This window comes from Convolutriloba macropyga, chromosome 2 (genome assembly GCF_964194025.1).
Source record: "Convolutriloba macropyga chromosome 2, txConMacr16.3, whole genome shotgun sequence".
In the NCBI taxonomy this organism is placed as follows: domain Eukaryota; kingdom Metazoa; phylum Xenacoelomorpha; order Acoela; family Convolutidae; genus Convolutriloba; species Convolutriloba macropyga.
This window is the reverse complement of record NC_134469.1, coordinates 46709414-46781332: the sequence shown is the minus strand read 5'-3', so window position 1 is coordinate 46781332 and position 71919 is coordinate 46709414. Positions and strand designations below refer to the sequence as shown.

General features: G+C 35.7%; 3 protein-coding genes across 5 annotated transcripts in view; 2 read left to right on the top strand and 1 right to left on the bottom strand.

Annotated features, from left to right (window-relative positions):
• Positions 1–8242, top strand: part of LOC142358708 (uncharacterized) — a 168528-nt gene extending 160286 nt beyond the window's left edge. Inside the window, exon 22 of one of the 2 annotated variants that reach the window (XM_075410236.1) lies at positions 7694–8242. In XM_075410236.1, coding sequence (XP_075266351.1) covers positions 7694–7810 — 117 coding nt within the window. In that variant the 3' untranslated portion in view covers positions 7811–8242. The remainder of the gene's footprint in view (positions 1–7693) is intronic. The other variant, XM_075410237.1, reaches the window with a different exon arrangement.
• Positions 8243–10673: 2431 nt separating this feature from the next.
• On the bottom strand, positions 10674–11584 carry LOC142334918 (uncharacterized). The gene is made up of 2 exons (XM_075383247.1): positions 10916–11584; positions 10674–10781 (listed from the first exon to the last, which is right to left on the bottom strand). The coding sequence occupies exons 1-2, from the start codon at positions 11582–11584 to the stop codon at positions 10779–10781; spliced, it is 672 nt and encodes a 223-aa protein (XP_075239362.1). The 3' UTR covers positions 10674–10778.
• A 5723-nt stretch (positions 11585–17307) lies between these two features.
• LOC142358707 (transcriptional regulator ATRX-like) lies at positions 17308–71280 on the top strand. 2 transcript variants are annotated; one of them, XM_075410234.1, is made up of 7 exons: positions 17308–17424; positions 25822–27609; positions 31516–31684; positions 31985–32286; positions 47201–47304; positions 60201–60395; positions 69992–71280. In XM_075410234.1, the coding sequence occupies exons 1-7, from the start codon at positions 17386–17388 to the stop codon at positions 71202–71204; spliced, it is 3810 nt and encodes a 1269-aa protein (XP_075266349.1). In that variant the 5' UTR covers positions 17308–17385; the 3' UTR covers positions 71205–71280. The 2 variants fall into 2 exon arrangements, with proteins under 2 accessions (XP_075266349.1, XP_075266350.1); XM_075410235.1 differs by lacking the exon at positions 17308–17424 and having other exon boundaries at positions 25513–27609.
• Positions 71281–71919: the final 639 nt, after the last annotated feature.

Here is a 71919-nt window from a genome sequence, read left to right as displayed (position 1 = left end):
TATTATTTAGACGCTCTCCTTTTTTAATTGGCTTTACCTTTTGATCACGTTTTTTGTTTTACGTAAGTCGCAATATTCACGTTTGACCTCCTACTTACTTCACTCACTGTTTCAACTGAATGGATTTTAAATTTTTTCACGCATTCAATTACGCAATGTGGTGAGTCCTGCCAGTCAAACGATAAAAGAGACGGGATAAACCGATAAAGCCCGGTCATTAAGTAGTTGATAATTAGGTTATCAAAGTTCGTTAGAGTGTTTGCTAGCTGACATTGGTATTAAGCTTGTTGGCTTTCAGTTTAAAAGCTGAATTAAGTATAGTTTTAGAATCAAACTGAAACTGCACGCCAACTAAGAATACCTTTTGACACAGAAAAGAATTTGTTCAGTTTCTTTTTCTTTTTGTTTCAATCCTGATGTGCATCAGGCGCGTCCAGGCAGGCTATTTTCCGGCAATCGGCTGGCTATGCTTACTTTTTTATAAACACTGACTGAATTAGGTGGAAATGATTGTATAAGTGTTAATATATCTCTTTAAAAGCCTGCATCACCAAACCAAGGAAATTTTGACTCAAATGAAGAGCAGGACAGCGAATTCTGATGTTAGAAAGTTGTATTTAAATAGTTTCATAATGACGATTTGATTTTGCACCGACAGCTTTTTGAATTTTTTGAAACGCAAAAGAATTGTTTCTACTGAAAATTCCATTTTTAAAAGTCAAGAACTGTCGAAACTTTAGTAATCGAATAATTTTGGGTTCAAAAAATTAATAGCAAAATGATCTCGTCTCAAATAGTTCATTTTAAACGGTTATTAACACCTACGATGCACTAGGGATAAAAAATAGCGAATTGTTTTTATCATTAAAAATCTTCGAATCATCCTTCTCATTTTTTTTGTTGAGAAAAAATCTTTGCTGAAATAATTGCTGACATATTTTACTTCGATATAAATGCGTAGAACGAAAGAGCACCTAATCATTAGGTCATTGCCGTTAAATTTCAAATCGGCGCAAAATCTTCACTTTCGGAATCGGCTAAATTGAACGGCATGTTTTGCGCTGAATTAGCTGAATTTGTGCAAAACAGCTGAGCATCCGAAAATATTTCGCCGAACAATATATTGGTAACTAGAGGTTCAAATCAAACAATTTAGCGACCCTTAATGGTCTATGAATAACCAGACAGCGTATTCAGTCTACGCTATATCTGGAAAGTTCCTGAAGCAATCAGTGTTAGCTTGAATTATACCCTAACCGTACGGAATACTCGTGAACTCTATCATTAGAATATTTTGCGGTTCATGGGCATTCTAATTAAAACTTCCTGCGGTAAACATATCGATCGGTCAAAATTGACTAACAGAAAGCAGATGAGCATAAAAATCCCCAACCCATTAAGTATGGCTTGAACAAAAAGAGGCATTTGAATTTCTTGGGAGTTCTGAGAAATATTACAGTAATTAATCGGTATTATAACTCTTCTATTTTGCTTTGTTTTTATCTTATGGAAGGTGTTATGACGGTGCTGTGGCTGTGCTGTGCTAACAGAATTTATCGGTATAATTACCTTTCTAGTTAAGGGTTTTCGTTACCTTTTTTCCCAACGCAAATTTGGTAAAGAAAAGTTATCTGCACAAAGATTATTGTACAAGTTTTACTGCAGCAATAGAGCTGCAGTAAGCACGGATAAAAAGGGGTTATCAATATACCAGAGGATCATAATTCTGGTGACAACAGCCCGTCTTTTTATGAGAGTGAAATTAAAGCGTCTTTGTGTGCTGTCAATCATTAAAAGATCTGTTTATGCTTCAATTTCAACTTGATAAAAAATAAGGTTTTAATGAAAGAGGCATAGTGATGTCAAAGGTGAATGTGAATGATCTGTGTTTCTGCCTACTCGAAGACTTTTTCCAGTCGCCTTTTTTAATGAGAAAGACACTGAGTTGCAGACAGCGGAAAGAAATAAGAATAATGAAGTGAAAAGTTTAAAGAATGAAAAGACAGTTTGAATGTAGCCAATGAAGCAGGAACTTTCAGATTGCTTTACAAGAAAGATATCTAGCTAGCTTGAAAAGATTGCTACTTAATAAATGGTACTTTTTTGTTTATTTTATTTTTTAATTGTTATCAATAGCCGCCGTCGCCCTCTCAACGGCTATTATTTAGACGCTCTCCTTTTTTAATTGGCTTTACCTTTTGATCACGTTTTTTGTTTTACGTAAGTCGCAATATTCACGTTTGACCTCCTACTTACTTCACTCATTGTTTCAACTGAATGGATTTTAAATTCTTTCACGCGTTCAATTACGCAATGTGATGAAGTCTGCCAGTCAAACGATAAAAGAGACGGGATAAACCCATAAAGCCCGGTCATTAAGTAGTTGATAATTAGGTTATCAAAGTTCGTTAGAGTGTTTGCTAGCTGACATTGGTATTAAGCTTGTTTGCTTTCAGTTTATAAGCTGAATTAAGTATAGTTTTAGAATCAAACTGAAACTGCACGCCAACTATGAATACCTTTTCACACAGAAAAGAATTTGTTCAGTTTCTCTTTTTCTTTTTTTTTCTTTTTGTTTCAATCCCGATGTGCATCAGGCGCGTCCAGGGAGGCTATTTTCCGGCAATCGGCGGGCTATGCTTATTTTTTATAAACACTGACTGATTTAGGTGGAAATGATTGTACAAGTGGTAATATATCTTTTTTAAAGCCTGCATCACCAAACCAAGGAAATTTTGACTCAAATGAAGAGCAGGACAGCGAATTCTGATGTTAGAAAGTTGTATTAAAATAGTTTCGTAATGACGATTTGATTTTGCACTGACAGCTTTTTCAATTTTTTTGAAACAATTTTTTTTTTTGAAACAATTTTTTTGTTTCTACTGAAAATTCCATTTTTAAAAGTCAAGAACTGTCGAATCTTTCGTAATCGAATAATTTTGGGTTCAAAAAATTAATAGCAAAACGATCTCGTCTCAAATAGTTCATTTTAAACGGTTATTAATACCTACGATGCACTAGGGATAAAAATTAGCGAATTGTTTTTATCTTTAAAAATCTTCCAATCATCCTTCTCATTTTTTGTGCTGAGAAAAAATCTTTGCTGAAATAATTGCTGACATATTTTACTTCGATATAAATGCGTAGAACGAAAGAGCACCTAATCATTAGGTCATTGCCGTTAAATTTCAAATCGGCTCAAAATCTTCACTTTCGGAATCGGCTAAATTGAACGGCATGTTTTGCGCTGAATTAGCTGAATTTGTGCAAAACAGCTGAGCATCCGAAAATATTTCGCCGAACAATATATTGGTAATTAGAGGTTCAAATCAAACAGTTTAGCGACCCTTAATGGTCTATGAATAACCAGACAGCGTAATCAGTCTACGCTATATCTGGAAAGTTCCTGAAGCAATCAGTGTTAGCTTGAATTATACCCTAACCGTACGGAATACTCGTGAACTCTATCATTAGAATATTTTGCGGTTCATGGGCATTCTAATTAAAACTTCCTGCGGTAAACATATCGATCGGTCAAAATTGACTAACAGAAAGCAGATGAGCATAAAAATACCCAACCCATTAAGTATGGCTTGAACAAAAAGAGGCATTTGAATTTCTTCCTGAGTTCTGAGAAATATTACAGTAATTAATCGGTATTATTAATTGCTCTCAAACGAAGTTTGTAGCAATTATATTAGTCCTGTTGGTCTTTTTTAATGCGATTTTTCGCTTGACCGATTTTTCGTCTGACGCTTTTGACTTTTCGTCCTCAAAAACGGGATAAACAGGTAGCGACCAGCGGGCATTAAGTGCTCTTAGAGCCTTTCAGCTCTGTTTCACAGCTCAAACTTTTTGGAGACTCTCAAACGACCGCTCACCGTTCGTTTGAGAGCAATTCGCCCGACGTTAGTCGGTTATGTTAACTCTTCTATTTTGCTTTTTTTTATCTTATGGAAGGTGTTATGGCGGTGCTGTGGCTGTGCTGTGCTAACAGAATTTATTGGTACAATTACCTTTCTAGTTAATTGCTCTCAAACGAAGTTTGTAGCAATTATATTAGTCCTGTCGGTCTTTTTTAATGCGGTTTGTGATTGACCGATTTTTCGTCTGACGCGTTTGACTTTTCGTCCTCAAAAACGGGATAAACAGGTAGCGCCCAGCGGGCATTAAGTGCTCTTAGAGCCTTTTAGCTCTGTTTCAGCTCAAACGTTTTTGGAGTCTTATACTTATGGTGTGAACAGCGGTTCTTAGAGGTTGAAGATACCCCCACTGTTGACACCCCGCACTACTGCCCCCGTCCCCCCAACGCGCTGTTGCCGCCCACCCCTCTGCTGCCCCCCCCCCCCCATCAGCCCCCAGGTGCACCCCAACCCTCACCGTGGATACTGACGAACCATCGATGGATACTGACGGACCCCCCCCCCGTACTATTACCGCCATCCCCCCACCGCGCTGTTGCCACCCCCATCAGCAACCCCCGTGACCCCCCCCCCCCCCCCCCCACCCCGTAGCTAGCTACTGAGGAACAACCGCTCGCTAGATACACGCAAATTTATACTAATTTTCACAATTATTTTCAAGCTTTTTGAAAATTTTTCTTTTTTTAGGTTTATCCAGCCTGAAGAGCCAAGGAGCCTCCTCTAGTGTTTGTTAATAGGTTACTCTATAGTTTCTAGATGTACTGAAATTTTTTTCAAAATTTTAACATCACGAATTTTAACTTTTTTTTGACAAAAATAGCATTTTATGTTTTTTTGGACATTTGTTGTCATTTTTCAGCCTCAGGATCCAGAAAACCTCCTTAAGGGTTTGATAATAGTTCGCTGCATAGTTTTTAATTTTAATAGAATGGTTTTTAACGTTTTAACTTGATTGATTTCAGTTTAAGTTTCAGATTGAACGGTTTAAGTTGTTTGATAAAACTTGATTTTTTTTTCAAATTTTTTCAAATTTATTGTCATTATGGAAGTTTTTCCAGCGCCAGGAAGCAGGAAACCTCCTAAAGGCTTTGATGATACGTTATCGAAAAATTTTTACTGGCCCTAGAATAGTTTTCAACTTTTTAATATCAAAAATTTTATCGATTTTTTTTTTTATAAAACTTGCATTTTTTAAGTTTTTAAAGTTTTTTGTCATTTTATTGGTTTATCTAGACTCAAGAGACAAGGAACCTCTAGTTTTTTATAATAAGTTATTGTATAATTTCTAGATGCAATTGAGTGTTTTTAAAGGTTTTAACATCGCTAATTTTTTTGAAAATTTTTTGGCAATCTTCATGTTTTTTGAAATTATTTTTAGGTTTTTCCAGCCTCAATAGGCAAGAAAACTTCTCCAGGCTTTGGTAATAGGTCACTGCATAGTTTCCAGTTGCAATGTTTTGTTTTTCAAGATATTAATTTCTCGAATTTGAGCAATTTTTTAAAAACCAAATGCAATTTTTCAAGTTTTTTTTGAACATTTTATGATTTTCATTTTTTCGTGCACCAGTGACGTCTTTCGAGGTTTAATAGTAAGCTGCTGCTTAGTTTCCAGAGTTAGTGGAATGGTTTTCATTATGTAATGACTCGAATTTTAGCAATTTTTTAATAAAGTTTAATTAAAATTTTTTTGAAAAATTATGTTCCAAGCGTATGTATCTTTGTAGGCCAGCGAACCTGTTTTAGGCTTGAAATAGGGATACTGGATAGTCTCTTGAGACAATGGAATGGTGTTCTGAAGATAATAATATCACGATTTTTGGCAAGATTTTGTTGAAATTTGCTGTTGTTTTTAAAATTTTTGATTTTTTTTTTGTTCTTTTCTGAGTTTGACTAGCATTACTGGCCAACGAAGTTTTTTTAAGTCTTGCAGATGGGTTACATGACAAAACCCAGAGTCAAAAAAATTTTTGAACATTTTCTTAACTGCGTTATGTGGAAACTTTTCTTCTGAATTTTGAACTTTCAGTTTCTATATGATTTAGTTACTAACAAGGCTAGAAAACTTGAAGTTGTATTGTCGAAACTCATCATGGAAAAAATTCCTAGTTCTCTCTCTGTGTGTTGGATGGTGTTTCTTTTTTTCTCTTTCTCCTTCACGTTATATCTCGCACTCTCTATCACTATCTCTCTGTCTCTCTCTCTCTCTCTCTCTTTCTCCTTAACTCTTTTGTTGATGCCGCACTTCAGCGGCTGTTATGTGGCGTGTGGTCTATTACCCTAACATCACGCCCCTTCAATCAAGGTAAAGCTAACCTCACTAAACAGTGGTTATGTACTGACGAAGCCAACTGCTCGCCGGTCGTTTGAGAGCACTTCGCCCGACGTTAGTCGGTTATGTTTAAGGTTTTTCTTTACTTTTTTCCGAGCGCAAATTTGGTAAAGAAAAGTTCTCTGCACAAAGATTATTAATTGCTCTTGAACGGAGTTCATAGCAATTATTGTAAACGTATGTGTCTTTTTATGACTCAAAGAGGAATATTGAGATTCTACAGGTTTTTTAAGCAGAAACCAAGTTTGTTCATGAATTGAATTTTTACTTCTTTCTGTTTGAGCATTTACTTCCATTTTTGATTGTTGATTTCTGTTTTCGAAAGTTGGACTTTAACAGTAGCTTCGGTTGTAATGTATAGCAATTAGGAACTGCTGGTTAATGTTCAAAGTGAAGAGGTCATTTTGAGATTTTTTGTTCCTATATAAGTCATCCCTAATTATCTAAACTACACCGCACAACCCCCCCCCACCACCTTTCTACCCCCCAACACCTACCTACCTACCCCCCCGAACTTACCCCCACCTACCCCTACCCCCTGCCTTCACCTAGCTCCCCCCCCCCAACTACTCCAGAACTACCCACCTCCTCAACCTATCTACCCACCCACCCACCTACCTATCCCCCCACCTACCTACCCACCCCCGCCCTATCTTACCCCCCAACTACCCCTATCCCTATCTACCCACCCACCCCACCTAGCCCCCCCCCCGACCTAAAATGTGGTTTTTTGGGCTACATTTGTTTTTTTTTCTCTTGTCTATTTTGATGTTGTGATTTCGGTAAGGTTAGGTTAGAGATTATAATGCACGACGATTCTACCGGCTATGTTTTTTAATGCAAAATTTTTGCTTGACGGTTTTGACTTCTCGAGTGACTTTTACGCCCTTGACCTTTTGCGTTTCGTGTGATCTAAAATTTTCTCTCAATCACAATTTCAAGCAGCTGAACTCAATTAGCGGCAATTTAATACTAAAAGTCAAATGAAAAGTGCGCCAAATTTAGTGACATTTTTCACTCTAAATCTTAATAGTGGTATATTTTAACCTCTAATGTGGTTATTTATAGCCCACTTTTGATTGTCTTAGTCTCATATAGCCCCCCCCCCCCCCGACTGAAGCAGGCTGCAATTGATTAGAGCTCCCACTAGTCGTTCGAGAGCAATTCTTCCGACGTTTAGTCGGTTATGTTTATACAAGTTTTGCTGGAGCAATTGAGCTGCAGTAAGCACGGATAAAAAGGGGGATATCAATATACCAGAGGAGCAAAATTCTGGTGCAACAGCCCGACTTTTTATGAGAGCGGGATTAAAGCGTCTTTGTTCACTGTCATGTATTAAAAGATCTCAGTTTATGCTTCAATTTCAACTTGATTAAAAATTAGTTTTTAATGAAAGAGGCATAGTGACGTCAAAGTTGAATGTTAATGATCTGTGTTTCAGCCTACTCGAAGACATCTGCCAGTCGCCCCTTTTAACGAGGAAGACACTGAGTTGCAGACGGCTGAAAGGAGAAAGAATAATGATGGAAAAAGTGAAAAGAAGGAAAAGACAGTTTAAATGTAGCCAATGAAGCACAAACGCTCAGAAGGTTGATTTACAGGAAAAGACTCTAGTTGGCTAGAAAAGATTGCTACTTAATAAATGGTACTGTTTGTTTAGTGGCGGTCTTTTACTTCTTTCTATTTTTGTTCTACGTCTTTTTAATACAGATAATCACGTGATCTCTCTAACCGCACTTAGCAATTGTTTATCACTCGAGAAAAGGAACTCACTTCAAACAATTTTTTCCATTCTGATTCAATTAAAGCGTATCTCCGAAAGGAAGTGGCAAGTGATTAGTAGATTAATTAACCAAATCAGATTAATCGATCAAACATCCTCCCTCTGGTAGTAATTATTCTTACTGTAATTTCTATCGAAAGCAATTACTAGTGACGCACGATAAGATCGAAAGGTCTAAATAGCAGGGCAAAATTTATGGCGCCGAATATTGAACCAATAGATACTGAGTCCCTTAGCAGGCAATTTTGTTCATTGCTTTGTGACTCAATTGTTGGCCGTGCTTTCTAAGTTCCTACCTATCTACTGCGAACTTTTTTTTAAATGCAACAGTTTCTGAGCATTTACAGAAAAAACGGCCAATACGAAAAAGGCGAGTTTATTCCATTAATATCTAGAAGGTGATTCGAAAGGCAATTTCTATCTTAAGCCAATTTGGTCTGGTAATGCGATGAATTGGTCTTTTTGTCAGTGGGGTTTTTCCTTTTATAGCTGAATTTGTTTGAGGTGACTTTTTCATAGCTAAGTCAACAGGGTGACATCATTCACATAATATCAAATGTTCGGATTCTCGAGAGATAAGTTAAGGGACTTTTTCGTTTACGCCTGCTAGAGTTCGATCGCTAAATTAGTAGTAGTAGTAGTAGTAAAGGCTTTAGGATTTAAACATAAATCCAAGGGTTTGTTGGGCCCACATGAGTTCAGTCCAAAGGTAGTTTTAGTTTAGTCTAGTTTTTTCCAGTTATTGCAGTGGTCACATTTGCAAACAATTCGCCAAGTGCATTTGTCCCTCTTGTCATATTTTCTCAGAAAGTAGTCCCAGTAGATTTTGGAGATGGTGTCTTTATTGAGATATTTTCCGTAGCTGGTGTACACTCTGATAATAATATTGTATAATAATTTTGTACGATGGAAGAAGTTTTCATCGGTTTTGTAGAGTCGATTCGTTCCGATCGTCAGTTCTCCTCTTGTATGCTGTCGAGTTTTATCTTCGGTGACTCTAGGTAGATCAACAACAACGTCGTATTCGTTTCTATCCAATGATATCAGAAGCAGGAGATTGTGCATTTCGACATATAAGCTGAGAGGCAGCAGCTTTAGCTGTAGAAGTCGATCTTTGTATTCAAAACTTGCATTCAGTATCCACTTGGTAGCAATTTCCTGCACCCTTTCAAACTTCGCAAGATTCGACTTGTTCGGCTGCCATGCTTGAGAGCAGTAGGTCAGGACTGGCACAACGTAACCAACGTAAGAATTTAGCTTGCTGTTTCGCGTGCTGTTTGTAGACAGGTTTCGTTTCAGTTGGAACAGTGCACTTAATCCCTTCTTCGTTCTCGTGGTACAGTTATCGTTCCACGTGAGATTTGAGGTGATCCATAGTCCTAGGTCGCGCTGAAGATTCGTCGGTTCAATTTCAAGGTTGTCTATTGCTGCTGTCAAAGTGCCTTTTATGTTGAGGAGCTTGCATTTAGAGGTGTTCAGTTGCATTTTGTTTTCGGAGCACCAATTCTGTATAGTCATGGCACCAATCGTGAGTTGGCTCTGAGTCAGTGCAATTATCTTGAAATCATCGGCAAATCCAAAACTTTCACAATTTGACACTGAAGCTGGTAGATCATTTATGAACAGCAGAAAGAGCAGTGGTCCGAGAATGGAGCCTTGTGGAACTCCACTGCTGACACTTACTGGAGTGGATGTTTCCGCATTTATTTTAACATATTGCTCCCTGTCGCTCAAGTAGGAGCTTATGAGTTGCAACAACTTTCCGCCAATGTTGAAGGACTGGAGTTTCAGTATAAGCAAGTCATGCGGTACTTTATCGAAGGCCTTAGCAAAGTCGAGATACAGAATTGTCAGGTTGTCTACTGTGGAGTCATCGTACTTTTGGTAAATTGAATCAAGGTAGACCAACAATTGTACCACTGCTGACCTATTTTTTCGGAATCCATATTGGTTTTCGTGTAGGCGGTGTTGGCAAAACTTGTATAGTGTGTTGAAGATGAGGCGCTCAAGGACTTTTGACACACAGCAGAGTAAACTAATCGGTCGATAACAAGTAGTGTCTGATTTGTTTCCCCCTTTGAACACAGGCGTAACTTGACTGATTTTCCAGTATCTGGGGAAGATTCCTTTATTCGAGATTGTTTGGAATAGGAGGAGGAGTGACTTGCTGAGTGAGAAGGCGCACTTTTTCAAAACAATGTTTCCGATGTTGTCAGGTCCCGTAGACTTGTTCAGAGTTAAGTGTTCCAATATGTGCTGGATTTCGGTTTCGGAGAAAAGGAGACTATTGAGGCCTCTGTTCTCAAAAGTTATGCAGTGATGTTGCTTCTCGTTGAAAACACTTTGGAAAAACTGATTGAATAATTTGGCCTTTTCTTGGTCAGTTTCGGCTTTTTGAGTGGACAGAGTGACGACAGGAGGAACGTTTGGTGACTTGCGAACACAACGTAGGTACTTCTGGATGTTGCTGAACTGTCGACTTTGAAAGATTTCGGTTTCAAACATTTTCAAATCTTCATTTGTGGCTTCTTTTATTTGACGCTCCATTTTCTTCAACTTAAGGAGTTTTGACAAGACCGGAGAGACCCATTGCTTCTTTTTTGTTGCTAACTTCTTCATCAGGTGTGAGGTACGGCTGGATACCCAAGGTGGAAGCGTTGACCTGTGTCTTGTAACTTTCGGAATGAAATGATCGATGAGGCTGAAGATCCATTCGTACCATTTTTTGACAAGGAAATCGAGATTACTGAAACAGTAAGGGTTGAAAGGACTGTCTACTATAGCCTTATTCAATTCGTCCCAATCCGCTTTCTTAAAGGCATATTTGACTTGATGAGGAATGTATAGTTCGCTATGGAATGCGTTTACTGTAACACTGACCGGTAGATGATCAGCACATGGCTTGCCGTTTAGTGCGTAACAGTTGTAAAGATCGGTGTCAAGATCAGTTTTGACAATCTGGTCAGGGTTGTTGGCCAGAATGACGTCTAACTGAAGATTTGAGTAGTTCAGGAAATTGTATTCCGAAAGAGCATCCAGAACAGCGTTTTCACACTCGGAATTGGAGCTCATGTTGTTCCAGTCTGTTTTGGAGAAGTTGATGTCTCCACAAATGAACACGCCTTGGTAGCCTATTCTTTTAGCATGATTTGATATTTTGGAGAGCAGAATTTCTAACTGTTGCGGCGACCAGGTGTAGTCGCTGTCTGATGGGGGGCTGTACAAACAGCATATGAGAGTCGGCTGTGGTTTTGTTTGTACACTAATCACCACAAAATCCTCAAGATGTAGGTCAATCAAAATTTGTTCGTGCATAATAGTCGATCTGATTGCTATAAGTACGCCACCGTGTTTCGTTTCGTGTTCGCATGGTATTCTGTCATTTCGGTAGATCGTGTATGCAGGTAGGAAGAGCGAATAGTTTTGAACATCAGGAGTCAGCCATGTTTCAGTGAGGCATAAAATGTCATAGCTTCGCGTTGACAAGCAGTCTGAGAACTTCAGGCGACGCTCAAATTTCATCAGACTCCTTACATTGAACGAAAGCATTTCGAGTGTGTATAGTCACCAGTTGATACCAGTATTCTCTTTTTGTGCGTTTTCAAAGACAACCCAATTGTCTCCAACTTTATGCTCCACCTTGAGATTTCTAATACGAACTTGCCTGCTATTGTAATTATGATTGTCAATGAGATCACGGCGAATGCGCAGACATTCATTTTCTTTTTTCGCGTCCGTTGCAGACAGCTCAGGACTTATGAAGATTGGTTGTTCGTAGGCCTTTAGCAGGTGAGCTGATTTCAGAATCAGGTCTTTACTTATGATGTTTTCCATGCAAACAAGTATAGTGCGTGCCCCTTTTTTGTCAGGGTCAAATTTACCGAGACGATGAATTTTGCTCATGCGTTTGTCTTTGATTTTCAAGAAGTCTAGGATTTGCTCAACCGATTCGATGTCGGAATGCATACGCTCGTCTGGTGTTTTGGTTCTACTCTCAGGTATACCTCTTATTCGAATTCCCAGACCGGGAATGTTGTTTGCATTTGACACGTCGCGAATTGTGCTACCGGGCAGTTTTCCAACAGCTTGTGCATAACTCTTGGGAGCAGTTGACTTTAATTCGGTCAAGTCTTTCTTTACATTTTCGATCATTGCATTTGAGTTTTCAATGATTTGCTGGAACTTTTTCATTTGTTCTCGGAGGTCTGTTAGATCGCCTTCCAATTTCGACTGTTCAGCAGGTTTTAAGATGGACTTATGTGTCTTATTTTCACTGCATTCGTTACAGATGTGAAGCAGATTTGCTTCTAACTTGACAAGGACTTCAATACTGGACTGTTCGAAGCCTGTGCAGTCGGGTGTCATGTGCATTTCTTTGCTGCAGTAGGCACATGAGAATTTTGCTTCCTTCTTTGCAATCTTGTGATTGCAAGATTGGCACGTGATAACTCTTGAGGACATTTTGGCTAGCACATGCAAAAGATTTTGATTCGTCTTAACGGATTGTTGATGAATAACTTAATAGGCAGTGTCGGTAACACACACTCACTTAAGAGGCGGTCACGTGAAACTGAAAACTTAACTCTGAAAAATATAGCTTTTCTGACAACTCAAACTCACTTAAGAGACGGTCACATGAAAAGTTTAATTTTCAGAGAACAGATGCAGGACAGAATAGAAAAGAAAAGAAAACTGCTTAGAAAAAGCATTTCGGTAATACGAACTCACTTAAGAGACGGTCACGTGAAAGACTGCTCAAAAAGAAAAAGCCTTTCGGTAACACGAACTCACTTAAGAGACGGTCACGTGAAAGACTAAGAGTAAGCAGCTAAAACTTTTCAGGGGTTTTGAATAGTGATTGTGAGTCCGCTGTTTTCGGGCGATTGTTGTCTCTGTCTTGTAATCCGTCGTCTCAGTGACAGGTTGTTCCTCCTCCTGTTTCGGCGGGGACGAAGATCCTGGAGTTGTCGAAGATGGGCTAAGACTTTTCCAGAGAGTCTCTGTTCCAAGAAACGGCCAATGTGCAGTTGTCGGTACTGCCGAGTCAAGATGGGGTTCTTAGCCTGCCGCTTCGGTAGCAGGTGTTTGATGATGTCGATAATAAGGATTCCTGTTTTGCAAAGTTAAGGATTCCTTAATGGATGATGCCGCATGAGCCTCTGAGAATTTAGAAGCCCTGCTTATTTGTTCTCAATGCTTACCACCGATTTCTGATTGATCCGCAAAGTCTCATTATATATCAAACCTCGCCAATGTGCCAATTAATTGCTGGCTTTTGTGCAGGAGCTGTAGGATTTATAACATGTTTTGATGCTCTTTTACCACCGCCTATATGTTTATTTGGTGTCTCATTGGTAAAACTAGAAATAACGTGTATTGGAAGTTCAGATCACTAATCGCGCTAAGATAGAAATAGTCTCTTCTTGTGTAGTTAAGCAATTAATGTGATGATGTTTCTGTTCTATTAACATTTACCTGATTTTGAAGAATGCTATATGTTAGCGCTATCTCATTATACATATCACATGTAAATCACTACCAGGTCTATTATATTTACGGCCCACTGTTGCTTTGCTCTCATATTGAGTTTCTAAAATTGACATTATATGTGTGATTTTTGAAGTATTAGTTTCATTTTCTTTGATTCGATTCGATTGCATTTGATGGAGATCATTCAGAGTCAACCACTAACAAATGCGTGTCAATCTTGTGTGTCACTAACGATGCTCTTCTATTTCGATGAATTTGTGCTTTCAATGTTTATTAATAATGATCCAATGAATTGGACGCTTTCAGGATTTCAACATTGTGCTGCATTGCGCAATTTCAGGACAATAGATCATATTGACATCTCCATATATGTAAGAATTAAAAGTTTTGATGAAAATTTTTATTTTGAGACGAGCTCTACAGGAACTGGGACAATCACACTTCAGTTGAAAGGTAGTTTTTTTTTTCAAAAAGTTTTAACTAATTGCTGACAAAAAAATGGTTTCGCAATAATTTTTCAGTAACTTTGTGTTTTCAAACAGCAGTTTAAATTGTTTTTTAATAGCCGCGAAGCGATAGCGGCTATTATTGGTGGTTTTTTTTACAATTCAAAGAATTTGAGTTCTGTTGTGCGCTGTCTTTTTACGACTCGAAGGGGAGTATTGGAGGAGTCCTTTTTTAATCAATTTTTTGGAGTGATTTTTGTAGCGGGAAATGAAACGCGTGAAAAATGTGGAATGATTTTGTTGCTGAACAAAATGAAGAGTGGAGCGACAAGAGAGTGTTTCTTGTTCATATCGCTGTTTTCGAGAGAGCGAGAAATTGAGATGTGAAAAAAAATTTCTGTAAGTGAGCGAAATTTTTGTTAACGTGCGGCATTTTAAAGCTGTTTTTCCCCATTTTTAAAAAATTTTTTGCTGTTTTTCTCTTTTTTTAGTCTTAGACAAGTTTTTTTTTAGCTTACTATGACTTTCCCATTGTATTCGACTTTATTTTACCTTGTACTATTAAAAAAACTCTTTTTATAAGTTTTTCTAGTTTTTTTATTCAATTTGTTTTTGAATGCCGTTTCCATTCTTCCTTAAATTCTTTATGGCGTTTGTGGAGGAGGTTCAGGGTTCACAATAGTTGTTCTAGTTGTTTAGTCATAAGTATGGGCAATTTTCTCCTTCGAGTCGTTTCCGCAATTCTTCCGGCTGTTTTTTTAAGATCTGTTCACACATTTTCATGATTTTTGAAGTCAAATTGGGGTAGTGATTTTGGTCACGCCGGAACAGGAAGTGGAGCGAAAAAGCGAGTAGTTTTGCGGCGTGAAATGTGTTTGCTCTAAATTTAAAGTAGAGTGAGAAAACGGTGTTGGAACAAAGTTTTTGCTTTCTCGCTAGCGGTTTTTTTTTCACGTGCGGCAATTTCACTTTGATTTTCTGTTTTCGATTTTTTTTATTGGATTTTTCTCTAAATGGTTTTTTCCGATCCATTCATAGTTCATTCTAGGCCTAGTTTTTTTCAACCAGTTTTCCTTTTCGCTAGTGGATTTTCCTCGGCTTGTGGCTTTTTGTCATTTATTTTCTTTTTTTGTGATTTTTTTAGAAATGGTTTTCCCAATTCACTCATAGTCCATTCTAGGTCTAGTTTTTTGTTTAGTCAATGAAATTTCTTTGAATTGTACGTCAGGACTTGTCCTGCTATGTTTTTTAATTCGTCGTCTTAATCGATGATTCTTACGACCTGACTTCTTTGAATTTACTTTTTCAATGACTTCAGTGACTTCTACTGATTTGCAGTTAAATTTTGTGAACGTGACGTCATTTCTGCTTTTAGGTCTATTGCGTGACTTACCTCTCAAATAAATGACTTCTGAACTCACTTATCGAACTTTAAATTTTATAAACAATTACTGTTAAAGGTCAGTAGTGTGCATCTAAGTAAGGACAAACTTATATGCCCTAATTCTTGATGATAAGTTTTGAGTTTTTGATTTCGAATATCAATTTTGAAAGAGCTCTTTTAGTGCTTTTTCCTTATTGACGGTATGTGTCATAAAATTGACAATCCGATTCTAAAACAAAAAATCTAGCGGTCTATTAAAAGGCTGTTGGTCGATCTGTCTATCTTATTTCTTTAAATATTTCAATTCTTGGAAGGCCACAATGTCTATCGCGGCTATATTCCGTCAATCTGCCTTCTACGTTCTGAATTTGTTTATATTTGTTATAGGTCGATGTAAAAAAACTTTGATTTCTTGCCGCATGACTCGTTGGGTTCTGTTTTGTTTAGTTTCCCAGAAAATCAGGGTGCAACTTACTCAGCTGTGATTTGCTTACAAGCGGTTGGTAACTAAAGATACAACCAGAAGTGTGTTTGATAGCCGCCAAGCGATATGGGCTATTATTGCGGACATCGTGTTTTTTTTAACAATTTAAAGATTTTGAATTGTATTGGTGCGCTGTTTTATTTAAGATCACGTTCTTCTTTCGGCTTTTTCACGTTAGTGAGAAGTCAAATAGAGTGGTGATTTTGGTCACACTGGAATATTAAAGGGAGCGAAGAAGGTTTGAGGCGTGATTTTTTTTCAAAATACCTTGAAAGTGGAGTGAGAAGGTGGTATTTGAAGAATTTGGCGGTTTCTGAGATAGATTTTTTTTCAGGTGCGTCAATTTGACTTCTGTTTTCAGAGTTTCCTATTCTTTAGCGCTTTTAAGACCTTAAATATGTGTTCTAATTGTGCCTATTTGCCTTTGCTTGAATTCATTTGCAAGGGTAGATAAAATTTTTTATGACTTTGCCACTACTCGTTGTCATGGAATATTAGTGAATTTTTGGATTTTGCCCACTTTTTCAAGTTATCTGTTCTCTTATCACTTAGTATCATCAATGACAGGCGTGATTGGGTGCTAATGAGACATAAAAGAACCTAATTAATGTCTTGAATTATTAGCTAGTGCTTTTCATGATTCTGACACTACTTCTTCTCAGAAATTCTGAGTGAATTTTTGAGTTCTGCAGTAATTTATTGTACTTTTTGATGTCCTATCATTTAATCTCATTGGGACAGGTCTCTGATGCAGCTAAGTTGGGTTGAGTATATCGATTCAACCGTTTTTGTTCAAAGGTAGTACTTTTTATGACTTGAAACTAAAAAAGGCTTCAACTAAATCAATTCATTTCAGTTCATAGCGATTGCTTTTTATGACATATACGCTTGTTCGTTTTTTTTTAAAAATCTGTGTATTTTTTAGTTTTGCTAGTATTTTTTGTACTTATTGCTGTCTTATCACTTAATCTCTTTGATGACAGGTCTCAGCTGTGGTCATTGTACACTCAATTAGTTGATGTAATTGTATCCTTCAGTAGCTGTTGCGATCTGTGACTTTTATAAAAAGTGTTTTCAAAAAGTTTCAGCGGGTATTATTGCAATTTGTTTATTTTTGTCTTATCATTTAATATAATTAGTGGGAGGATTTAATGAGTGAGTTCTCGGTTAGTCGTTTCAGATGGTGTTTTTCCGGGAGTTCCTGAAAGACTGTTGGTTCCGGCCCTTAGTGAGAGGACTCCTCGATATTTAATGACAAGTTGTTAATGAGAAATAAAGAATTTTAGTTGGCAGCTTGAATTCATAGCAGTTGTTTTTTGATATTGATCCTGTCTTTTCAAAAAATAAAAATTGAATTTTCAGTCTTGCTTGTTTTTGGTGTTCTTGTGTTGTTTTTTTTGCTTAGTCTCATTACTAACAGCGCTCATTTGCCTTTTATAGTGGAGTAATTGAGTCAAAATTGTTTTTCAGGACCTGTCCTGTTATGTTGATTCGTCGTCTCCATTGATGATTCTTACGACCTGACTTCTTGGAATCGACTTTTGCAATGACTTCAGTGACTTTTACAGCTTTGCAGTTAAACTTTGTGTGTGACGTCCTTTTCTGATTTTGGGTCGATTGCGTGACTTACCTCACTAAAAAAGACTTCTGAACTCTTTTGGAACTTTAGATTTTTTGAATATTTACTAGATCAATAGTGCGCATCTGATTGATGAAAAACTTACATGTCCTAATTCTTGAGTATTATTGTTGAGCTTTTCATTTCGAATATCATTTTTAAAAAAGCTTTTTGGGTTTTTTCTTTATAGACCGTGTGTGTCATTATATCGACAGTCGGAATCTAACCCAAATAGTCTAGTGGTCTAATAAAGGACTAGGACTGGTGGTCGATCTGTCTATCTTATTTCTTTAGTTGTTTCAATTCTTGGAAGGCCACAAGCGTCTATCAGGGATATTCTCCCGCAATCTGCCGGCAATGTTTTTAATTGCCTTCGAACGAAGTTTGAAGCAATTATTTTAGTTGTGTTGGTCCCTCCCTACGCAAGGTTTTTGCTTGACCGTTTTGACTTTTTGGGTCACTTCGACGCCCTTTGACTTCTTCGTTTTCCGTGATATAATTTTCTCTCACAAGTGTCAGCAGCTGAACTCAAATGGTGGCTGTTTACTGCTAGAAGTCAAAAAAAAGTGCACCGAAATCAGTGTATTTTAGTAATTATAGTGGTATATAATAATCTCTAATGACGTCATTTGAAGCCCCCTTAGTATAGTAACCTCTTCCTGTCCGACTGAAGCAGGCTGCGATAAATTTGAGCTCCCAATAGTCCTTCGAGAGCAATTCCTACGATTTTAGTCCGTTATGGTTACTTTTTGTTTTGCTGCTGCGAAGCTTTAATTTGAGTGTAGCTATATTGCGGTGTTCATTGTTTTTTATTTTTGTCCTCTTATGCTCTCGTTTCAATTAAAATTTGTGCACACAGCAAAGCTGAAAACCCTAATTTCATTGTTTGCGCTACACTACGTTGTTTTCGTTACCCTAATTTCGTTGTTTGCGCCACGTTATTTTTCACTCTCTTTGGCAAAAGTTTGTATAGGTCATTTGCGTGATAAGATTTTGATGAGAAGGGACTTACCTCACTCAACAAAATGACTTTTGCACTTTGAAACATTAAGGTTTTTTATTTAATTTACGGTCTAAGGAATTCAAATGTATAAATGTCCCTAATAAAAAGGATTATGCGGAGTGAATTTTAGTAGGACCTAATAATTCATCGCTTAATGTTTTTACATGGCTTTTTGAGCCGCGGCGGGCGATTACTTTTTTCAACTTATATCTGTCTCTCTCTTGATGGTGATCACATTGGATTTTGAATTTGATGAGATGATATGGGGTAATTATTGAAATCTTGGTTTTAATAGTACAATAGTAGCTGCGTGGGTCCTCTATGCAAATTTTTTGCTTTACGGATTTGACTTTTCAAGAGACCTCTTCTTCACATTTAAATCTTGTTCTTTGGCGAGTCGACGCTGGTTAGTTTTCGAAGAGTTCAGTTGGGTAGATTCGATTGTCTATTCTTTAATGTTTCCATTTTTCGCATGATATTTCCGTTTTTCGCATCTTGTGAGGAAGTGTAGTGCGGTTTCCTCCTCCTGGTTACAGTTGGTGAACATTGGTGAATCTGACTGGCCGAACAGATGTTTGCACTCCTCTAGCTTTGCCCAGCGATTCAATCAGAGCTTGTACAATAGAACTTCTTCGCGAGTGGCATCTGTTAGTAACCCGGGGTTTTCTTCCTTGACGCAGAAAGTGGATTAACCTGATTCTTGATTCACCTCCATCAGGAAATCCTCATGATTACGTTTCTCCGCTGTGCAATGGATTGACTTTTCGATCGTCCCAGGGTCCTCCGTTCCAATTTTCGTTCAATTGAGCTGCTTTTGTTCTTCAGTCCATTCTCCAAGGCTGCACTTTTCCTTTCAATTTTATTCTCGGTCTTTTGTATTGCTTCTCGGTTAGTCGTTTCAGATGGTGTTTTTCCGGGAGTTCCTGAAAGACTGTTGGTTCCGGCCGGGTTTCATGTGATTATTCGGGCCAATCTGTTTACAAGACTCGAGTATCTTCAGATGGCCCTCAGAAACGAAGCATCCTCAGTCTCCTGCCGCGTACAAGCCTCCAGGTCTGACATATGCTGGGTAAAGGTGTCGCAGATCTCCAGACTTGGCGCCGCATGATTTTCCCGCAAGGCACTGCATGATATGTAATCTGCTCTTGATGGTCCTCGTAGCAGTCTCGGCTTGCTTGTTGAAAGTACACTGGGGGTCGTATTCCACTCCCAAGATCTTCTTTGTGAACTTTTCTTCCTGTAGTGGTGAAAGCTTCGGTTGGCACTTGCTCGCTGTCTCCTTCGGGTCAAGTGAAAACACCATGGCTTCCTTTTTTTTTCGGTGCTAATTGCTATGCAGTGCCCTTTCGCCCACTCTACTACAGCCATCGCTTCTTGCATCTTCTTGGCACAAACATCGGCTTTCTCTTCACCTATATGCAGGGAGCTGTCTGCATAAATGTCAGTCAACTTCTGAAAGCTGTGTGATCAGATTGGGGAGGCTGCTCGTTCCAAGGAAACAAAAAGGGCGACGGGGGCTTCCTTGTGGTACTCCTTCCGCGAAAAGAACTTTCCAGCTCTTTGTAGTCCCCCATCTTACAGCAGTTCTTCTGTTGGCAAGAAAGCTTTTCAACCATTGCAGGCACGTGGGTAGATTCATCCGCAACAGGTCTCTTAGGAGCCCTCCTCTCCATATCCTGTCAAATGCTGGTTTCAGATCTATCGCGACTAAGAGGATCCTGTTGCGTTTCTGCAAGTTGTTGGGTGCTTTTTGGGCAATATTTACCCATGAGTCTTGTGGCTCGCTTTGGGCGGAATCCTGACTGCTGTTCTGGGATATTTCCATTCCTCAGAACCCAGTCCAGGAGATTTAACGGCAGTAATAGCTCCGCTCAACTATCGCTATGGCAGCTATTGATGACTTGCTGCATAAGACGTCAAACTAATTGCTATCGAACGAGAGGTGAGGGCTCAATTCTGCTGGAGGAACAAAATCAAGTGTGCCTCGAATGAGCTAAACACAAGCCACCCAGTCTTCAGAGCCCAGTTCATGAGTCTTGACAACAGTAATAGCTCCGCTCAACTATCGCTATGGCAGTTATTAATGGCTTGCTGCAGAAAACGTTAAACTAATTGCTATCCAACGAGAGGTGAGGGCTCAATTCTGCTGGAGGGTCAAAATCACGTGTGCCTCAAATGAGCTAAACACAATCCACTACATTTGAGTTCTTGAGTTTTGCGTGATCTGAATTGCTGTTTCTTGTCATTTTTTAAGAAGCTAAGCTCTTTTTGGCTTCAGGCAACTACGAAAAGTCAATTTTAAACTATGCAAATTGTTCTTTTGAAGTTATGTATATCGGCTTGTGTTTAGCTCTTTTGAGGCACACTTGATTTTGTTCCTCCAGCAGAATTGAGCCCTCACTTCTCGTTCGATAGCAATTAGTTTGAAGTTTTCTGCGGCAAGTCATTAATAGCTGCCATATCGATAGTTAAGCGGAGCTATTAGTGCCTTCTCTTTATTTTCATGTTTCCATCCTGGTTTTTGTTACAACCATATGACGTATCGCTGACTTCAAATCAGCTTTTTTTAATCCATTTTCGAAATTTTTTGATGTGTAACATCATTTTCACACTTCTTGGAGATAGTTTTTGTTCATTCGCGTGAATAGTTTTTGGCCCGTTCGTGACTTCTCAATCAGACTTCTGCTCTCTCGTATTGATTTTTGCTCACAATAATTGGAGGAGTTGAGATCAGTTGAGGATCTCTCTCAATCAGATGGAAGGTTGTTTCAGAGCAGCTTTTTGCTGTACAAAAGGGCAAATCAGTCTCAGACATCAGAACAGTATTGCATTCTTTTGCGGTAAAAGTATGTCGGCTGTGTTTTGCTTTCAAATCTTTTGCAATTTTCCAATAGTTTTGCCGGCTGCGTAAATTGGCGCAGTGTCATTTTTGACCGAGAGTGACAACAAGCAAAACTATCACCAGTATAACAATCATGAACATTCAAAGTAATGATTCAATTTTGAGCAACTTTGTGTGCTTATTTAATGGTTCGAACGTTTTCAATTGATCTAACGTTATCTTAAATTCCTCTTGGTCCGTCTTCTTGAGTAATATTGGGTGACATCGTTTCACGTGAAATGTTGTAAGCATGACTCGTTTACTTATGAGTTCGCGTTTGTAATTAGCAAATCAAAGCTATTTACGAATCAGTTTCATTTAATACCATTGAGACAGGCATTTTTGGTAATTTTCGTTTTTTATCTCTGCTTTTCTTCGGTGGTAATGTTGATCTTGTTTTTTTTGCGCACTTGTTATTGTAGTATATGTTTTGTGAGATAGGTTTCGTTAAACTCCTGATAGGTTTCGTTGATTAATAGAATTTTTTGAGGTCAGCTGGTGCTTTAACTCAATAAGCTATCGCAATTATTGAAAAAGCACAGCTTTCTTAACTATTAAGTGATTTTCGAATTCGACCTGTTCCATTTCCTCTTTTTATTTTTCCCTTGGAAGTAGAGTTTTCGTCGAATCATGCGAATAATGTTTATAGCATATTTTGTTTATTCTTCTCTCGAGATCGCTCAAATGGTCTCAAGTTGTTTCAAGTTCTTCACGAAATTTGAAACGGTTTTCGGGTCAACATTCAGCGAACATAAAATGAAGCGTGGAGTCATCGAGTCAAATCTTTTGAGAAATTGAAACGTTGCAAGAATTTCTTAAATTGAGTTGTAGCTTGTCTGTATGCCAGATCTTTTATTTTCCATGTGAAAAAATTCTTAAGTTTTTAATTGATCTCAAACGAAGTTTGTAGCAATTATATTAGTCCTGTTGGTCTTTTTCATGCGATTTTTCGCTTGACTGATTTTTCTTCTGACGCTTTTGACTTTTCGTCCTTAAAAACGGGATAAACAGGTAGCGTCCAGCGGGCATAAGTTTCATTAGGTGCCCTTGGCCGCGTTTTGTAGTCCTTCAAGTGCTTAGTGTGATGAAGCTACCAGGAAGGCCATAGTTTAAGGTTAAAAGGTTATTTTTAGGATTGTTTGAAAAGGTCGCAATTTTTTGTCTTTTTTCATCCTTTTTTAAATTGAGGCTGGTTAAAGTTGATAAAGGTCTTTTGCAAGACATTAGTACTTTTTATGACCTTTTTAAGAGTTATATGTTTTGGTAATCCAAACACCCAAATTTATACTAATTTTCACAATTTTTTCGAGCTTTTTGAAAATTTTTGTCCTTTTTTAGGTTTTGCTAGCCTCAAGAGCCAAGGAACCTCCTCTAGGGTTTGATAATAGGCTGATGTATAGCTTTAGAAGTGATGGATTTTTCAAAATTTTAACATCACGAATATTAGCAATTTTTTGACAAAACTTGCAATTTTTTCCAATTTTTTGACATTTAGTCAATATTCAAATTTTTCTAGACCCAGGGGCCGAAAAACATCCTTATGGGCTTGATAATAATGGAATAGTTTTCAACTTTTTAATATCATAATTTTTTAGCAATTCTGTGATAAAACTTGCAATTTTTTTTCAAGTTTTTTTTTAAATTTTTTAAAAAATGGGTTTTTCTAGCCTCAAGAGCCACTGAACCTCCTGTGTGGTTCAAAAATAGGATACTGTATAGTTTCTAGATGTAACATCAAGAATTTATGCATTTTTTTTTGCAAAGATTGCAAATTTTTTCAAATTTTGGAAATCTATTGTCATTATTTAGGTTTTTTCGGCCTCAGGGGTCAGAAAATCTTCTTAAGGGTTTGATTATGAGTTACTGATTTTGTTTTGTTGGCCATGGAATAGTTTCCAACTTTTTAATATCACAATTTTTGGCAGTTTTTTTTACAAAACTTGTAATTTCTTTCAAGTTCTTTGAAAATTTTTGTCATTTTTTAGGTTTCTCTAGCGTCAGAGCCCAGCAATCTCTTCTAGGGTTTGATAATAGATTATTTCATAGTTTCTAGTTGTAATGGAATGTTTTCAAGATTTTAATATCACTAATATAATCATTTTTTAAAACAATATTGCTTTTTTGTGAAATTGTTTGTCTTGTTTCTGCAGCCTCAAGAGCCAATGAACCTCCCCTATGCTTTGATAATGGGTTATCGCACAGTTTCCAGATGTAATAGAAAGTTTTTCAATTTTTTTTCACGAATTTAAGCAATTTTTTAAAAAAAATATTTGCTATTTTCAAGTTTTTTGAATTTTTACTTTTTTAAATTTTTTTTTGGGCCCAGGACCTCCTCCTAGTATTGATAAGAAGCTGCTGCATAATTTTTAGAATTAAGGGAATGGTCATCAATGTTTTGATAACTCGAGTGTTAGCAATTTTTTGATAAAGTTTAGTTTTTTTTTAAAAAAAATTAACTATCATTACTGGCCAACAAAACTTTTCAGTTCTTGTTGATGGGTTAAATGACAGAACTTCAGAGACAAAAAATTGGTTTTGAACATTTCTTTTCACTGCGAAATATGGAAACTTTTCTTCTTGAACTTTGTTCTTTCATTTTTTTATGAATTAATTACTAACAAGTCGAATCTTATCATAGAAAATTTTCCTAGCTCTCTCTCTCTGTTGGTTGGGTTTTTTCCTTCTCTTTCTCGTTCACGTTTTTCTCTCGCACTCTATCTCTCTCTCTCTCTCTCTCTTTCTCTCTCTCTTTCCTTTACCTTTTTGTTGATGCCGCACTTCAGCTGCTGTTATGTGGCGTGATGTCATCTATTACCCTCACCTCACGCCCTTTCGATTCGGCTAAAGCTAGCTTCACTAAACCTTGGCTAGCTACTGACAAAGCCAACCGCTCGCCGGTCGTTTGAGAGCAATTTGCCCGACGTTAGTCGGTTATGTTTGATTAGTTTTATGCCAAATTTCCATAGGCGAGTACAGAACTCTATCATTTTTGGATACTTTTCTGTTTAGTAAATGAGGTTGAGGCCTTCTTTTGCGTCATGTTTGTGATCAGGTTGAGTAATTTTAAGTGTTCAGATTTGATTTTTGAGGTATTAATTTTTCGTCTTAAGTTTTTTTAGACAATGTCAGCTCCAATATGTCTAGCTCACTTGTTTAGAAAGGAATCTGATTAGTACGTAGTAGAACCGGATCATTTTTGTGCATTTTTGATTGCCCGATTTACGTTTTCTGTATTTTTATTAATTGTGAAGAGCAGTGTGCTTCTCCGAAAGGTGAAGTGAAATGGAAATGTCATCGTATTGTCATTGATTTTTTTAGTTTAGGTACCCTATCTCTAAAATGTATTTAAGTTTGCCCGGATTTAATCAGGTTAATGAAACGTTATCAGTTTTCATTTTGTGTGAGGTCCTATGAGATTACGAAGTCAAGAATTTTTCAACTGTGTAGCTCGAGTGGATTCTTCGTGCCAATTTCTTGATAAAGGATTTTATTGGACACCCATTATTTGTTCAAAATAAAATATAAAGTTCGTTCCTGCGTGTTTTTTTATTATGGTAGTATGTCACTGTGAATTCTAATTTTCCTTTTCCTTATGAGGAACATTGCGGTACGTTTGAATTGAATTGAATTGGTTTTCAGTGCTTTACTTCCTCGAAATTCAAAATTTTGTTTGTTCAAATTTCCCCTTATTTCTCATTATTTTTGTAGTAACATAGAATAAGTGTTGACGAGTTAGTAGAATTTCATTTTCAGCAGTTTTCAGTTTGTATTTCAACCTTTTTAAGTTCGTTATTATTATTATTGACACTTGTGTACCTGAAATCCATTTTTACTGCTCAAAGAGATGAAGCCAGAAATTTCGTGGATTTCTACGGTCTGTGTGTTATTGATCAATAATGTTTTTTTTTGTTAAAGTGTAATAACGATGACTGTCATCTGCCATGGCGTTGTTAAAAATAAAAATTCGATCCAACGCCTTGTGTCTGAAAGCGATTTTACTTAAGTTGAGGAAAGTATTAACTGTTGTCGTTGTGTTGTTTTACTTATTGGTTTTGTGTGTTTGCTGGTTTTATTTTTTGTTGAATTGTGGGTTTTATAATCGTATCTGTCCGGCGGCAGTGGCTTCTTTTTAAGAATCGAATGAGAGACTGGAAAATATCTTCAAATTTTATAGCAATTAAAAAAGTTTTTCGAGACCAGCAGTGAGTAAAGCAAGTATAAAAATTCAGATTTATATAAGCTTTGAATAAGACCTCAATCATAACAAAAAGATGTCGTACAGATTCGTAGAGTGGGAATAATAGACAAATATATTGAAATGATTTTCTTCCAACGTCAAATTGGTTTCATGTTTGCAAATTTTCTCAGAGCGATATCAAGTTTCTAGGTCTGATGGCATTGAAACGTGTGGCTTAACAGGACTAGCAATCGGTGTAGTTAGTAGTTAATATCTATAATGAGTTCGGAGTCGGAAAGTCAGGGAGCCAGTGGCAATGGCTCTGTTTCTGTGTCGCAGTCTGATCATTCGGATAAAGATTTCTGCGTGGATGGAGATAGTCAAAAGGTAGGCAGTGAAAAATTGTCACTTTACAGTGATTTGCAGTCGTCAGTTGTCGCGAAACAGAGAAAAGCGTTGGCTTCGGATGAAGTGGTGGAAACTGAAGAGTGCTCAATCACAGATGAAGGAGAGAGCGAATTCGTCATGTCAAATAGCAACTCTGCAAGCCAAGGATTTTCGGCACATGATGTCGAGAACTTTTCTACTCGACATTTGGAGAGGAAAATTGTGGTAATAAACAGTGGAGAGTCTGATACGGTCACGCTAAATGCGTCCGAAGTAGTAAAGACGAAACGACTTCCAAAACGACGATGTACTCAAAAGGAGCCACAATCCGACGCTGAAAATGCTCACCCTTTGAACCATTCAAAAATGGTAAATGTGGGACAGAAGGAAAAGGGGAAGCGGTTTAGTTTGTTCAGCACTCCACTTGACAAGAACAAAGCAAAAATGAAGAAACGCGAACAATTGAAGAGTGGCTCACCAGTAAAGAGCAAATGTCTTGAAAAGCAAAAAGTGTTGTCGAATGTGGAACAGTCTGAGCCAGTTTCTGGTGATTTGCAAACACAGAATATACGTGCGCAGTTGCCTGAGACGAAGTTGGAACAGGACACAAAAATTGCAAACCGTATGGAAGAGGAACGTCTGATGCGTTTGAGTAAGAGAGACAACGATGGAATGACCGATTTTTACACAGAAGACACTGGCAACATTGTGGTATACACTCGGTTCTGCTTTGAGAAGAACAGTGATGGGACTGATCGCGTATCTATGCACAAAGATGTTGTGAAACACCTCAAAGTACACCAAGTTGAAGGCGTGCAGTTCTTGTGGGACAATACTGTTGAAAGTGTTGAGTTGGCTAACAATACACCAGGAAGCGGAGCTATTTTAGCCCACTGTATGGGTCTGGGTAAAAGCCTGCAAGTTGTGTCGTTTCTACATACCCTGCTTAAAGAGAGTTCTCTGCCTTTTCGAACTGCACTGATAATAGTGCCCACCAACACAATACTCAATTGGGTCAACGAGTTTGAAATTTGGTTACCTGAAAGTGAGAGACTACATGTGGTTGAAATAAGTCAAGAAAAGGACGAGAAACATAGATCGAAAGTTTTGAGTAAGTGGTACCAAACAGGGGGTGTCATGATAATCGGCTATCAGATGTTCAGGTCTTGTGTAGGCTCGAAACGAGTCATGGAACGGAAAGTTAAGCAAAGGTTCAAGCATACTTTATTGAGCCCTGGTCCCGATATGGTTGTATGTGACGAAGGTCATCTATTGAAAAATGACGAATCGGCGCTTTCGAAATCAGTCGCAAAAATATCAACACGACGTAGAATTGCCTTGACAGGAACACCGCTTCAAAATAATTTGCTCGAATACCATTGTATGGTTAATTTTGTAAAGCCAAACCTGCTTGGTACAAAAACCGAATTCAAAAACCAGTTTGTGAACCCAATTGAAAGTGGACAGCGAAAAGATGCAAGCGAGATAGATGTCAAAGTAATGAAGCATCGCTCTCATGTGTTGCATGAGCTACTAGCAGGTGGTGTCCAGAGACGTGACTACTCGTACATTACAAAGTTTTTGCCTCCCAAATACGAGTACGTGCTGTCAGTTCGGATGACCAAAAAACAAGTACTCCTGTACCGGAAATATATCGATGTGTTCTGCAAGAATGAAACAACTGCAAAGGGAAAAGAAAAAAATGTAAGTCAATATATAATGACTGATGTGGTCACTTTTCAAAAACTGTTTCTGAGGTTAACTCTTCTTTGGCGACCTAAATGTATTGGTTATATTGACAATCAATCAGACTAAACCAGTTGATTGAATTGATCTTTTGAAACATTCAGAAGCCGTTTGGTAAGCATGTTTCAACATGCTACCACAGTTCTAATTGGTTGCTTAATCTGAACCATCTTGCTCCCTTCTGTGTAAAATTGTTCCTGATCTTTACTTGCTGAAGTTATTTGTACGTCACTCTTCTTGATCGATTTAGTGATTAAACATAGCATTGTTCAAAGTTAAACATCTTCAAAATTAAACATCGCATTGTTTTAGAAAAGATACATCATCTATCTACTGCACAAAGTAACAAGGGACAAAAAATGATTTTCTTTCTTCTAGAAAATTTACAAAGTTCTTTCTACAAAGTTAACGAATATCATTGGTTATCTAAGGGAATTCCTAAATCAATCTAGTTACGTAATGCACAGAAGTATTTTACGATTGTTCAACTATACAAGCTTTAGTTCAGAGAAACAAAAATCACATCAAAACAAATTTCAAAAATGCACTAATACTTATAGTATTACTCATTTAAATGAGTATACTATTACTCATTAAAAACAATAACTACTTACTTAATTGTTTCAAGATATTCAAATATGCATCAATGCATAAACTTTTTTTTCAACAATGTGACTATGGAGACCCTAACAAAGATAACAAATTAGGTCACAAATCTCTAATTATCGGAGACAAAAATGGCATTTGAGTTTTTATTACAATTAATTACATACCAAAACGGTGATCGTTAAATTATCGCCTCATTGTTGAACGAATTAGGCGCGTCATTAATGAGACGTGTCGTTAAAGAAATACGGACTAGACTGAAAATCGATTTTTTTTCAATAGCACGAATCTAAAAACAAAATCTTGTAATTCTCTCTTAGGGAACTGTAATTCTTTCACTTCTTTAGCTTAAGAACCCATGATTCATGATTTATCAGTTTTGTAAAAAACAATTGAAAAACTGTTTAAAAAGCCGACCATTAACGAAGAAACGCCTTCTCGGAAAACTTTTGCAAACTCATTTGGAGTGGTGTAATTTCAATTCAGAATTTTAAAAAATGGCCTTCAAAGCATTAGTCTTTTTGCTATCTTTAGTGGCACTGCTTTAAAAGTGGAAATGTATTATCAATGGTAAAAAAATTGCAAACAGATTTTAACAGAACTGCCGGAAGAATTTTATAACGACTCGAAGTGAGAATCTAAGCACACCGATTGACCACCAAACTATTAATTAACAAATCAGAATCACAATATAAAATGAACCTGACATAATGTTCCCTTTGATCGATCGATAACACTAATTTTTAATTTTTAAATGTTTTTCTTGATATTCATCTGTCTTTTAAACTTCTTCTTTTTGTAATCGGTTTGCTACTGTACAGGGGTTCCTTTTCTATCAGCGTTGCTCACATTTTTCAATATAGGGTTTATCTTTTCTGAAGAAAATATTTCTTAGAAAATTTTCGGACAAAAAAATTAGTTTTCAGTTTCTACTGATCGAAAAGAGCATTTCTTCAAACAGTTCAACACTGTTAGTACACCTTCCCGAGTGTGTGACGAGCTTCATATTTCGAAATGAGTTCCCTTAGCGGCAAACACGAATGCTGAACTGAAAAAAATGCCAATGTTGAAAGGAGATCTGATAATTATTTGTAGTTAGAAACACTGGCCAGAAGAGAACGTCTAGAATGGTATTTTTTTAATGTCTTATTTGGCAACCTAAATAAGAATCAGTGCGATCCCAGTAACAGTGCACAAAAGGATCTGAACCTGATATTAAACGGATAAAAACAATAAAAGTTGAAAAATCACTATCAATAAAAATTTGTTCAAAAGTTGATGTGCATTGCATAAAAGGTATGGTTTTTTTTTTGCTAGGGCCCGCCGCTTTGGTTTGCACCATCAATTAATACATGTTTGAAAATTTCCTCTTTCAATGGAAATATGTTGCATATAATGTAACCATCAATAAAAACGTCTTTATTATATTACTTTTAATTTTTGGTATCATCAGGTACACTAAGGGCTCGATATAATTGAGTATTGTTGGTGGATATTCTAAAATTGCCTTTAATCTACGTATAGACCCTTATTGCAATGAATTATAGATCCTTAATCGCAAATTTGGTCTTCACACTTTGCGGTAACTTGTGTGCTGGGGGACTAGCAGAAAAGATCAAAGCACATTTGCACGAAATTATAATTTTGCTCCATAAGAATACCTCAACTCGTTTCTCTTCAGTTATCATGCATTGTCAAAAATGGTAGAGGACACAAAAAAATTTATTGAAACAAGAGGAAAACTAGTGAAAATTGCGATCCGGTTTTGCAATCTCAAATCTTAGGATTGTAAAATACATAGCGAACTTTTTCATAGCCAAATTTTGTTCATGGTTTCAAAGTGTCACGCCTCTATTTCGTGCTTCATAAGTACGTGTTAATTGTCCCAAAATATCCATATCAAGTGCTGTAATTTGGTTCGCATTCAGATAGTTTTAAGGCCATATCTAGCCCGTATTGCCATCTAAGCCTAGAACCTCTAATTTGTTTGTTTTTTAAAAACAACCGCAGTTTGATAGATTACTGATAAACATCTTGCACCCAAGTGCCTCAATAATTATCTTTTAAGTTCGGTGAAGATAATTTAATATAATTGGTAAATAAAGTCATGAGAATTTATGAACTTGGTGAAGTAATTATGCTGATAAATTACATGCTAATACGGAAATTGTATATATACTTGAATAAGATCAGGAGACGTACACAACCCGGAAAGTGCCCCACTTGAAGATCAGTAAATATTTGCGAAGGACCAATACAACTTGAGGTACAACTCTGCGGAGTCTAAGAAGACCAGAACACCTGAGAACCAGCCGGACAGTCAGTTGATAACATAGTCTTGACGTGTCAGTAAAACTCGCAAAACTTCTTTTTGTTGCTTTTGAAATATTCTTCATAATTTTGGATGTAATAAATATGGATGGAACAGGAAAATCTGTATTTAATTCGCAAAATTATAGACACTGACGGAACTTAACTATAGCTGTGAAAAGTTATTAAAACACAAGGCAACCAATGGATATATCACGCATTCGAACCGCTCATTGAAAGGCTATTACTAGCTAATTGTATTGAAATTATATCCGCTAAAATCGCACTATGAAAAAACCATAATAAATCCTTGTAAAATGGCGATAACAAAAACTCCAAAACACCGAGGTAATAACTCTTTGTTTTAAAAGTTTTAAAATCTTTGGTTCTTATTTTATCAAGTGCAAACATTTGAATAAGTTATAAGAGCACTAACAGCCTCCTAAGGAGTCAAGTTTTCATTTATCGACACCCTCAAAAATGTTGTCAAAGATAGCAGATGTGAACCCTGCTATCTGAATTGTGTTAAATCAATGACTTCTCACATTTTTTGTTTTACCCCAATGAAAAATTATGTTTTACCGCCGTATGGTGCTGATTTCTTCGATTTTTTTCAAAAACAGATGAATCGTCAGTCACTAAGAAAATGAATCGTCAGTCACTAAGAAAAAAAGACAAACCCAAATTTAACAAATAATAGCATTGAAATCTTTGCATTACTGACGACCAAGAATTGGCCAGCTATAAGGTGGCCGTGGCAATCGTATCAAGTTATTTTTTATTGGTAGCTGTTTCTATGAGAATACACTAAATTTCAAAATAACCAAAATTTTACCCCTCAAGCAAAAAAAAGAAATTTCTAAACATCAATTGTATGCCACGAAACTAAGGAAATTTTTAGCATCAATTGTAAGCCACGAAACTAAGGACAGCATTTGTTTTTTGTAGCAGCCTCGGCGAAGTCTTTTCCGTGACTACCAATCTCTGGCAAAAATCTGGACGCATCCTGGACTGTTGCTATTTGAGGAAATAGTGGAAGCTGACGTAACTGATGGCAAAAGCCCCGACAGAGAATCAAAGAAGAACACCTCAAAAGAGGTTTCCCATAAAACATCAGGCATGTCTTTGATGAGTTTAATACGGAACGCCACTTGTTTGGAAATATAGTATCATAGCAATCTTTTGCTTAATATTAGGTTTCAATAATGATGAGAATTGGATGATCGTCAAAACAGTTGTTCCTCAAAATAAGTAGAAATTCTCTGAATTCAAAATTCCAAGAAATCAGATAGCTCAGATATAATTCGCAATAGCTCTTGAAGACTTAGAATGCGTATTCATATCGAGAACTAAACACTTAATAGGATTGATGTAGAACTAATAAGTTCTGTACATATACGATTCTTGTCTGAAGTAGGTGGGGGTGATGGCAAACACAAGGAAGAAACCAAGACAAAACTTGATACGAGTGGAAAAAAGAAACGCAGTTCTGGCAGTACGCCCAGCCCATGGTTTGGTGACATACTGAAGAAAGAGGACGAGTGTGATCTTCTGATTAGCGGAAAATATGTACTACTACTGGATGTGCTGAAGGGTGCACATGTGATGCAAGAGAAAGTGCTCGTTTTCAGTCAATCACTGGCAACCCTCACTCTCATTGAAGACATTCTAGAGCTGGTCTCCGATGCAGCTGCTGCTTCCAAAAGAAACGCCAAAAAGGTACTAAGTAGTCCTGGACGTTGCTAGGACAATAGATCGAAGGACATCCAACGCAAAAAATAGTACAATAGATCGGAGGACAACAGATCGAAAGCAAAAAATGGGACAACAGATTGAAAATTTAATTTCAAAGGGCGTTTTGGCCAATCAGATTTAAGCGCACACATAATACAGCGCATAACATATTCGGTCGTGATGTTTTGTTCGTTTGTGATAAATTCATATCAAGTTGCACGGGCAGCTAAGGCATGGCCATGGCTTGCGACCTGGACCATAGTAACTCAGCGCTGAATTATAGTATTTCTCAGTCTCGTCTAGTATGTTTTCAATCTCGTTTCAATCCATTAATAATTCGATGCGACAAAAATCAATAAATACTTCGGGGTAAAATTGTGCTTTTTGGTTGAAGAATTGTAATCAGGGTAAAATGAAAGTGGCATATGTTATTTGTGTTTATTAGCCGCGAAGCGATAGCGGCTATTATCGGGGACATCGGGGTTTTTTACAATTCAAAGAATTTGAATTGTATTGGTGCGCTGTCACGCTTTTTTCGGCTTTTTCACGTCGGTGAGAAGTCAAATTAGAGTGGTGATTTTGGTCACACTGAAATAGAAAAGGGAGTGAAAAGCTGAGTAGATTTGAGGTGTGACGTTTTCAAAAAACCTTAAAAGCGGAGTGAGAATTTTGTGGTTGAACAACTTGGCGGTTTTTGAGACGCATTTTTTTTCAAGTGCGTCAATTTGACTTATGTTTTCAGACTTTCCTCTCCTTCAGTGCTTTTAAGACGGTACATGAGTGTTCTAATTGTGCCTATTTGCCTTTGCCTGAAATCATTCAGGGGCAGCTAAATCTTTTTATGACTTTGCCACATTGTGTGTTGTCTTATCTCTTAGTATCATCAATGACAGGTCTGATTGGTTTTTAATAAGGCATAAAAGAACCTAATTAATGGCATGAGTCAATAGCTAGTGGTTTTCATGACTTTGACACTACTTTTTCTCATAATTAAGTGAATTTTTGTGTTATGCGAGTATTTATTATATTTTTTGATGTCTTATCATTTAATCTCATTGGGGAGAGGTCTCTGATGCTGGTAATAGAGGTTAAATTTATCAATTTAATCGTTTTTGTTCAACGCGAGTGCTTTCTATGACTTTGACACTAATTAATTACAATAATAATTATCGAATTTTTGGAGTTTTGCGAGTTTTTTTTCAATTAGTCATCTTAAGTCTTAGTCTCATTATTGACAGGTCTCATTGGTTGCTAAAAGCGCTTCGATTAAAGACAGTTTTTTCAGTTCATAGCTATTGCTTTTTGTGAGTTATACGCTTGTTCGTTTTTTTTTAAAAAAATCTTAGCGATTTTTTTTTAGTTTTGCTAGTTTTTGTTGTTTTTATTGCTGTCTTATCACTTAATCTCATAATTAAAAGGTCTCAACGGTGGTTATTGGGAAGTCAATTAGTTGATGTGATTTATTCTTTCAGTAGCTGTTGCGTTTTGTGACCTTTATACTAAGTGTTCTCGAAAAGTTTCTACGAGTTTTATTGCAATTTTGTCATTTTTGTCTTAATATTAGTGAGAGGTCTTCTTAATATTAGTGAGAGGTCTCATCGACATTTAATGAGAGGTTGCTCATCAGAAAAAGAGGAGTCTAGTTGGAAGTTTGGGTTTATAGCAGCTGTTTTGATTTTGAGTCTGTTTTTTCAAAAAAATAAAAGTTGATTTTTTTAGTCTTGCTTGTTTTTTTTCATGCGTTGTTTTTTTGCTCAATCTCATTGCTAACAGCTTTCATTTGCCTTTTAATGCCGAGTAAATGATTGTGAGGTCATTAATTAATACAATTCTTTGAATAGTATTCCAGGACTTGTCCTGCTATGTGTTTTTCGATTCGTCGTCTCCGTTGATTATTCTTACGACTTGACTTCTTCGAATTGACTTTTTCAATGACTTAAGTGACCTCTACTGCTTTGCAGTTGAAATTCGTATGCATGACGTCATTTCTTTTTAAGGTCAATTTGCTTTTGAGGTCAATTGCGTGACTTACCTCTCTCGAAAAATGACTTCTGAACTCACTTATGGAACTTTAAATTTTATGAACATTTTCTAGTGTGCATCTAAGTAGTGCCAATCTTATATGCACTAGTTCGGGAGTATTAGTCTTGAGTTTTTAATTTCGAATACCAATTTTTAAAAAGCTCTTTTAGGGCTTTTTCCTTATAGACCGTATGTGTCATAAAATTGACTGTCCGAATCTAACCCAAAAAGTCTAGTTGTCATTAAAGGACTGGTGGTCGATCCGTCTATCTTATTAATAGCCGCCCTCATCTTCTCAGCCGGCTATTATTGCGCTCGTATTTTTTTTTTACTTCGTCAAACTTTTTTTCGCTTTACCATTTTGCCGCTTTTTCGACATTTTGCGTGAAATCTTTTTGACTTCTCTAGGCTAGTTTCTCTCTTCTCTCATTCTGCTAAAAGTGAATTCGAACATCAGTTGCTAAGCAAAGCAATTCAAAATGAACAGAGTCGGTATAAAAAATTGAAGTCAGAAATAGAAACGGGATAAACCCATAAAGCCCAATTTTAGATGCCCGCTATTTGAACATCGTTCCTATAGGTCTTAGTTACCATCTCTAATGCTTATTGGTATTGATAGTAGCCCCTGTAGCCTCTCTCTAAGAAACAGAAGTATGTTCAACTACGAAATGCCATCAAAATAAATCGGACTTAAAAAATATTTTTGTACAAAAATCTTTTTTTTTTTTCAATATATTCTATTCGTTCAATCCTTATCATGCTTATTGGAATCAACGGCGGCTATTTTCCGGCAATCTGCCGGGTATGTTTTCTCTGGTTGTTTCAATTCATGGAAGGCCAAAAGCGTCTATTGCGGCTATTTTCCGGCAATCTGCTTGCTATGTGTAATGGATAGGGGGTTAAGATAGGGTTCAAAAGCAGGATGCTAATGCTAATTCTTTTACCTGTGAATTGTGCAATTTTTCAATTAAAATTTTAAATTCTAGGATATTTTCCTTTAACCGACTTCTCTAGCCCAGTGCGTTATTAGCACCCCCCCCCCCCCGCCCCGAGCGTAATAGCATGTGTCATTATACAGTATCTCATTTGTAAAAATATAGTACGTGCTGTAAACAAAACGTGAGGCCGGGAAAATATTGAGAAATACGGCGGCCATTACAATGCCTGAAAAAAGGACGTTAATTTTTTAACAACCTGAAAAAACCCGAATACTTTTTACTTTTTTTCTAAACTAGTAGTTTAAATTGTCTTCAATTATTTTGCCTTTTATATACTGATTTTTGTCTGCAGAAACTCTCGAAAAACTTGCCGCGTTTTTCAGGTATCATCCGAAAATTCAATTTTTTAAAAGAAATTTTCAAAATTATTATGACTTTTGTATGAACAGAGAAAGGAATCAAAACCGACTTCATGAAAAAAAGTTCATGAAAAAAAGTCTTAAAAAGTCAAAAAACGCTTAGAATACTATGAAACAGTACTGATATAGCCTTTTACCATTGTTATTACATCAATCAACACCTGTTTACGAAGACACGAGGGTCAGGGGAGGCATGGTCAGAAGGGGTCATTTTATGCCAGCTCGCAATTAAGGCTTAATTTCGGCCAATGAGAATAGAGAGTATTTTTCGATCTATTGTCCCAATTTTTCTGTTTTGGATCTCTTGTCCCGTCACCTTCCTGGACTATACTCTGCTTTTCTTCAGATAAATTCTCAGTAGTTGGTGTAAAATGAATAAGTTTGGGAAATATCACTGTTTAGTATGAGGCTGATAAAAGCGCACATAGATACAACATACGTTTTAAAATTTTTGGGTAGCTACGTCATATATTCGTACCGGTCGTTCTTGTGCTTCTATTTTTTCTTCAATCGCTTGTTGACGTCATTACTTAATTGATTGCGCTAATGTATATATCTTTTTCAAGGGTGGTGACCGTCTTCATTTTGACCATATACATATTTTCAGACCTGAATTTGAATTGGCGACAGTTTTCAGTTGCAGAATCTCCAACTTTTTTAAATTTTAGGAAACTCGCAGTAGCTGCAATTGATTGCTCTCAAAATAAATTTGTATCAACTACTTGGGTCCTTGTGGTTTTTCTTTGCAATTTTTTGCTTGATTGTTTTTTTTCTTTTGATCGATTGATGTTTCGTCCTGAGAAACAGGATAAACTTATTAAGCTGAGGGCCATTAAGTCAATGTTCTTTTCTCTTGCATTCGGTTTTGCATCATCGGCTATCCGATCTACAAAATTTCGCGTGTATTCAAGTCGGCTGTCTCAGAGATGATGAATACATTAAAGGCAGAAAGCCGAAGACTGTCATATTGATGACCGTTTCTGAGGAAACGGGCTTGTAATTCACCTTGTAATTCGATTAGGTATAAATGTAGTTATCCTTGGAAGTAAGCGCTGCTCTAGGCAGGGCAAGAGCTGAACGGGATAAGTTTCCTCTAATCACCGGGAAAATTTTACAGCTGGCTCCACTTTTGTGATGAATCCATTCAGGTTAAACCACGCACTTTGGTTCTCTGGTTTTTAGATTGTTTAGTTGTCTGGCCTTTTTAAGGCTGTAATGCTGAAAAATGCAATTTTGTTCCTTCTTTGGTGTCGCTCTTTATCTGATTACATAAGTATCCAAGTCATTTATTAAACTTTCTGTAATTGCGTGACATTTTTTTGTAATTGCATTATATTAGTCCACTCTCGTTGACTTTTGGCATCGTTGTCAGTGTGAGTGAAGAACATTTTCAATGTCGATGATGATAGAGGACACCTATATAAGAAAGTCTTAACTCACAAAAAGATCCCAGTTAAAATGAAATAGGGACTGTTTTCTTCAGAAAAAACTTCCCCATTTTTTAAATAGGTTCTTAAGATTACATCAGCTACTATGTCATTTCGGTTTTACGTCTGTTTCTATCTAAAATTCTATGGCCTGCAAACCTTTTTTTGCAGCTTTTTCTGCTATATAGGTCTATGTCTTCTCATTTCCATTCTCTATTTCTTTATTTTGTCTTCAAGATTTTTGGTATGACAATATGACGTCACAACCACTACAGTCCTACGTAACAATTCATCGCCGACGTTAACCTGCCCTTCTTGTATTTGTGTATATTTTGTCAGATTAGCAAAAAAAACGCAGAAACGAAATTTGAAGCAATAATTGCAGCCGTGTGTGCTTATAATGAAAGTTTTATTTTCTTGACTAATTCGTTTTTTTTGTAATTTTTTCATTCTTGACTTCTTGATGTTGACGTTATTTTTTTCCATCATTCACAATTTAAAACAGCCGCAATCCATTGCATGCGACCGTTTATTAACAAAACTCAAACCAAGAACTCAAAGAATGGCGCCAGGAGTGGTTTTATGCATTAAATCATTCTAGTGGATTATATTAGCTCTAATATAATCTAAAGCACCGTGTTATTTTTTTTACCGATGCTAGGTCTCTTCTCGGCCTGAATCGGGATACGACAGAATTATTTCTTTTAGTTGCTTGAATACCAATTCGTTTGATATTAGTCGGGTATGTTTACTAATATTGAGAACACAGTTTTTTTGTCGTCTGACAATTCGGCAATAGGAGTGTTTTAGTACCGGGTAGTTTTTTCTACCGGATTTGCGAAAGATAAGGGAAGAAAGTTGGTGTAGAAAAAAATTGCTATCAGTAAGCGAATTTTTGGTCACGCGGCTTTTTCAAAGCAATTTCATTTCTAATTTTTTCAATTGAATAGGTTTTTCTCAATTATTGTAGACAGTAGCTGTACGCTAGAAATCATTTTGATGACAAGATGCAAATATAAGACTCTTGGATGAGAATTTTAACTATATTAGTAATTTTGCCGTTTTAAACTTTCTTTCGGCATGTATCCTTTGTTTTTTATTCTTTAGGAAGCTTTTGGTTAATCCGTCTTGTGATTTTGTTGTGAAGAAAATTGAGTTTTTTGAATTTTTCTGCAGGTAGTTTTGTGAGATTTTTCGGAAAATGAATAAAGTTTGCAGTTTTGTCAGATTTTTTCTGTTTTTTTTTGCTTTCGTTTAGTTTGTGGGTGTTTGGGGAAACATGCACCGACATTCTAAAAATGGTGATTGTTCCGGTTGTGGTTTCTCCTTTTAATTCCATTTTTGATGGCAAAAACTTTGGCCCAAAGTTTTTGTTTAATAGCCTCCCAACGGCTATTATTTTGGCATTCTCCATTTTTTTCAATTCAAAGAATTGTAAGGAACTGCTTGTATTACTCATGGTCAAAAGGGCATTTTGGGAAGTTTTTGTCTCATAACAGTTTCTTCTCTATTCCAACTAGATGCCCCCCCTAACCTGCAATCCCCTACCTACCACCCCACTAACTTACCCTCTCTCACTTATTAACCCACCCCCCCCCCACCAAGTACCTCCCCCATTTCCCCTCCTACCCCACCTACCACCCCCATCTACCCCCCCCCCCCCTCATTTTTTAAAACGTCTGTAGTTTTATTTGGCTAAATTTCTTAGTTATTTCTTTAATTGCCGCAAAGCGATAGCTGGAGCTATTATTGGCCCTCTCTTGGTTTTTTATTTCGTCTGCAAGGTTTTTGGTGCAATCATATGACGTCACAATCACTTCAAATCTGCTTTAGTTCATTCGTTCATGCAATTTGAACTGAATTGCGTGCGTGACTTCATTTTTCACTCTTACTGGAGGGAGGTTTTTGTTCATTAGCTTGATTGAGTTTTTGGTCACATGTGACTTAACCTCATTTTCAAAAATGACTTCTTCACTCTTCAACTGATTGTTCTTGCTTCAATTTAAAGAGATAAGTGGGTGCGTGTTACTCTAATTAAAGGTTATTTAAGAGCAGCAAACAGAAGTAGCAATTAGTTATACAGATTCTTAATCAAAATTTGTAAGCTCTGCATATCGGATGAATTGGTATTCAAACAACTAAAAGAGACCCAATTCTATTGTATCCCTATTCAGGTGGAGAAAAATCCTAGCAGCGGGGCAATAATTAATAGCGTGTTTCAGATTATATTAGAGCTAATATAATCCACTAGAATGATTTAATGCATAGTCCAATAATATTGAATCCAATCCTGGCGCAATTCATTGTTCTTGATTTGAGTTTAATTAGTAAACTGTCGCATGCAATAGAGTGAGGCTGTTTTTAATTTTACATCCTTCAGGTTCCTATTTTTATATTTGCTGAACATTGAGGTGGTTATCTTAAAATTGTAGGCAGCTCACCTTGAAGTCTCCCTTGATTATTGCTATTTTCACAGATTCAGCTTTGGTTGGACATGTTAGTGAGACGAAGCCGTCCTGTCCTGATTTTAAAGCTTCCTATAATTTGCGGTTATTGAAATTCTTCGATGCCGGTATGAACCAATAATTTGTTTTTGAAGCATCTAAAAATTTATAATCCTATATATCCTATATATTAAATGCATGACATTTTATAAGGCACCGTGTTCAACGAAAGGCGAAAATGCATGTTTAAGAGGCCTCTGAAGAGCATGTTTAAGAACTATCGAAGCGCATGTTTAAGAGCTCTCGAGAAGCATGGTTAAGAGGGCAGATTGTGAGAGGTCAATGACCGAAAAAATTGCTCTTGTAAAAGGTCAATGTCCGAAAAAGGGGAGACCGCAAAAGAGTCATTGACCTAAATGCAAAAAGAGTCAATGACCGATAATCCAGCTGCCAAAAGGTTTACGCGCCGCAAAGAAAAAAGGGATGCAAGAAAAGTCTTGCCCCGAAAAAATGTCAATTAGAAATAGATCCAAAAAGAACGTATTGCTATTTTTGGCCTTTATTTGATTTCGTTTAATTCGTCGACAATATGTTGGTTGCGAAAATATGAGGTTAAATTACTTTATTTAATTGCTCTCAAACGAAGTGTGTAGCAATTATATTATTTTTTTGTCTGACCCATGACTTTTCGTCCTTAAAAACGGTATAAACAGGTAGCGCCCAGGGGCGTTAAGTTTCATTAAAAGCCCTTAATTGCATTTAGTAGTCCTTCAAGTACATAGCGTGTTGTAGCTACTGTGAAGGTGAAGACCGTAGTTTAAGGGTAAAAGGTAATTTTAGGAGTTTTCAGCCCACAATGTAATTTTTCGTGTTTTTTCGTCATCTTTCGAATTTTTTGTTGGACCAGTCTAAAACAGGCTGGCTATAGTTGATTAAGGTTTTTTGCAAGGCATGAGTACTTTTTGTGACCATTTTAACAGCTATCTGATTTGGTATTTCAAACAAAATTTTTATTATTTCAAACAAAATTTTTATACTAATTTTCATAGTTTTCAAGTTTTGAAAATTTTTGTCATTTTTTGAGTTTTTAAGCTCTAGTTGTCAACAAAACTCCTCTAGGGTTTGATAATAGATTACTGCGAGGTTTCTAGTGGCAATGGATTTGTTTTCAACATTTTTAACATCACGAATTCTAGCTTTTTCCTGGCAAACTTGCAGTTTTGACATTGTTATCATTCAAATTCAATTTTTGTAATTTTTTGTTCAATTTTAGGTTTCTCCAGCCTCAAGAGCCAGAGAACCTCCTCTAGGGTTTGATAATAGGTTACTGCACAGTTTCTGGATGTAATAGAATGTTTTTCATGATTCTAATTCTCACCAATTTTACTTCATATTTTACTCCGATTTTTACTTCTTTACACGAATTTTAGCTGTTTTTTTTCACAAAACTTGCAGTATTTAATTTTTTTGACCTTCATTGTCATTATTCAGGTGTGTTTTAGTCTCATGGGTCAGAAAACCTCCTATAGGGTTTAATTATAAGTTACTGAACATTTTTTGTTGGCCAGGGAATAGTTCTCATCTTTTTAATATCACAAATTTTCTCGATTTTTTTTTGTAAAACTTGCTATTTTTTTCAGGTTTTGTGATCTTTTGTCATTTCTCAGGTTTTTCCAGGCTCAAGAGCCAGGGAACCTTATCTTGGTTTTGATAATAGCTTAGTGCATAGTTTCTAGATGTAATTTTTTCAAGTTTGAAAATTTTTGAATCTTTGATTTTTTCCGGGCGCAGGGACCTCCTAAGGTTTGATAATAAGCTACTGCATAGGTTCTAGAAATAATGGAATGGTTATCATTACTTATATGACTGGAAAATAGACTGGACTTAGCAATTTTTTGATAAAATTTAAGGTTTTTCAATTTTTTCAAAATTATTATCATGTTCCAAGTTTATGGATCTTTGAGTCATAGAAACTATTTAAGGCTTGAAATGGGGATAATTGATAGTTTCATGAGACCTTGAAAATGTGCTGAAGATTTTATTATTACGAATGGTAGAAAGATCCTGTCAAAATTTGCAATTTTTTCAAAAAAAAAAAATTTGAATAGTTTTGCCCTGTTCTGAGTTTAACGATCATTACTGGCCAACGAAACTGTCTTGCAGATGGCTTTTATGACAAAACTCAGAGACAAAAACTGGTTTTTTGAAAGTTTTTCAACTGCGAAATAAGAATTTTTTTTCATATTTTGAACTTCTCAATTTCTATATGATTTAATTATTAATTAGGCTAGAAAACTTTATAAGTTGCGGAGTCGGATCTCCTCATGAAAAATATTCCTCTCTCTCTCTGCCGGTTGGGGTTTCTTTCCTTCTCTTTCTCGTTCACGTTTTATCTGTCACACTTGTCTCAAATGATTTAGCAATTATATTAATCATGTTGGTCTTTTTATGCCTTTTTTTCGCTTGACCGATTTTTTGTGAGACCCATTTGACTTTTCGTCCTCAGAAACGAGATAAACAGGTAGCGCCCAGTGATTGTTATGTTCTCTTAAAGCATTTCAGCTCATTAGTCAACAAGATTTTTAATCACAGAAACTGCTTTGGAGACATACGGTATGAAGTGCGCTTCTTAGAAATTGAAGATCTGGATTATTGATATACTTGTTTGCATTTGTATTCACGATGTTCTTCACATTTTCAAGCACCATTGTTACTTTCGAAAGTCAGGTGGAATATGCTTAAAGTTAAAGTTTATCAGAAGGTCCGATATTGCTTTAAGATGCTTGAAGAAGTTTTTAGCTTACCGCCTACGCAGGTTGGATTTATCCCGCTACTTCTTTTCGAGGGCGTTTCTTTGGATCTTAGTCGGATGTTTCGTTTTCATCAAAACATAAAACAAAAGTTCTTGAAAATTTTTTAGATTGCTTTTACGGACCTGCTAGTTATCTAGTTATTTTTTATTGTTGCCCCATTAAATGTCGCATCTTGATTATTTCAATTAATTTTGATCAAATCCCTTGCCGATCATTTTTACTCTCATGTAGCTCCTAACAAAATTCCTAAAAATGTGAAATTCTTTTTTCTTGCTTTTAATCGTGGTATTTTATATCGAGCTGTTACGTGCGAAATAATGATAACACCCGTAAGAACAGGTGACCGTATCAAATCCTTTTACAGTGCCCTGACCTAAAAATATACTCATGATCACAAAGTTAAATATCAGTTTAATGCAAATTCGATCGCAGAACCACAACGGTCCTACACAACATCGCCATTTTTTCAGATTGGCAACAAACGCAGAAACGAAATTTGAGGCAATAATTGCAGTCGTGTGTGCTTATGATAATTTTTTATTTTCTTGACAAGTTTGTTTTTTTTTCTAACGTTTTCATTCTTGACCTCATGATCTTGACGTCATTTATTCCATCACTCACAATTTAAAACAGCCGCACTCCCTTGCATGCGACAGTTTAACAAAACTCAAACCAAGAACTCAAGAAAAATGCGCCAGGTTTTGTTTTATGCATTAAATCATTCTAGTGGATTGTGATAGCTCTAATATAATTTGAAGCACCGTATTGTTTTACCGATGCTAGGTCTTATCTCCACCTGAATCGGAATACGACAGAATTGGGTCTCTTTTAGTTGCTTGAATACCAATTCTTTCGATATTAGTCGGGTAAGTTTACTAATATTGAGAACAAAATTTTTTGTCGTCTGATAATTATGAAAACGGAGTGTTGTTTTTGCTACTAAAAAAGGAAGAGCGGAGAAAAGAGAGAGGTGGTTTTTTTCTACTGGGTTTTCGAAAGATTAGCGAGAAAAATAGTTATGGAAAGAAATTGCTGCCAGTAAACGAATTTTCGATCCCGCACGGGTTTTTTCAGAGCTAGGTCAACGCTGGGAAGCCTTTTGATGACAAGATGCAAATATAACTTGGATGAGATTTTAAGCTATTTTAGTAATTTTACCGTTTTAAAATTCCTTTCAGCATATATCCCTATTATTTAATATAGGAACCTTTTGGTTAATCTGTCTTGTGGTTTTGTTAGCCTTTTGCATTTGATCGGTTACTGAATTTGAGCTGTTTATTGGGAATAAAATTGAGTTTTTTCAAATTTTTTTGCAGGCAAATTTGTCAGATTTTTTTTTGTTTTTATTGCTGTTGTTTAGTTTGTGGCTGTTGGGGGAAACATGCACCGACATTCTGAAAATGCTGATTGTTCCTGTTCTGGTTTTTCCTCTTGATTCCTTTTTTGATGCCAACAATTATGGCCCAAAGTTTGTGCTTAATAGCCTCTCAACGGCTATTGTTTTGGCATTCTCCTTTTTTTACTATTCAAAGAATTGTAAGGAACTGCTTGTATTGAAGGTTTTTGATGACAAGATGCAAATTTAAGACTCTTGGTTGAGATTTTTAGCTATTTTAGTAATTTTGCCGTTTTAAATTTCTTTCAGCTTATATCTTTTTTTTTATATTTAGGAACCTTTTTGGTTAATCTCTATTGTGGTTTTGTTAGCCTTTTGCATTTGATTGGTTATTGAATTCGAAATGTTTTTGTGAAGAAAATTGATAAATTTTTGTCTGTTTTTAAAGTTTTTGGAGAATGAATAAAGTTTGCAGTTTTGTCAGATTTTTTTCGTTTTTTCAGCTGTTGTTTAGTTTGTAGGTGTTGGGGGAAACATGCACCGACGTTCAAAAGTGGTGACTGTTCCTCTTTCGTGGTTTTTCCACTTGATTTCCATTGTTGATGCCAACAACTTCGGCTCAAAGTTTTGTTTAATAGCCTCTCTACCTCTACGGCTATTTTTGGCATTCTCCTTTTTTTTACAATTCCATGTTTTAATTCTCATAACAGTCCCTCTACGGCTATTATTTTGGCATTCTCCTTTTTTTTACAATTCCATGTTTTATTCTCATAACAGTCCCTTCTCTCTATTCAAACTATAGAGCCACCCAACCTCTAATCCCCTGCCTACCACCCTACTGACTTACCCCTCTCCCACTTAGTAACCCTCCGATCAGCTACCTCCTCCATCTCTCATCCTACCCCACCTACCACCCCCATCTACCCCCCTCATTTTTTAAAACGATGTCTGTAGTTTCAAAAGGCGATTGATTTCTTTGTTATTTCTTTAATTGCCGCAAAGCGATAGCTGGGACTGTTATTGGCCTTCCCTCGGTTTTTTGTTCTGTCGTCAAGATTTTTGGTAGGACCATATGACGTCACAATCACTTCAATTCTGCTTTTAGTTCATTCGCTCATTTTAACTGAATTGTGTGCGTGGCGTCATTTTTAACTCTTACGAGAGAGTTTTTTGTTCATTAGCGTTGTGGAGTTTTTTGGTCACGTGACTTACCTCATTTCCAAAAATGACGTCCTCACTCTGCAACTGATTTTTCTGTGAGTGTGTGTCACTGTAATTGAGGGTTATTTAAGAGCTGCAAACAGAAGCAGCAGTTAGTTATACAGATTCCTAATTTAAATTTGACAGCTCTGTATTTATTGAAAAGAAGAAATTCCTTCGTTCTGTTTTCTTTTTGAGACTGCAGATCTACGAAGCTCTCACGGCTGTTTTTTTGGCAACTTGTCAGCTGTGTTCATTGATATTTTTATGTTAGGTAAGGTTAGGTTAGTAACTTATTTTACACTATTTGTGTCGCTTCCGATGTTCTACTGGCTATGGTTTTTTGGACGCTGAACTTTGTTCATGACTTGAGTTTCGGCTTCTTTTTATTAGAACATTTACCTCCGTTTTTGAATGTTGACTTGAATTTTAGAACATTGGACTTCAACGGCAGCGTAGTTAGTAGTACATAGTAATTAGGCACTGCTGGTAATGTTAAGAAGAAAAGGTCGTTTCGAAAGGTTTTGATCTCAAATAAGTCCCTTCTACGTATCTAACTTACCTCCGCTCAAAGCTAAACCAACCCTTAGCTATCCCCCTCCCTCAACACGTACCTTTTATGTTTTTATAGCTGCAAAGCTGTAAGCTGAGCGGAGCTATATTGTGGTGTCCTTGTTTTTTGTTTCGTCGTCTGACGCTCTTTTTCGTTTTACATTTATTCACACGGCCAAGCTGAAAGTCAATGTTTTCTGAATGACTTCTTCCTCTCACTAACGGCTTCTTACGCTTGACGTCATTTCTCTCTCTCTCTCTCTCTGACTCTAGCAAAACTTTTTGCGTGATTAGATTTTGATCTAATGTGACTTAATAAAAAAGACTTTTGCACTTCAAAACTTAATTTTATTTTGAATTAAGTTAAGGTCTAAGGAACTCATATGTGTAATGACGGGCCCTAATAAAAGGGCTTCTGCGCGATTACTTTTAACCAGCTGTATTAATTAATCGCTGAATGTTTTATACATAGCTTTTTGAGCGGCGTCGATACTTTTTTCAACTTATATCTGTATATGTTTATCTCTATTGTATGACACGCAAGTCTATTCTTTCACAGCTATTCCGGCAATCTGCCGGCTATGTTTTTTTACTTCGTCGAACAAAAGTGTTTCGTTTTACCTTAGTCCACAGCTTGTTCAAAATTTTGCGTGAAACCTCTTTGACTTATATAGGCTAGTTTCATTTCTGGTCAAAGTGCTTCTAAGCAGCAGTTGTTGAGCAAAATGATCTAGAATCAAAAGAGTGAGTATTGAGAATTGAAATAAAAAATCAGAAACTTGATAAACCCTTAAGCCTAATTTCAGAAGCGCGCTACTTGAACTTTTTTCTTATAAGACTTGAGTTACCATCTTGAGTTACAAAGATGCTCATTGATTTTTATAGTAGGGCATGTATCACGTTGGATTACGTTTTACTTAAGTCAAGATTTTCATGTTTGACTCGTGACTACTTCACTCACTGTTTCACTTAAATGGGTTTTGAATTCTTTCACTCATTGAATTACGCAATGTGGTGAATAGCGTCATTGTCAAAAGAGCGAAATCAAAACAAACAGGGTAAACCGATAAAGCCTCGTCGCTTAGTCGTAGTGCATTTGGTCATCAAAGTTGATGGGAGCCATTGCTAACTGACATTTGTATTAAGTCTGATTTAATTAAGTTATTAAAGCTGAATTAAGTTTTGTTCAGAATATAACTGAAACTCGACAACGAATTAGAACGCTGTTCGAAACTTAGGAAAAACTCAATCCGGATGTGCCTCCAGCGCGTCAAAGGCGGCTATATTCCGGCAATTTTCCGGCTGTATTTTTGGTGTTGCGTTGTTTTGCTGAGCTTTTCTTCTCCGCGAGCAACTATTTTGTCCTTACTACTTTGCTTTCAATCCATTGGATATAATTATTTAGTTAATTTGATTGAGGATTTTCCACTTTTACTATTCATATTGTGTCTTGATTGTAGGTCAATTTTCATTTCCAATAGTTGTTAAATTTTTGCGGTTTTGTCTATATTTGATTTACGCGAAATTTAATTTGTGACTTCAACATTTTTTGTTGCATTTAAAATGCCTTAGGGTTATCTCTCTTATCAATCTATGATTGATAGCAGATGACTCAGAATAATTGGTTTTTCAATTTGGAAGAATCGTTGGATCCCTTCAATTTACTTCAAGTTGAAATTTTATTCAGAAATTTGGCAATTCCTGGAAGCTGCTCCCTTTGTCAATATCTTGCGTAATTTTCAATTTAGAGCTCATCGAAAGAAAAAGAGAAAAAAGGAAAGGAGCCAACTTATTGTATCAATGGAACTGAGACTGGGAATGGCAGTTGGGAATATGGAAAGGACTACGTCAGGTACCCTACTGCGCACAATATTTCCTCTTTATTTTTTACAACAGCCAATATTTAGCATAATAGATATCTAATGCTATAGCATGAATCTAACTGTTTTTTGCTCACCCTGTACCTCCACCTTCATAGCTTCAAGTATCTTTTGTTGTCATTTAACATTCAGACTAATCATTGAAAATTATTCGCTTGTGCTGAAAAAAATATTTGCCATAAATTTAGTTAGATCCATAATGAGTTCGAGATTGGCTGTTTATTAGACAATGAACTTTTGTGTATTAATTTTGTATTTTTTCTCCGAATACCTCTTCTTAGTAAAAAAAATATCTAAAATTACCCAAATCGTGATGTGCCGAAACAGTTACTGTGCTTGGTGACAAATACTATTCGGCGAGTAGGCTGGGATTTTGGTTGGCATTTACAAAAATGAACTACTGCTTCCGACTTTAATCTGATCTACTTTTCATTGTTTTCACAATACTATTCCTTTTCTATACTGTCAGTGTGATGTTTATAGCTGCGAAGCTGTAAGCTGAGCGTAGCTATATTGCGGTGCTCTTGGTTTTTTTTACGACTCGAAGAGGAGTATTGGTTTTCTTAAGATTTTTTTTACCGGAAGTACTATTCGTTCAGACGCTGTTTTGACCTAAAAGTGAAAGTATGTAAAAGTGCCGTGTGAACTAATTTTTTCTGAGCGAGAGAAGTTTTTTGATCATGCGCAGCGTTTAGTGAATGACTTTTTGACTTTGAAAAGTAGTTTTTGACTGAATGGCACACATAGATTACCGTTTTTAGCCGTTTTTTTCGTCAACCCCGGAAATTGATACCACAGTGTTTTGCAGAGCCTGAAGATGCGTTTCAAGTTCAAAATTGGCACATAGTTCTAGATTTTTTAGTTATTTTTTTTGGATTTCTATTAATTTCTTCCATTTTGGATCTTTTAACCGTCTTTTTGTCAAAAACCCGTTAATATGGCAAATTCCTTTTGATAATTCATATACTCAACGCCTCTTTCTACCTCGATGTAATTTTGTTTTATAAAATTGTACATATGAGAATCCGATTTTGGTAGATTTCCGATTTTTCTTTTTTTTTGTTTGTATTTTGGTTTTAATTATTATAAATAGTCTTTTTGTGCATCATGATGGACTTTAATTCCGTTTCAATAAAAATTGAACTACTTTTTGGCGTTAAGTTTTTGAAAAATAGTTAAAACTTTTTCACAAATGCAGTCTTAAAAGTTTTTTTGACAATTTTTTTTTTGCAAAATGTTCCGATGTTTCGTATTTTCTCTATTTTCCATTTTTTGAGTTCTCTTCAAGAGGATAGATCTTTGTATCGGATGGCTCGTTATCTTTTCTATGTCTCGGATGCTTAATAATGAAATGTATTCGTTTTTCTTGATTTTTTTATATTTGATTTTTAACTTTCAAAAATCAAGAATGTCATTTTGTTACGGTGGTCCTTACATTGTGTCCATTTTCTTCACATTCTAGTCAGCATCATTCTAGCTTCGGGCCTTCCTTCTGACCTTGGTTTTTATTTAAACGATTATTTGCCTTTTAATATTCCTCTGCTGCTTATGTCTTTTCTATGATCAATTTAATTTTTGATTTAGTATGAAATGTTTTCTAGCGTATGTACAAGGAGGAAGTATATGCTTTTATTTCTGAATTGCAGTAATTAGAAGTGTAATTGTAGTGGTTTTCTGATTCTTAACTCTGAGCATTCTTTTTTGAAAAGATTTAACTTAGTTTCTAAGATTATCTGCCGTTTGCTTCCGCGATCTTTAAGATTAGAATCATGAATAAATTATTTGAGGCCAATTGATAGCCCTATCAGTTTTTTCAGCCTATCCGTATTTTGACCATTTTAATTATTGCGGACTTTTTTTAACGTTACCAAACGTTTTCAATAATATAAAAATTTGCTGCGTTTTGTTTCGCTTGGTGACAGTGGTTTAAGTTTCACCAATTTTTAGAGAAGATGTGGAGAGGCAGTGAGTTAATACAAAAGGTAATGGCTTCGGCTGCAATTTCGGTTTTGTTAAAGTTTTGACGCTTCGAGTCGCTTCCGGAATCCTTCCGGCTATGTTTTTTGTTTCGTTGTCTGACGCTCTTTTTTCGTTTTACATTTGTTCACACAGCAAAGCTGAATAAGCCAGTTTTTCTGAATGACTTCTCCCTCTCACTAACGGCATTTGCGCTCGTGACGTCATTTCTCACTCGCTTTAGCGAAAGTTTTAACGTTATTTGCGTGATTAGATTTTGATCATACGTGACTTACCTCACTCAATAAAATGACTTTTGCACTTTAGTTTTTTGAGCGGCGTCAATTTTTTTTTCAATTTAGATCTGTATCTGTTTCTATCTCTATTATATGGCATGCAGGTCTATTCTTTCGCAGCTATTCCGGCAATATGCCGGCTAAGTTTTTTTGACATTTTTTTTGCAAAATGTTCCGATGTTTCGTATTTTCTCTATTTTCCATTTTTTGAGTTCTCTTCAAGAGGATAGATCTTTGTATCGGATGGCTCGTTATCTTTTCTATGTCTCGGATGCTTAATAATGAAATGTATTCGTTTTTCTTGATTTTTTTATATTTGATTTTTAACTTTCAAAAATCAAGAATGTCATTTTGTTACGGTGGTCCTTACATTGTGTCCATTTTCTTCACATTCTAGTCAGCATCATTCTAGCTTCGGGCTGGCATCTACATTTATTTGCGGTATTTTGATTTTGTAAGTTTTTATAAAATTGAATGATTTCAGCTTTTTCTTATATTTTCGTCATTTCTCTGGTTTGCAATTGATTTCATTCAACATAAGGCAGTACTGAGAGTCTGCTAGTAAGACTTTTCCAAAACATCCACTTATTAATGGTTACTGCAACTTCCTTCCGACCTTGGTTTTTATTTAAACGATTATTTGCCTTTTAATATTCCTCTGCTGCTTATGTCTTTTCTATGATCAATTTAATTTTTGATTTAGTATGAAATCATGTTTTCTAGTGTATGTACAAGGAGGAAGTATATGCTTTTATTTCTGAATTGCAGTAATTAGAAGTATAATTGTAGTGGTTTTCTGATTCTTAACTTTGAGCATTCTTTTTTGAAAAGATTTAACTTAGTTTCTAAGATTATCTGCCGTTTGCTTCCGCGATCTTTAAGATTAGAATCATGAATAAATTATTTGAGGCCAATTGATAGCCCTATCAGTTTTTTCAGCCTATCAGTATTTTGACCATTTTAATTATTGCGGACTTTTTTTAACGTTACCAAACGTTTTCAATAATATAAAAATTTGCTGCGTTTTGTTTCGCTTGGTGACAGTGGTTTAAGTTTCACCAATTTTTAGAGAAGATGTGGAGAGGCAGTGAGTTAATACAAAAGGTAATGGCTTCCGCTGCAATTACGGTTTTGTTAAAGTTTTGACGCTTCGAGTCGCTTCCGGAATTCTTCCGGCTATGTTTTTTGTTTCGTTGTCTGACGCTCTTTTTTCGTTTTACATTTGTTCACACAGCAAAGCTGAATAAGTCAGTTCTTCTGAATGACTTCTCCCTCTCACTAACGGCATTTGCGCTCGTGACGTCATTTCTCACTCGCTTTAGCAAAAGTTTTTAGGTTATTTGCGTGATTAGATTTTGATCATACGTGACTTACCTCACTCAATAAAATGACTTTTGCACTTTAAAACTTAGGTTTAATTTGAATTTGTTTAGACTCATATGTGCAGTAAAGGTCCCTAATAAGAGGCTTCTGTGGAATGAATTTTAACAAGCTTTATTGATTTATCGCTGAATGTTTTTTAGCCTAGTTTTTTGAGCGGCGTCAATTTTTTCAATTTAGATCTGTATCTGTTTCTATCTCTATTATATGGCATGCAGGTCTATTCTTTCGCAGCTATTCCGGCAATATGCCGGCTAAGTTTTTTTGACAATTTGTTTTTTGCAAAATGTTCCGATGTTTCGTATTTTCTCTATTTTTCATTTTTTGAGTTCTCTTCAAGAGGATAGATCTTTGTATCGGATGGCTCGTTAACTTTTCTATGTCTCGGATGCTTAATAATGAAATGTATTCGTTTTTCTTGATTTTTTTATATTTGATTTTTAACTTTCAAAAATCAAGAATGTCATTTTGTTACGGTGGTCCTTACATTGTGTCCATTTTCTTCACATTCTAGTCAGCATCATTCTAGCTTCGGGCTGGCACCTACATTTATTTGCGGTATTTTGATTTTGTAAGTTTTTATAAAATTAAATGATTTCAGCTTTTTCTTATATTTTCGTCATTTCTCTGGTTTGCAATTGATTTCATTCAACATAAGGCAGTACTGACAGTCTGCTAGTAAGACTTTTCCAAAACATCCACTTATTAATGGTTACTGCAACTTCCTTCTGACCTTGGTTTTTATTTAAACGATTATTTGCCTTTTAATATTCCTCTGCTGCTTATGTCTTTTCTATGATCAATTTAATTTTTGATTTAGTATGAAATCATGTTTTCTAGTGTATGTACAAGGAGGAAGTATATGCTTTTATTTCTGAATTGCAGTAATTAGAAGTGTAATTGTAGTGGTTTTCTGATTCTTAACTTTGAGCATTATTTGAAAAGATTTAACTTAGTTTCTAAGATTATCTGCCGTTTGCTTCCGCGATCTTTAAGATTAGAATCATGAATAAATTATTTGAGGCCAATTGATAGCCCTATCAGTTTTTTCAGCCTATCATTATTTTGACCATTTTAATTATTGCGGACTTTTTTTAACGTTACCAAACGTTTTCAATAATATAAAAATTTGCTGCGTTTTGTTTCGCTTGGTGACAGTGGTTTAAGTTTCACCAATTTTTAGAGAAGATGTGGAGAGGCAGTGAGTTAATACAAAAGGTAATGGCTTCCGCTGCAATTACGGTTTTGTTAAAGTTTTGACGCTTCGAGTCGCTTCCGGAATTCTTCCGGCTATGTTTTTTGTTTCGTTGTCTGACGCTCTTTTTTCGTTTTACATTTGTTCACACAGCAAAGCTGAATAAGTCAGTTTTTCTGAATGACTTCTCTCTCTCACTAACGGCATTTGCGCTCGTGACGTCATTTCTCACTCGCTTTAGCGAAAGTTTTTAGGTTATTTGCGTGATTAGATTTTGATCATACGTGACTTACCTCACTCAATAAAATGACTTTTGCACTTTAAAACTTAGGTTTAATTTGAATTTGTTTAGACTCATATGTGCAGTAAATGTCCCTAATAAGAGGCTTCTGTGGAATGAATTTTAACAAGATTTATTGATTTATCGCTGAATGTTTTTTAGCCTAGTTTTTTGAGCGGCGTCAATTTTTTTTTCAATTTAGATCTGTATCTGTTTCTATCTCTATTATATGGCATGCAGGTCTATTCTTTCGCAGCTATTCCGGCAATATGCTGGCTAAGTCTTTTTAACAATTTTTTTTTCGCAAAATGTTCCGATGTTTCGTATTTTCTCTATTTTCAATTTTTTGAGTTCTCTTCAAGAGGATAGATCTTTGTATCGGATGGCTCGTTATCTTTTCTATGTCTCGGATGCTTAATAATGAAATGTATTCGTTTTTCTTGATTTTTTTATATTTGATTTTTAACTTTCAAAAATCAAGAATGTCATTTTGTTACGGTGGTCCTTACATTGTGTCCATTTTCTTAACATTCTAGTCAGCATCATTCTAGCTTCGGGCTGGCACCTACATTTATTTGCGGTATTTTGATTTTGTAAGTTTTTATCAAATTGAATGATTTCAGCTTTTTCTTATATTTTCGTCATTTCTCTGGTTTGCAATTGATTTCATTCAACATAAGGCAGTACTGAGAGTCTGCTAGTAAGACTTTTCCAAAACATCCACTTATTAATGGTTACTGCAACTTCCTTCTGACCTTGGTTTTTATTTAAACGATTATTTGCCTTTTAATATTCCTCTGCTGCTTATGTCTTTTCTATGATCAATTTAATTTTTGATTTAGTATGAAATCATGTTTTCTAGCGTATGTACAAGGAGGAAGTATATGCTTTTATTTCTGAATTGCAGTAATTAGAAGTGTAATTGTAGTGGTTTTCTGATTCTTTACTTTGAGCATTCTTTTTTGAAAAGATTTAACTTAGTTTCTAAGATTATCTGCCGTTTGGTTCCGCGATCTTTAAGATTAGAATCATGAATAAATTATTTGAGGCCAATTGATAGCCCTATCAGTTTTTTCAGCCTATCAGTATTTTGACCATTTTAATTATTGCGGACTTTTTTTAACGTTACCAAACGTTTTCAATAATATAAAAATTTGCTGCGTTTTGTTTCGCTTGGTGACAGTGGTTTAAGTTTCACCAATTTTTAGAGATGTTGAGAGGCAGTGAGTTAATACAAAAGGTATTGGCTTCCGCTGCAATTACGGTTTTGTTAAAGTTTTGACGCTTCGAGTCGCTTCCGGAATTCTTCCGGCTATGTTTTTTGTTTCGTTGTCTGACGCTCTTTTTTCGTTTTACATTTGTTCACACAGCAAAGCTGAATAAGTCAGTTTTTCTGAATGACTTCTCCCTCTCACTAACGGCATTTGCGCTCGTGACGTCATTTCTCACTCGCTTTAGCAAAAGTTTTTAGGTTATTTGCGTGATTAGATTTTGATCATACGTGACTTACCTCACTCAATAAAATGACTTTTGCACTTTAAAACTTAGGTTTAATTTGAATTTGTTTAGACTCATATGTGCAGTAAAGGTCCCTAATAAGAGGCTTCTGTGGAGTGAATTTTAACAAGCTTTATTGATTTATCGCTGAATGTTTTTTAGCCTAGTTTTTTGAGCGGCGTCAATTTTTTTTTCAATTTAGATCTGTATCTGTTTCTATCTCTATTATATGGCATGCAGGTCTATTGTTTCGCAGCTATTCCGGCAATATGTCGGCTAAGTTTTTTTGACAATTTTTTTTGCAAAATGTTCCGATGTTTCGTATTTTCTCTATTTTCCATTTTTTGAGTTCTCTTCAAGAGGATAGATCTTTGTATCGGATGGCTCGTTATCTTTTCTATGTCTCGGATGCTTAATAATGAAATGTATTCGTTTTTCTTGATTTTTTTATATTTGATTTTTAACTTTCAAAAATCAAGAATGTCATTTTGTTACGGTGGTCCTTACATTGTGTCCATTTTCTTCACATTCTAGTCAGCATCATTATAGCTTCGGGCCGGTACCTGCATTTATTTGCTGTATTTTTTATAAAATTGAATGATTTCAGCTTTTTCTTATAATTTCGTCATTTCTCTGGTTTGCAATTGATTTCATTCAACATAAGGCAGTACTGAGAGTCTGCTAGTAAGACTTTTCCAAAACATCCACTTATTAATGGTTACTGCAACTTCCTTCTGACCTTGGTTTTTATTTAAACGATTATTTGCCTTTTAATATTCCTCTGCTGCCTATGTCTTTTCTATGATCAATTTAATTTTTGATTTAGTATGAAATCATGTTTTCTAGCGTATGTACAAGGAGGAAGTATATGCTTTTATTTCTGAATTGCAGTAATTAGAAGTGTAATTGTAGTGCTTTTCTGATTCTTAATTTTGAGCATTCTTTTTTGAAAAGATTTAACTTAGTTTCTAAGATTATCTGCCGTTTGCTTCCGCGATATTTAAGATTAGAATCATGAATAAATTATTTGAGGCCAATTGATAGCCCTATCAGTTTTTTCAGCCTATCAGTATTTTGACCATTTTAATTATTGCGGACTTTTTTTAACGTTACCAAACGTTTTCAATAATATAAAAATTTGCTGCGTTTTGTTTCGCTTGGTGACAGTGGTTTAATTTTCACCAATTTTTAGAGAAGATGTGGAGAGGCAGTGAGTTAATACAAAAGGTAATGGCTTCCGCTGGAATTACGGTTTTGTTAAAGTTTTGACGCTTCGAGTCGCTTCCGGAATTCTTCCGGCTATGTTTTTTGTTTCGTTGTCTGACGCTCTTTTTTCGTTTTATATTTGTTCACACAGCAAAGCTGAATAAGTCAGTTTTTCTGAATGACTTCTCCCTCTCACTAACGGCATTTGCGCTCGTGACGTCATTTCTCACTCGCTTTAGCAAAAGTTTTTAGGTTATTTGCGTGATTAGATTTTGATCATACGTGACTTACCTCACTCAATAAAATGACTTTTGCACTTTAAAACTTAGATTTAATTTGAATTTGTTTAGACTCATATGTGCAGTAAAGGTCCCTAATAAGAGGCTTCTGTGGAATGAATTTTAACAAGCTTTATTGATTTATCGCTGAATGTTTTTTAGCCTAGTTTTTTTGAGCGGCGTCAATTTTTTTTCAATTTAGATCTGTATCTGTTTCTCTCTCTATTATATGGCATGCAGGTCTATTTTTTCGCAGCTATTCCGGCAATATGCCGGCTAAGTTTTTTTGACAATTTTTTTTTGCAAAATGTTCCGATGTTTCGTATTTTCTCTATTTTCCATTTTTTGAGTTCTCTTCAAGAGGATAGATCTTTGTATCGGATGGCTCGTTATCTTTTCTATGTCTCGGATGCTTAATAATGAAATGTATTCGTTTTTCTTGATTTTTTTATATTTGATTTTTAACTTTCAAAAATCAAGAATGTCATTTTGTTACGGTGGTCCTTACATTGTGTCCATTTTCTTCACATTCTAGTCAGCATCATTCTAGCTTCGGGCTGGCACCTACATTTATTTGCGGTATTTTGATTTTGTAAGTTTTTATAAAATTGAATGATTTCAGTTTTTTCTAATATTTTCGTCATTTCTCTGGTTTGCAATTGATTTCATTCAACATAAGGCAGTACTGAGAGTCTGCTAGTAAGACTTTTCCAAAACATCCACTTATTAATGGTTACTGCAACTTCCTTCTGACCTTGGTTTTTATTTAAACCATTATTTGCCTTTTAATATTCCTCTGCTGCTTATGTCTTTTCTATGATCAATTTAATTTTTGATTTAGTATGAAATCATGTTTTCTAGCGTATGTACAAGGAGGAAGTATATGCTTTTATTTCTGAATTGCAGTAATTAGAAGTGTAATTGTAGTGGTTTTCTGATTCTTAACTTTGAGCATTCTTTTTTGAAAAGATTTAACTTAGTTTCTAAGATTATCTGCCGTTTGCTTCCGCGATCTTTAAGATTAGAATCATGAATAAATTATTTGAGGCCAATTGATAGCCCTATCAGTTTTTTCAGCCTATCAGTATTTTGACCATTTTAATTATTGCGGACTTTTTTTAACGTTACCAAACGTTTTCAATAATATAAAAATTTGCTGCGTTTTGTTTCGCTTGGTGACAGTGTTTTAAGTTTCACCAATTTTTAGAGAAGATGTGGAGAGGCAGTGAGTTAATACAAAAGGTAATGGCTTCCGCTGCAATTACGGTTTTGTTAAAGTTTTGACGCTTCGACTCGCTTCCGGAATTCTTCCGGCTATGTTTTTTGTTTCGTTGTCTGACGCTCTTTTTTCGTTTTACATTTGTTCACACAGCAAAGCTGAATAAGTCAGTTTTTCTGAATGACTTCTCCCTCTCACTAACGGCATTTGCGCTCGTAACGTCATTTCTCACTCGCTTTAGCGAAAGTTTTTAGGTTATTTGCGTGATTAGATTTTGATCATACCTGAATTACCTCACTCAATAAAATGATTTTTGCACTTTAAAACTTAGGTTTAATTTGAATTTGTTTAGACTCATATGTGCAGTAAAGGTCCCTAATAAGAGGCTTCTGTGGAATGAATTTTAACAAGCTTTATTGATTTATCGCTGAATGTTTTTTTAGCCTAGTTTTTTGAGCGGCGTCAATTTTTTTTTCAATTTAGATCTGTATCTGTTTCTATCTCTATTATATGGCATGCAGGTCTATTCTTTCGCAGCTATTCCGGCAATATGCCGGCTAAGTTTTTTTGACAATTTTTTTTGCAAAATGTTCCGATGTTTCGTATTTTCTCTATTTTCCATTTTTTGAGTTCTCTTCAAGAGGATAGATCTTTGTATCGGATGGCTCGTTATCTTTTCTATGTCTCGGATGCTTAATAATGAAATGTATTCGTTTTTCTTGATTTTTTTATATTTGATTTTTAACTTTCAAAAATCAAGAATGTCATTTTGTTACGGTGGTCCTTACATTGTGTCCATTTTCTTCACATTCTAGTCAGCATCATTCTAGCTTCGGGCTGGCACCTACATTTATTTGCGGTATTTTGATTTTGTAAGTTTTTATAAAATTGAATGATTTCAGCTTTTTCTGATATTTTCGTCATTTCTCTGGTTTGCAATTGATTTCATTCAACATAAGGCAGTACTGAGAGTCTGCTAGTAAGACTTTTCCAAAACATCCACTTATTAATGGTTACTGCAACTTCCTTCTGACCTTGGTTTTTATTTAAACGATTATTTGCCTTTTAATATTCCTCTGCTGCCTATGTCTTTTCTATGATCAATATAATTTTTGATTTAGTATTAAATCATGTTTTCTAGCGTATGTACAAGGAGGCAGTATATGCTTTTATTTCTGAATTGCAGTAATTAGAAGTGTAACTGTAGTGGTTTTCTGATTCTTAACTTTGAGCATTCTTTTTTGAAAAGATTTAACTTAGTTTCTAAGATTATCTGCCGTTTGCTTCCGCGATCTTTAAGATTAGAATCATGAATAAATTATTTGAGGCCAATTGATAGCCCTATCAGTTTTTTCAGCCTATCAGTATTTTGACCATTTTAATTATTGCGGACTTTTTTTAACGTTACCAAACGTTTTCAATAATATAAAAATTTGCTGCGTTTTGTTTCGCTTGGTGACAGTGGTTTAAGTTTCACCAATTTTTAGAGATGTTGAGAGGCAGTGAGTTAATACAAAAGGTATTGGCTTCCGCTGCAATTACGGTTTTGTTAAAGTTTTGACGCTTCGAGTCGCTTCCGGAATTCTTCCGGCTATGTTTTTTGTTTCGTTGTCTGACGCTCTTTTTTCGTTTTACATTTGTTCACACAGCAAAGCTGAATAAGTCAGTTTTTCTGAATGACTTCTCTCTCTCACTAACGGCATTTGCGCTCGTGACGTCATTTCTCACTCGCTTTAGCGAAAGTTTTTAGGTTATTTGCGTGATTAGATTTTGATCATACGTGACTTACCTCACTCAATAAAATGACTTTTGCACTTTAAAACTTAGGTTTAATTTGAATTTGTTTAGACTCATATGTGCAGTAAAGGTCCCTAATAAGAGGCTTCTGTGGAATGAATTTTAACAAGCTTTATTGATTTATCGCTGAATGTTTTTTAGCCTAGTTTTTTGAGCGGCGTCAATTTTTTTTTCAATTTAGATCTGTATCTGTTTCTATCTCTATTATATGGCATGCAGGTCTGTTCTTTCGCAGCTATTCCGGCAATATGCCGGCTAAGTTTTTTTTACAATTTTTTTTGCAAAATGTTCCGATGTTTCGTATTTTCTCTATTTTCCATTTTTTGAGTTCTCTTTAAGAGGATAGATCTTTGTATCGGATGGCTCGTTATCTTTTCTATGTCTCGGATGCTTAATAATGAAATGTATTCGTTTTTCTTGATTTTTTTATATTTGATTTTTAACTTTCAAAAATCAAGAATGTCATTTTGTTACGGTGGTCCTTACAATGTGTCCATTTTCTTCACATTCTAGTCAGCATCATTCTAGCTTCGGGCTGGCACCTACATTTATTTGCGGTATTTTGATTTTGTAAGTTTTTATAAAATTGAATGATTTCAGCTTTTTCTTATATTTTCGTCATTTCTCTGGTTTGCAATTGATTTCATTCAACATAAGGCAGTACTGAGAGTCTGCTAGTAAGACTTTTCCAAAACATCCACTTATTAATGGTTACTGCAACTTCCTTCTGACCTTGGTTTTTATTTAAACGATTATTTGCCTTTTAATATTCCTCTGCTGCTTATGTCTTTTCTATGATCAATTTAATTTTTGATTTAGTATGAAATCATGTTTTCTAGCGTAGGTACAAGGAGGAAGTATATGCTTTTATTTCTGAATTGCAGTAATTAGAAGTGTAATTGTAGTGGTTTTCTGATTCTTAACTTTGAGCATTCTTTTTTGAAAAGATTTAACTTAGTTTCTAAGATTATCTGCCGTTTGCTTCCGCGATCTCTAAGATTAGAATCATGAATAAATTATTTGAGGCCAATTGATAGCCCTATCAGTTTTTTGAGCCTATCAGTATTTTGACCATTTTAATTATTGCGGACTTTTTTTAACGTTACCAAACGTTTTCAATAATATAAAAATTTGCTGCGTTTTGTTTCGCTTGGTGACAGTGGTTTAAGTTTCACCAATTTTTAGAGAAGATGTGGAGAGGCAGTGAGTTAATACAAAAGGTAATGGCTTCCGCTGCAATTACGGTTTTGTTAAAGTTTTGACGCTTCGAGCCGCTTCCGGAATTCTTCCGGCTATGTTTTTTGTTTCGTTGTCTGACGCTCTTTTTTCGTTTTACATTTGTTCACACAGCAAAGCTGAATAAGTCAGTTTTTCTGAATGACTTCTCCCTCTCACTAACGGCATTTGCGCTCGTGACGTCATTTCTCACTCGCTTTAGCAAAAGTTTTTAGGTTATTTGCGTGATTAGATTTTGATCATACGTGACTTACCTCACTCAATAAAATGACTTTTGCACTTTAAAACTTAGGTTTAATTTGAATTTGTTTAGACTCATATGTGCAGTAAAGGTCCCTAATAAGAGGCTTCTGTGGAATGAATTTTAACAAGCTTTATTGATTTATCGCTGAATGTTTTTTAGCCTAGTTTTTTGAGCGGCGTCATTTTTTTTTTCAATTTAGATCTGTATCTGTTTCTATCTCTATTATATGGCATGCAGGTCTATTTTTTCGCAGCTATTCCGGCAATATGCCGGCTATGTTTTAGACTGGATGGATCTTCGTCAGCACCATTCCGGAAGGAAATGTGTGACAAGTTTAACTGCCCAGAGAATCGCAGATGTCGTCTCTTCCTCATCTCAACACGTGCCGGTTCACTTGGGGTCAACTTGGTGGCTGCCAATAGAGTTATCATATTTGACGCTTCCTGGAATCCCAGTCATGATATTCAGTCCATGTTTAGGCAAGCGCGACCACTTTCAGATTTTCAGAAATGGAACAATTGTAATTATTAATAGCCGCCATCAGCCTCTCGGGGGGTCATTATTTAGGCGCTCTCCTTTTTTACAATCCAAGAATTGTATTGTATGGGTGCTCTGTCTTTTTTAATAGCCGCGAAGCGATATCGGCTATTATTGGGGACATCGTGCTTTTACAATTCAAAGAATTTGAACTGTATTGGGGCGCTGTTTTGAAGATGTTTTCACACATTTTTATGAGTTTGATATTTCAAAACGGGATAAACAGGTATCCGGCTTTAATAGTCCCGAAGTCGGCTTTAATAGTCTTTCAAGTGCTTAGCGTGGTGCAGCTGCTGGGAATGCCTTAATTCAGGGTTAAAAGGTCATTTTTAGGAGTTTTTGTTTGATCAGTTTTGATTTGACGTTTGTCAAAATTGATAAAAAGTTTTTTGCAAGATTTAATTACTTTTTCAGTCCATTTTTTGAGCTATTTGTTTTGTTACTGCAAACATAAACACGCAAAATAGTAATAGTTTTTGCTATTTTTTTTTTTCATGTTTTTTGAAAATATTTGTCTTTTTGTGTTCTTCCAGCCTGAGGGGCCAGGGAACCTCCTCTGGGGTTTGATAATTGGTTACTGCATAAGTTTAGAGCAATATAATGATTTTAAAGACTCTATTATCACAAATTTCATTATTTTTAAAAATAAAGCTTGCAATTTTTTCAAGTTTGTAAATTTGTGTCGGTTTTTCATGATTTCTATCCCCCGTGACCAGGGACTTCATAGTTGTTACTGCATAGTTGTTTGGGACAGTGGTATGGATTTCAACATTTTAATATCAATAATTTAGCATTTTTTATGCGTTTTGAGTTTTTCAAATTATAGTCTGTTACTGCAGAGTTTTTAGGGGCAATGGAATGGTTTTCAAAATTTGTTTAAAATATTTGGAAATTTTGTCTGTAATTATTATGCTGTACCGTGTTTGTCAATCTTGAGACGGTGAAACTTATTGGGCTGGGAATTAGGTTATTAAATAGTCTCTGGCGACAATTAAATGATTCTGAAGATATCAATATCGTTTAGCAACTTTTCATTAAAATTTGCAATTCTTTTAAACTTTTTTTGAAATTTTTGTTTTCTTCTGAGTTTAACGATCTTTACAGGCAAACGAATTTTCTATGTCTTGCAAATGCGATTCTTGACAGATTCCAAGACAAAAATTTGTTTTGAACATTTTTAATGATTGCTATATTTAGATACTTTCTTTAAATTTTGCAAATTCAAACTTTAAAGCGTGCGTCATTTCCGAGTTTTCCATTTTTATTGGCCAATAATCCTGCTTCAAGGCTTGAGCGTGTTTTAATGCGTATCTTTAGATGGACTAAATTTAGCCTTAAGGGTAAAAGCTTCAAGTGTTTTGTCAAAGATTTCTTTAGTTTGTTTGATTATTTTACATTTTTCAATTTTCGAAATTGTTTGTCTTGTTGGCTGGCATTGTTCAATCTGCTGGTCAGTTACAGTTTTTCCAAATTTTTCAATCAATTCTTTGGATTGTATTCCAGGACTTCTCCTGCTATGTTTTTCAGTTTGATTTACCTTCTGATCTCGTTTTTCGTTTTACATAATTCACGAATTTCACGCTTGACTTCAGACTTACCTCACTCATTGTTTCAAATGAATGGATTTTGAATTCTATCACGCTTTGAATTACATGTAGTGAATACGACTAAACTCAAAAGAGCAAAATCAAAAGATCAAAAGAAACAGTATAAGCATGAAAAGCCTGGTCATTAAGTGCATTAGGTTATCAAAGTTCATCAATGCGATTGCTAGCTGTTATTATAGAATCTAGCCGAATATGCAGAGTTTGCGCACCGAGAAATTTCTTTCTTTTTTTCGTTTCATTCCCAATGTGCGTCAAGCTGGCCAACGGCCGCAATTTTCCGGCAATTTGCCGGCTATGTTTTTTTAATTCGCTATACATTTTGATCTCGTTTTTCGTTTAACTTAAGTCACGATTTTCACGCTTGACTTCTGACCTACTTCACTCACTATTTCAACTGAATGGAGTTCAAATTCGTTCACCTATTGAATTACGTAATGTAGTGAATCGGTCAAAGTCAAAAGAGTAAAATCTAAAGAAACGGATAAACATATAAAGCCGGGTCATTAAGTCATAATTTATTAAGTCATCAAAGTTTATTTAAGCGATTGCTAGCTAGCATTAGTATTATGCTTACTAGCCTTCAGTTTAGAATCTGAATTAGGTGTAATTATAGAATTTAACCGAATATGCACACCAAATAAGATCACTTAGAAAAGTTCTGTCAGTTTCTATCTCTTAATTTTTTTTCGTTTTCTGTTCCAATCCCAATGTGCGCCATGCAGGTCAACGGTGGCTTTTTTTCCGGCAATTTGCCGGCTGTGTTCACTTTTTTATATAAAGAACTTTATTTTTTGCCTTAAATAGTCGCCCTCACCCTCTCAATGGCTAGTATTTACAATCCATTTTTAACAATCCATTGGATTTGAATTGTATTGTTGTGTTGTATTTTTAACGACTCGAAGTGTCTTTCTTAAATCAACTTTATTGGAGTGAATTGTCAAATAAGTATTGAAACGCGTGACAAAATTTGAATTTATAGCCATTTGATTGTTGAACAAAATTGGAAAGTCTCGCAAAACAGTGTTTTTTTCGTGCGATGTTTTTTTGAGAGACGCAGAGAATGAAAAGTGAATTTTTTGTAACCGAGTAAAATTTTTTGTTCACGCACGGCTTTTCAAGCTGTTTTTTTTTGGTTTTATCTATTTTTCATTGCTCTCAAATGAATTTTGAAGCAATTAGTGTAAACGTGTCTTTTACAAGTTGGCAAGTTTTAAAATTCTCATGCGATTTCCCGTGCCGCTCACAATGCAAAAATTTTCATTTTGAGGGGAAGACGTATGACAAACTTGTTGTTTTTACCATAATTTTTGAAAAGAACAGAAAATTTTGTTGTTCAAGAAAACGCATGACTAAAGAGTTACTTCAGCAATACCATTTGATAGTAATGCCTTAGTCGGAATTTCGCTTCAAAAAAAATATGTAGGCCGCAGTCTTCTCTGAATTAATTCGACCCCTCTGTCGTTCGAGAGCACATTCTCCTACTATAGTCGGTTTATGTTTTTTTGGTTAAGAGTTCTCAATATGGTGTACTGATTATTTTAAGTTTTCGCTGATATTGTCTTCAAGTTTTTTGGTGATAAATATGAGTTGTATGCTATTTGGAAGATTTTCATCTTTTTTGAAAATTTATACGCCATTTCAGCAATCTTGTCATTTTTTATTTCATTGCATTCAATCGGAATTGAATATGCGCTTATTGACTCCAGTTTTTATTTTTCATTTTGCTGCTGTTTTCAGAGTTCGAAACACTATTATAATTGAGAAATTTGAGAAAAATTGAAAAATTTGCAACTGTTTTTCAGGTTTTTTTGCAGTTTTTCTTCAGATTTAGACAATTTCATCTGTCTGTTATGCCCTACAAATTATTGTACGGGCCTGTTATTGCTCTCATTTAATTTAAAGAAATGTTTAAGCTGTTAATCTATTATAAAAATAATGGATTTTCTAAGTGTTTTTTAGCTCAGTTGATTTTTAGGGCTATTTTTTTCATTCTGACATAATTAATTTTGTCTAGTTATCTTTATTGGTATCAGTAAATACTAATTCAATGGTAAGATATTTACCAGAGACGAATATTCGAGTGGCTTTCAGAATTTTTACTACTGTACCGGGTTCTATGTGTTCAGGCGGCGCTTTGACTTGAAAATGAACGTGAATAAACTTGCCTTGTGGACTAATTTTTGCTTGAGAGAAGTTGTGTTTATTTGCTTCTTTGAATGAGTGAATTTTTAAATTTGAATTGTTTTTCCGATAAAACATAGAGCTATCCGTTTTTCGCCATTTTTTTGTCCATCTGGCTAATTTTCATGCTTGTAGTTTTGACTTTCTTGTGGAAATAACTTTTCATCTTAATATTATCCGTGTGATAGTAATATGTAGCCCCCCGCAGTTTGTGAAAAAGCTCAATTTGATCTATGTATGTCGTAACAAACTTTTATTAACTCATGCAATCGACTACCTTCTTATTGACGTGTTGTCCTGTATATATACAACATTGATTTGGTCAAAATTATTTTGGTCTATTCATGTTTTTCTTTGAATTTTGGTATGTTAAGTTGTGAGATTTGCATTCTGTGTTGTTGATAATAGTTAATTTATTGATAAAATTCTTAAGTTGGAAGCAAAACTTGTTTGCTGATTGTAATTGTGAGACAGTTTTTCGATATTTTATGCAAAGTGTTCAAATGTGTTCGATTTTCTATTTTGGGTCACTGAACATAATTTCTAGTTACTGAACATAATTTCTGAACATAATTTCGAGTTCTCTTTGTTGTGCCTATGTTGATTTCATTTAATCTGTGGCAGGTCTTGGAGTCCAATGGTCTGGCAACTAAAATTAAATTGTTCTTCTTTCCGACTTTTTCTTGGAGCAGTGCTTGTTATTCAAATATTTTCTTTGATTTGTAGTTTCAATCTTTGTGTTTTTTTTTCGTGATTTATTCAAATTTGAAAAGAATCAGTTCTTTTGCATTCATTTTCCTGACATTCCTTTCATTTTCTTAAAAATTTGTCTTGTGCTCTCTCAATGTGTCTTTTGGCGCGTATTGTGACTTCAAATTGTCTGAGTTTCAGGAACGGCTGTCAGAAGATTTTTTATCACGATCAACTATTTGAAGATTGTCAGTTTCTGTCAATCTTAATATTTGTCTTTTCAGCAAAAAAATATGTAACTAAAAATAGTGATTTTAAGATGTCAGAAATCTTTCTCCGTTGAGTTTTGGGGAATGTGTGTTCAAGTGAAGGTTCAGTTCTGTTTGTCTTTTTTTGTTTGTTTTTCTGACCATGTCTGGTTTTTCTGCCAATGATATTTTTGTTATCATTAAAATACATTTAAATAAGTTTTAAGATTTTAAGTACCTCAGCTAACAAGGGCCAGACAAAGGGCGTTTCTTAGGATCAAATAGTATACCTTTAGCTCCAATAATCTTTAATTTGGATTCTCATAATAAAGTTTTGCTCGATGGTTTTTTTTCAGATAATTTACAAATAGTAGAGTTGCATCTCTGTTATGTTAATGTTTGTTTTCTCCTGCATATGTGATGTTCTCGTTGGTTGTTTGGGATGGAATGAATCTAAATTTTTCACACATGTTGGAGTAGTAATTTGAGTCACGCTAGAGTAGTAAAGTGAGCTATTAAATTAAAACGTAGATTTCTGCGAACTGTTTTTGTACCTCAATGTCAGCTAATTGTTTTGAATTTTGTTTATCTGTTAATAAATTTGTGAATTTGTGAGACTTTCCTGTATTTCATGGTCTCTTTTATGTGTTGTTACTCTGAAGCATTTATGACAATTAAATCAGTTCGAATCGTTCATTCTTTTTGGTTTATGTTGGGGGTGTAAATGAAAGTAGTTTATTGTTTCAGATCCATAGCTGTTGGTTTTAACGAACCTTAACATTACTTTGTTTTAAAATATTAGCGATTTTTCAGTTTTACGGGTATTTAGAGTTCTTTTTGTCTGACAACATTCTGATAAAAGTGTCAATTTTTGGATTTCTGTAAAGCAATAAACGAAATATATCCCTGCCTTCAGTTCATAGCTATTAGTTTTTTAGTTTAATACTTTTCAGAATATGAATAAAAGAGTTTTGTCCGTAATTTGTGATCGTTTTGTTATTTGGTTGCTTGGGCTCAATAAATACAGATTTTACATTGAGAATTTTGTGAATCTTTAGGTGTTTCAGTTTATTGCTAATTGTTTTGAATTAGATTTTTTTTTCTATACAATTATAGGTCATACAATAACTCTTGTGATACAATTACCATACAATAGTGACAATTGTTATCAGGTTTCATATGAAATGTTCATGATTTCAATAGTGTTTTTATTTGATTGGTAGTGGTGTTTTATGACTTTACATCTCTTTTCGTAAAGGCTGAAGGTTAATGAAAATTTGAGGGTTGCTTTTATGTGTTGTTTTGACGTCATGTTGTTTAGGCATAATACTGACAAGTCTGATCTTGATGTGGCAAAAGTTGTTTCAGTTCATTGATTCTTTTTGCTCGCATAAATTTTTTATTGATTTGTTTGAACCGTACTTGCTGTCTCTTTTGTTATTTTTTTTACCTAATGTCATTAATCAAAAGTCTTCTCGACTTTCGAGTGAGATACAGAAAGATTTTATTTCAGTTTTCAATCATTGTTAATCGTGTTTCTCACTGACACTGTTTGCTTCAAAATAATGTTGGAAATTTTGTTGTTTTGTCTTTGCTGTTCTTTTTTCATTTGTCATTAATCCCTTCGTATCAGGATTTGTGAATATGCATAAAGGAATGTGTTTTATGGCTTTAGTTTAGAACTGAAAGTTCTAGAGGAGTTTGTGCTTTTTTGTTTTCATAAAATGACGAGTTCATGAGTTTAGCCAGTGTTTGCTGTTTTTGTCTTTTTGCTTGGTCTCAATTATGATCATGCTTGTTGATTGTATGCATTTTATTGTAAGATAGTTTATTGTTGTCAAGGGTTTCGTGTTTTTTAATGACTCACGCCATGGGTTCAACAAAATAAGTACTATTAGAGTTTCTCGTGTTTCTTGTTTTTTATCTTTCCGCTTTTCCAAATGAGTGATCTTTCAAGCAGGTGTTTCCATCTTGTCAGCGGATATTAAGTGTTGTTATTGGATTTAATGACACCAATAATTTTCTTATGTTAATTTTCTTGCCTGTCCTCTACTCAATTGGTATTCATGTATTGGTTTTACTCATTCCTGTGGAATGTAATTCGAGCTATGTCCTGCTACTTTTCGCAATTCAAAAAATTTGAGTTTTAAAGTGTTTGGTCTTTTTTAGAATTTTTTCACATATTTTCATGTCATGATTTTCAGGTCAAACTGAAGAGGTCATTTTTTAAGTTATGTCGAAAAAGGAAGTGGAGGAAACAAGAGACCAGTTTTTGTGGCAGCTCACTCCTAACGTACAGTGAGAAACAGTTTGATTTTCCCTATTTCCAATTTTTCTTAAGTGACTAATGTTTTCACAATTCTTGTTTCCCTTTTACCATTTTTCGTTTTGCAGAAGTCGCCTTGTTTGACTTCTGACTTACCTCACTCACTATATCAACTGGATGGAGTTTGGAATTATTCAGCTGATTTGAGAAAATTCGGTCAATTTGAAAAAGTTATATCAAAAGAAACGCGATCAACTAATGGAGCCCATGCCCTAAGACAATGTTTAATGACGTAGCATTACATTATCAAACTTCTTTAGAGTATATTGCACTTGTATTTTTTATTAAGCTTATTGTCCGCCAAGGTTGAGTTCGCCATTTTTATAGAATCTGATGAAACTGCTGATCAAATTTTCTGGAATCAGCACAAATTCTTGACTCGTTAATTCTCCTGGAGTAGATCGATATGATTAGGGCTGCTATGAAAAAATTCTAACAAGTACATCATCGCAGCCTCATTGTTACTACTTTTTACTTTTTTACAAATCAGAGAGATCCAAATTTCTGGACTGAGTTTCCTGAAATTTATTTCATAGCAATCGCGCTCTTTAAAGGTTTTGGCATTCTAAATTTGATTAGGGTTGCGAAATCGGTATTTCGATTGAATTGTTTTGTGGTATTTGGTAGTTGATGTGGTTTTTTTGTTACTGATAATTACTGCATTTTGTTTTATGGCTGCGCTGAGGTGAATTTTTATTAAAACGGAATTTCAATCATAGACAAATATTGGGTTTATAAATTCAATGCATAACTTACCCAACTAAATATCATTTTTTAATTGCCGTCAGTTTTCTCAGAGTTTATTATTTAGGCGCTCTCCTTTTCACTACTCGAAGAGGGGTATTGGTATTCTACAGGTCCTTCGTAGCTCAGGCAAATTTGACATGAATCGAACTTTGACTTCTCTCTATTCCAACATTGGACCTTAGCAGTAGCTTTGTTTCGTTGAGTCCTTCTCATTTTTGCACCATACGAAATTATAGCTCCCATTATGGTATGTTTACCATGGTGTGCTATAGGTTATCTGCCCACTAAGGTGGGGGGGCTATAATGGGAAAGATCGGTTTCTTTTGTATAGCACTTAAGGAACTTCTGGTTATGTCCAAGGCCGAAAGATCACGTTGAGAATATTTTTTCCTATAACAGTCCCTCCTCCCTAACCAAACTGCAGACCCGCCAGCTACCCCCAACTACTTTTACCCTCCCCTCCCATCTACATAGCCCTTCCCCAACTCACTTACCCCATTAAACTTATCGCCCCGCCTACTTTTCCCCACTCATCTACTTACTCCCCCTCGAAACCTGCCTACCGCCTTTAACCATCCCCTCCTGTAACTATTTCATCCCCTGCCAGCTCCCCTAGAACCCCAAACTAACAATTGTGTCTGCATTTTTCTTGTTAAATTTTTTTTAGTGTCATTAACCATTTAATTTTCCGTTTCTATTAAACCTGTTTCTTCTGCCTCCGATTTAGTAAGGTTAGTTAGGAGTGTATGTTCCACGACTCGAGTCGTTTCCAGTTTTCTACCGGTTTTCTTTTAAAATTTGTTTTACCTTGTGATCACGTTTTACATTTTGCATAAGTCACGACTTTCACGTTTGTCTTCTGACTGACCTCACTCACTGATTCAACTGAATGGAGCTTAGATTTCGGATCTATTCTGTTTCGGCCCCCCAGCTTATTGAGCATAAATCTTTTATGACCCCCAGGCGCACGTGCTATTTTCTTACATCGTAACGTGCAATAAAACAACATATTATTTGTACCTGGGGGGTCATAAAACACTGGGGGCCGAAACAGAATAGATCCTAGATTTCTTTCAGAAGTGTTGTGCAAATACGTCAATGTCAAAAAAGTGATATAAAAAGAAACAGGATAACCCAATAAAGCCCGGTCACAAAGACTTAATACTTGGGATCTATTCTGTTTCGGCCCCCAGTGTTTTTTATGACCCCCAGTTACAAATTATTTGTTGTTATATAGCACGTTACTATGTAAGAAAATAGCACGTGCGCCTGGGGGTCATAAAAAATTTATGCTCACTAAGCTGGGGGGGGGCGAAACAGAATAGATCCGATACTTGTTATAAAATTTCTTAGAGTCTGTTTCTAACTCTTATTAGTATTAAGCATTGTCATTCAATTTCACTGTATTTATTGAATCTAATGAAAATATGGACCAAGCTAGAACTCTTTTTGACATTTAGACAAAATTAGGCTGTCGTCAGATTTCTCACTTTATTTTTCTTAGCTGTTTCAATTCCAACTTCGGTCAGTGGGCCCAATGGCGGTCTAATCTGGTGGCTATGTTTTTTGTTCGAGTCAGCTGTTTGAACTTGGACTTGTAGCAGATATTAAGTTTATTCTGTTTTGTACTCACTGATTTTTTAATGGGCATCAGTAACGAATTTATTGAAAAGCTAATTTTTCCATAATTATAGTATCGAGAAAGAAAGTGCTATAAATTATTACTGTTTTCGTTTCAGGTGTTACCGATTCGGACAAAAGAAGCCTGTGTACGTGTATAGATTCATAGCTCAGGGTACAATGGAGGAGAAGGTGTACAATAGACAAGTGAACAAAGAATCTCTCAGTTTACGTGTTATTGACGAAAACCAAATTGATCGACACTTCAGCCGAGATGAGCTAGAGGACCTGTACAAGTTTGAGCCAGTTGTCTACAGCAAGTACAAACCTGGGAGCAACCCAGTGTGTAGCATTCCCAAAGACGAAGTGCTTGCAGAAATTCTCCTAAAACGGAAAGAATTTCTCTACCGCTATCACGAGCATGACTCGTTACTGGAACACAAAGAGGATGAAAATTTAAACGACGAAGACAAGATTGCTGCTTGGAAAGAGTACGAGAAAGAGCGAAAAGGAATTCGGTTCCTGGCGCGCAAACAAACTCGGGATGCAACAATGGCTCCCAAAACGGCAGATGAAAAAGTTGGCGATGAAGTTTTTGATGTGAATGGACTACCTGCAGCAGATTATGCGGGCTATGAGTTCGTGGAAGTACAACAGCAAATGGTCGACTGGGGTGCTAACATAACTCATGAGAAGTCTAACGAAACATTCGTCAAGCTTGTAATGTATCAGTTCGTCAAATCGATCTTTAAAGAGAATCCGGGAGCTGACGAGTTGCACCTGGTCAAGTCGCTATTCGAAAAATTCCCCACTTTTTATCTGAAAGCGTTGGGCATTGAAGAATCTGACAAAGAGCGTGATGAAAATGTTGAAAAGAACTCTGAAAAACACGTGGACGAGAGTTTAATGGAAAGCGACGACGCTCAGTCGAGTTTTATGATGAGAGACGAAAGTAGAAGCAGTAGAGTTCGATCGCGAGTATTGAGTGGGAGCAGTGGTCGAATGAGGAGACGCAAACGGAGTCTCCCTATTCACCCGCGACGCATAAAACCCCGAAAACGAGTCTTAATGCTGGGATCAACCTCCGAGTCAAATAGAAGACCCGATAGCACCAGCTCTATAGTTAGTGTGACGCGAGAACAGATTATAACAGCTAGAAGCAGCCTAGTTAACAATAGGCAGGCAGTTAATAATTCAACTGAATGTAACTATGCACAGGTTGACAACCGAGCACAGACTTCCACAGAGAAAACGTCAGTCGACCAACAAGCGAAGCAAACAGCAGTTACAGTATCATCTGACTCATCAATTATGTCGATTGACATATTCTGATCACTATTTATGTATTCAATGATAAATCTTATATTTTCACTGATGAACTTTACTTATTGTAGACTGTTTTAAATCCCTCGTTTTATATTTTTATAGCTGCGAAGCTGTCAGCTGAGCGAAACTGTATTGCGCTGCTCTTGGTTTTTTTTGCAATTCAAAAAATTTGAATTGTATTGTGGCGCTGTCTTTTTTTACCAATCAAAGAATTTGAATTGTATTGGGGCGCTGTCTTTTTTTTTAAGATCTGTTCACACATTTTCATGATTTTTGAAGTTAAATTGGAGTAGTGATTTTGGTCACGCCGAAACAGGAAGTGGAGCGAAAAAGCGAGTGGTTTTGTGATGTGAATTTTTTTTCAATCTTATTTTAAAGTAGAGTGTTAAACGGTGTTTGAACAAAAATTCTCTTTCTCGCTTGTGGTTTTTTTGTTCACATTTGGATCGGATTTTTTCTAAGTGGTTTTACCAATTCATTCTTCGTAGTTCATTCTAGGCCTAGTTTTGGTTTGAACCAGATTTCCATTTCTTCTCGCTAGCGGTTTTTTGTTCACATGCGGCATTTTGACATTGATTTTTTTAAATTTTTTTTTGATCTGGTGTTTTTATAAATGGTTTTCTTAATTCACTCAGTCTTTTCTAGGTCTAGTTTTTTGTTTAATCTATGGCAATTTGAATTATTCGCCAGGACTTGTACTGCTATGTTTGTTTTTTCGTCT

Coding starts and splice junctions, on each gene's coding strand:
- LOC142334918 (XM_075383247.1), bottom strand. CDS start 11,584: ATGCTTTCGTTCAATGTAAGGAGTCTGATGAAATTTGAGCGTCGCCTG.
- LOC142358707 (XM_075410234.1), top strand. CDS start 17,386: ATGACTTCAGTGACTTTTACAGCTTTGCAGTTAAACTTT. Junction 17,425..25,821: donor CAGCTTTGCAGTTAAACTTT/GTGTGTGACGTC, acceptor TCGGAAAGTCAG/GGAGCCAGTGGCAATGGCTC. Junction 27,610..31,515: donor CAAAGGGAAAAGAAAAAAAT/GTAAGTCAATAT, acceptor TGTTTTTTGTAG/CAGCCTCGGCGAAGTCTTTT.